General features: G+C 35.7%; 2 protein-coding genes and 1 pseudogene across 5 annotated transcripts; all 3 read left to right on the top strand.

Moving 5' to 3' along the window:
* Positions 1-2,734: 2,734 nt before the first annotated feature.
* On the top strand, positions 2,735-12,337 carry LOC131167731 (pentatricopeptide repeat-containing protein At3g61360-like; annotated as a pseudogene).
* A 3,373-nt stretch (positions 12,338-15,710) lies between these two features.
* On the top strand, positions 15,711-17,329 carry LOC131167721 (uncharacterized). Of its 2 annotated transcripts, none has more exons than XM_058126581.1 (2): positions 15,711-15,875; positions 16,068-17,329. In XM_058126581.1, exons 1-2 carry the CDS (start codon positions 15,726-15,728, stop codon positions 16,959-16,961), a joined length of 1,044 nt encoding a protein of 347 aa, XP_057982564.1. In that variant the 5' UTR covers positions 15,711-15,725; the 3' UTR covers positions 16,962-17,329. The 2 variants fall into 2 exon arrangements, with proteins under 2 accessions (XP_057982564.1, XP_057982572.1); XM_058126589.1 differs by having other exon boundaries at positions 15,760-15,875; positions 16,075-17,329.
* Positions 17,330-27,374: 10,045 nt separating this feature from the next.
* On the top strand, positions 27,375-37,019 carry LOC131167710 (pentatricopeptide repeat-containing protein At3g61360-like). Of its 3 annotated transcripts, none has more exons than XM_058126552.1 (2): positions 27,375-28,981; positions 36,654-37,019. In XM_058126552.1, exons 1-2 carry the CDS (start codon positions 27,400-27,402, stop codon positions 36,806-36,808), a joined length of 1,737 nt encoding a protein of 578 aa, XP_057982535.1. In that variant the 5' UTR covers positions 27,375-27,399; the 3' UTR covers positions 36,809-37,019. The 3 variants fall into 3 exon arrangements, 2 of the variants coding, with proteins under 2 accessions (XP_057982535.1, XP_057982544.1); XM_058126561.1 differs by lacking the exon at positions 36,654-37,019 and adding an exon at positions 35,035-35,294; XR_009140140.1 differs by lacking the exon at positions 27,375-28,981 and adding an exon at positions 33,574-35,769 and having other exon boundaries at positions 36,654-36,790.
* The last annotated feature ends 35,070 nt before the right edge of the window (positions 37,020-72,089 follow it).

Raw genomic sequence — 72,089 nt, 5'->3', positions numbered from 1 at the left:
ATGCTGAGATTTATGCTGTTGATTTTATTTATATAAAAAAAAAATAAAAATTAAGCAGGTCGTCACATAAGTTCATTTATAAGCTTGACTAATACACCAAGTTAACAAGCTTGTCCTTCTACCCTTCTCAACATAAATATAAAGGTTTTTATCTCAATTCAAAAGCCCTTAACGCCCAATCATAATAGTTAAACTACTAGTGGTCTTTTAATTAGTTAATTGTCCACCATTCAATCAACAAGTTCTTCGTTTTTGTATGGAATAAAACAAATTATTGTGGACCCTAATCTAAATTTTTAAAAATCATCACAAAACCCTATTGAGGTTTAAATTTATTGATAACACGTACTTTTAAGATAATATTTAGTTTCATATTTCAATTAGTAAATCAATAAATGCTATACAAAATATAGTTTTTGTTATGCGAAATAACATAACACATATGATTAAATTATTATTTTAAAGGAAATTGGTTTTTAAAAAATTTAAAATAAACATTCATATTTAATATTGACGATTCTACTAAAAATGAATGTTACCAAAATGTAATATTAGAATTCAAATTCAAAATCAAAGCTAACCGAGCTCTCTAATATATATAAACTGAAATTATTTGATAGTTTTAATACTACTAATCCAAATATAGTTTAATTCATATATTTTTAATTAGTAAAATTAAGGATTTCTATTTACTGATTTTATTCAATTATTATTGTCACTTTAGTTAAATCTAAAAGTACTAGAGTATCCCTATATTATATATATCAAAATAATGTGGGTAAGCAATGGAATTACATACATATAATATTAAAAGAGAGATAAGGGAAAGTAAAATAAATTTATTTTGTAGTGATTTCATTATGTGAGATTAGTTTGGCTAATAAGCAAGTTCAATTGGTTGCTAATTACACTTCAGCATAAAAATTAATTTGAAATTTGTATGTTATTAAATTTAAAATACTTAACACAAAATCAAATCATAAAACCCGAAGTTTAATTTTATTGATAACATGAAATTTCAGTGAGTCAAAGATTAAGTTTAGCAAAATATTAAACTTAATAAAATGATAATTATACCCTTCCACTCGATTTAGATGAAATAAATTAAGATAATAAACAACATGCATTTAGAAATAAAAATGCAAATATATCAAATAAAGATGATTCCATAGCTAAAGAACATAGAAATACAAAAATAATTATATAATCCAAACAAATAAATTTCATGCATCTCGTTTTTGTTAGGGCATATATTGTATCATAAAAAATAAAATTCAAATACAAAAAAAACCTAACCTTAAACTCAGACGTTTTCGAACGAAGCCTTTAAACAGTGAAAGACACACTAAACTCTTTTATTAATCAAACGAACTCTTCGGTCAAATGAATTAATTTAAAATTTATGAACAAAGCAAATGGTGGATTTGTGTTACCCCATCTCCTCGAGTTTATATAGCTGCTCCTCAACGGTTAGACAGCCTCCCGACGAGCAATGGTCACCTGCAACCTGCAACACGTCCGACCTCTGCTTGCTCTGCTCCTCCCCGTCTCTCTACAAAGCTTGCGTAGGAGGACCTACTCGCAGTTTGCGAACACAATGGAAGGAGGAAGGACTTTGTAAGGGCTGAAGCAAATCTTGCTGGACGAACCAACAAGTTTTGCCATGCGTCGAACGCCGACTGGATGGGCAGTAAGTATCCGAAGCAAATCTCGCTGGACGAACCAGTGAAATTTGCCACGCGTCCAACGCCGATTGGATGGGCAATAAGTATCCGAAACAAATCTTGGTGGATGAACCAACGAGATTTGCCACGCGTCCAACGCCGGTTGTTTGAGCGATTAGTGTTCACAAGAAAATCTCACTAGATGAACCAGCGAGATTTGCCACGCGTCCACACTAGCATCCTTCATCAAAAATAAATCTCGCTACTTCAAGTAGCGAGATTACGTTAGAATCATTCTGAAAAATACTTCATAGAATATGATATTATTTAATATATTTTTAAAAAAAAACGGTTAAACCAGGAAAAAACTCGATTAATGGTTGCTTAAGAAAATGAAGTTGTGGTATGCTGGGTCTGCCGTCTATTTGAAGAAAGCTAAACTGAAATGGGCTTGGGCCCGTCCCTATATATCGGACCGAGTCAGGTCCAGCCCAACCCGGCCCAGATGCAACCGCATAAACCCCAATCAGCATCTGTCCGCACAGGGCTGACCCCATTCTTCAAGCAGGCGAGTACCCAAAGCCATTTATTTTCTTCATCAGCGACACTGTTCTCCGTACTCTTGGCGAATTGAATTCTACCCAGAATGCCAAATAGCGCAATCAGTGTGATCCAAGTACGTAAAAGAACTAAATTTATATATCCTCTGTTACGCATTTCATCGAACAGATGTGTAGTCGGCTGATGACAGTCGGATGCCCTCTGCATTTAAGTGTAGTTCGCTTATGAACGTGCTACTGCCCTGATTTTTTTGTTCTGTTTGAAGAGTAATGTTTCTCAGTTTACGCATGTTGAGCTAAATTGCAAATCATTTTGATGTTTTTAAAGGAAACCCTATAAGGCATTTCCATCCACATGATGCATACACGGTGAATCTTTGACTGGATAGCTGCCCTAGTTTTTAAGTTTTTGAATCCTATCGTTCCCCATTTTAAATATGAGTTGTTGTGGTGAAAACTGTATAAATTTTAGCTGTTTGTGTTTTATGATTGTGCAGGGTATGCATTGACATTAGCGAAGCACTGTGGTTTTAGATGGAATTTCAGAAATGGTTCGCATTGCCAGTGAATGAGAGAATGCTTTTGTTAGTCAAACTTAAAAGTTCCAACCAACTCACCCTCATTCCTCAGAAGCTAACACGATTTTGGCCAATAGCTCTTAAATCAACTTGCGGTCATTCTCCCCTCCCAGAAACCCGGATTGAAGTAGAAGGCATTACCAGAATAATTAACGACCACCCGTTTCCTGATTACCCACTTCAACCTACCCTTCTCCACCATATCCCACCATCTGCCCTTTCCACCACCTTTGTGGAGAATGTTCTGGGTCGCCTCTTTGCAGCTCACTCCAATGGCCTCAAAGCATTTGAATTTTTTCAAATTTTCTCTCCAGCATTCCCCAACCCCTTTGAGTTCTGATGCTTTTGAAAAGACTCTTCACATTCTTTCACGGATGCGCTATTTTGATAAAGCTTGGGAATTGTTGGAAGAAATGCAACGGACACACCCTTCATTGCTTACCCAGAAGTCAATGAGCATCATGCTATCGAAAATTGCTAAATTTCAATCCTATGAAGATACTCTCGAAGCATTTGCGCGGATGGAGAATGATATATTTGTTGGGACGAAATTTGGTACAGACGAGCTCAACATACTCCTTCGAGCATTTTGCACACAAAGGCAGATGAAGGAGGCGCGGTCTGTTTTTCATAAGATGCATTCTCGGTTCTCCCCCAACACTAAAACCATGAATATCTTGCTTTTAGGGTTCAAAGAGTTGGGCGATGTTACTGCAGTGGAACTGTTTTACCACGAGATGGTTCGAAGAGGTTTTAAGCCCAACAATGTAACCTATAATATCAGAATTGATGCTTACTGCAAGCGAGGTTGCTTTGGTGATGGACTTAGACTTCTTGAAGAAATGGAACGGGTAAATTGCTTGCCGACATTAGAAACAATAACTACTTTAATTCATGGAGCAGGGGTTGCTCGAAACATATTAAAGGCACAACAGCTGTTTGAGGAAATTCCAAGAAAAAATTTAAAACCTGATGTTGGGGCTTATAATGCCCTTATAAGTTCTCTCATTAGATTCAAAGATGTGAAGTCTGCAGTTGGGTTGATGGATGACATGGAAGAAAAAAATATTGGGTTTGATAGTGTGACATACCATACCATGTTCTTTGGATTGATGAAGTTAAATGGCATTGATGGTGTTTTGGATCTCTATTACAAGATGACTGGGAGTAATTTCATGCCAAAGACACGAACTGTGGTTATGTTAATGAAATTATTCTGCGAAAATCGTCGGCTTGACTTGGGGTTGAATTTGTGGTGTTACCTTATGGGGAGGGGCTATTGTCCTCATGGTCATGCACTGGACCTTTTGGTAACTGGGTTGTGCTCCCATGGGAGGGTGCAAGAAGCTTTTGAGTGCTCCAGACAAACATTGGATAGAGGAAGACACATAAGTGAAGCTGCATTTAGGATGTTGCAGAGGTATTTGCTGCAGGCAGGTATGACAGATGAGTTGAGGATGCTTGACCAGAGGATAAAGACATTACAAACTGTTTTGCCCCTATCAAGGGGGCATGCTTTGGGTCTTCCTACCTCCATTGGTGCGAATTAAAATGGTTTAGATTACATTAGAACGAGTCTATTTCCTCTGTATGTGTTCTAATATATGTTTGAATGTTATTTCTCATGATGGGTGCTTTCTTGGTTGCTCTTGATATATATATATATATATATATATATATAAAAGAGGTTGTATGAATATAAATTTTGTGCATCCACTTTCTTACATATAGGTAATCATAAGACTTGTCATTCTTGATATGTGGAAACATAGGTTACCTTGAAGGAAAATATTTCTCAAATTTGGAACTATCTAAAATTCATGCTCTGCAGTTTACTTGAAAATTGTTTTTTTTTTGCTTCCAATTATCTATCCATAGTAGAAGAAGAGAAACGTAGGGTTCTTTTTCATGGTATTTTTCCATGCTCATAGCAAGTAGGAAAATGACTTATAACTTCTCAAATTTTTTATCTTACTACAGTAAGTTTTGGCATGACTAACACTGAAGTTCCTTTTTTTTTTTCCTTCTTCTGGTGGCCCTTGCGAAAACAGCATGAGATTGAACTGTACAAGTAAGCATTTGCTCTACTGTGTTCCTCTTTGGCAAGTAAAAGATACTTTGATTGATCCTGTAGCTGAATCTCTAGTCCTTTGTACAACCCTTAGCCAACTTCCATGCTGTTTCTGGGGTTTGACAAAGGGGAACTGCTGCATGAGTGGGCCATTACCTTATCACTTGACCTAGTTGCATTTGGTAAACCTAGTGTGCACACTATGCCTTTGAGGCATATTTTGATCTGATGAGAAAATTTAAATTATGTTTACAAGCCAAATATCTAAATAATGTCAAAAGAATTTCTTGAATTGTTATCTTATGTTGTATAATGCTTCTTGAAACAATTCTAAAAGTACATTATTTTTTAGGTTTATGAGTTATGTTTTTGTGATGTGCTGATTTCACAGTTGGAATTTTTACGGGCTTACCTTATTCAAGTTAACTACAAAAGTAAAAAAATTCAATGCTCAGTCCCTTCCAATCTTATAATTTATTTCATGAAAAAATACAGATTACCATCTAATAGGATCTTGAAGTTACATTAGTTGTCCAAATATGTGGAAAAAAATGTTCTATGTAATCCAGAAATGGGCATTATTTCTGGTTATTTGCATACATCTCTACCTTTCACCGCAATATTCAATGTTGAAAAGCTATCTTTATAAGAATTCATCTGTATTATTATGCAGATTATTGCCTATACAGTCTTTGGTTATCACTAAGGCTCCATTTGGAAATTGGAAAACATAAAGGAAAGTAAAGGAAAATATTAAGGAATTTAATTTTTATTGTTTGATTATCAAAGAAAATATAAAGTAAACCAATAAACAATTTTATTTTATTTTACATGTCATGAACTTTGATTTTTATTAATTTTTAATTATATTTGAAGAAATTTTAATTCTTAACATATTTACAACAACAACAAAATCAAGCCTTAAGTCCCACTAGGTGGGTCGGCTATATGAATCTTTTTTCGCCAATTTATGCGATCATGGAGCATTTCTTTTGACGAATTCAGGGCTATTAAATCCTTACTCGCTATCTCATTCTAAGTAATTTTTGGTCTACCTTTACCTCTTCTACTACCACTCACAGTAACTAACTCAGTCTTTCTCACTGCTGCACACTATGTGGTCTGCGTTGCAAGTGTCTAAACTAGTTTAGTCGTCCCTTCCTTATCTTATCTTCTATAAGAGCTACACCTAACTTACCGTGAATATGTTCATTTCTTAATTTATCTTTCAGTGTTATACCACTCATCCATTTAAGCATTCTCATCTCGACAACTTTTACCTTTTGGATATTCTGTTTCTTCGTCGCTCAACATTTTGATCCATATAGCATAGCTGGTATTGTAGTCGTCCTATAAAACTTTCCTTTTAATTTTAAGGGTATTCTACGATCACAATCATAAATCACACTTGAAGCACTTCTCCATTTTACTAGCCTGCCTTAACTCTATGCATTACATGCTCTTCAATTTCTCCTCCAGCTTGCACAATAGATCCAAGGTATCGAAATCTACAAATGCTATTTATTTCTTCATCATCAAGTTTAACTTTGTCTCCAATATTCCTCCTATTAATACTAAAATTACATTTCATATATTCAGTCTTATTTCTACTTATCCTAAAGCCTCTAGATTCTAAAGCTTCTCTCCATAATTCTAACTTATCCTCTACTCCCCCCGTAATTTCATCAATCAATACAATATCATCTGCAAATAACATACACCATGGAATCTCATTTTGGATACTCTTAACAGTTGATCCATCACTAAAGCAAAAATATGGTTCAAAGCAGATACTTGATGTACACCTATGATGATTGGAAATTCTCTAGTTTTTCCATCTATAGTCCTTACACTAGTCATTACTGCATCGTACATATCCTTAATGACATCAGTGTACCTACAACATACACTTTTTTTTTTTTTAAAACTTACCATAGAACTTCCTTAGGTACCATATTATATGCTTTCTCTAAGTCAATAAATACCATATGTTAGTCTTGGTGGCTACACCATCATTGTTTAAAGTGTTTTGATGATATTAACCTATATATTGTTTCTAGTGTTTTCCTATCTTTGCAAATCATAGTTAGTACATGTTCAAAAAGGCAAAAATCGGACCGAGTAGACATCAAGAAGGAAAGATCAAATGGACACGTACTCGGTAAGACCCAAGCACGACCAAAGGAAGCTTAATGTTGTCTTATATGTATTTGGGGAGTGTTTGAGGTGGTGTTTTGTAACTCTTGCTGGTTTTGTTTCATTCATAATTTCTGAGCAAGAGTTGAGTAAAATGCATGCATACTAGGACACATGAGTTTATAGGGTTGCACTAAAGTCATAAACACAAACTCACCTTTTATGGCTTTCAAAGTCAAATTTAAAGAGTTTGTTAAATCAATCCTAAACTCAAACATGTTTTCAAAAGGGACAAGTTTTTAACATCTTGGTTTCATAAGCATTTTCAATACTTGGTCCCGCTTTTGTCAAAACATGGTTAATGTCCCAAAGCCTTAAAGAAGTCATGTATATTTTTCATAAAGGACATTCTAAGCATATAAGATATCATACAAGTTTCAGATGTGTTTTCATTAACAAGATATCTTATATTCAAGGGGAAACTCATTTGGACAAATATTAAACTTTATTAGACTTAATATATTTCATATAATTTTGTCCAAGAATGTTTTAAGTCATCAAATGGCTTTTTGACAAGGAAACACCGAGCAATCGTCGTTTAACGTACTGCAGCCTCGAGTCCTGAACACCTTTTGGTATTTGGGGCATAACTTTTGCTAGAAGAGTCCAAATAGGATGATCTTGGTGTCTATGGAAAGTTAAGAAAAAATCCCACAACTTTCATGTTGATGACTTTTTTTTTATTTTGGGTAATCGTCGACGTATGCAGGAAACCGTCAACAGTTTTAGAGAGCCCAGAAAAACAGTCGACGGCTTGGGGTGGTGACAGCGTCCCAACGGCTAGTTTTGTTTGGGAATTGCTTCCAACGGCTAGTTAATGGCTAGTAGGGGTTTTTGGCTATAAATACAAGTCCATAGACTTGTTTAGCATGGTTTTGAAGATTTATACAAGCTTATAGTGAACAATATCCTTGGTTCCAAAACCTAGCACATTGCATGTTAGTTCATATTCACAAGTGCTCATCTCTCTTGTTCTTTAATTGTGTTTGATTCAATTCTTGAGAGAGAAGTGTGGGGTTTGCTTTGTATTTAATATTTATTCATTCAAGGAACATTTTCATTGTAATCATCTTCTTCTTGTAAGGTTCTTTGTGAACCATTGTGAGGGTTCTTGGTGAACCGTTTGGTGAATTTGTTCTCGAGTATAGGGTTTGGTACCCGAGTTGTAAGGCTTGCTCTGCCGGGGAAGGAGAGTTTATAGTGGATTGTGAAATCCTTGACTTAGTGCTAAGGCGTGGACCTAGGTTTGGTGCCGAACCACGTTAAATCTTGTTATTGATTTTCTTTCCCTACTCTTTATTTTAAGTCTTGTGCATGATTTACTTTTGCTTATATTGTGATATAATTACTTGAAATCTTGCCAAGAGTTTTATTTTGTAGAGACACGAAAAGAGCCATTCACCACCCCTCTGACTCTATATTGCATATCCACTGCGGGGCACACGTATATACTCCCGGGCTACGCCGTCTAACACCATATGCAAGTCTCTCTTCTTTCCTCTAAGCTTTTTCCATTAATCTTCTTGATAGATATATATATTCTGTAGTAGATCTCTCAGGTATAAAACCAAATTGATTTTCTGATACCTTCGTTTCTAGTCTTAGTCTTTGTTCAACTACCTTTTCCTATAGTTTCATCGTATAACTCATAAGTTTAATTCCATGATAGTTATTACGATTTTGAATATCTCCTTTATTTTTTTATATAAGTATTAAAGTGCTTTTCCTTCATTTATTTGACATTTTCCTAGTTTTTATAGTTGTATTAAATAAATTAATTAACCATATAATTCCATTATCACCTAAGCATTTCCAAACTTCAATTGGGATGCTATCTGGTCTTATAGATTTTCCATTTTTCATCATTTTTAGCGCAAACTTAACCTTGTTAACTCTAATTTTACAAATAAATCTTATATTTTTAGTCTTTTCCTCATTTGTCAATTCTAAGTTTAAGCATTCTATTTGGTTTTCATTAAACAATTTATTAAAGTAACTTCGCCATTTTTCTTTTATGTTGTCTTCCTTAACCAAGACAATATTATCCTCACTTTTTATATATTTTACATTGCCTAAGTCCTCATTCTTTCTTTCTCTAGCTCTAGCAAGTTTAAAAACATCTCTTTCCCCTTCTTTTATATCTAACCTATCATACAAATTATTAAATGATCTATGTTTAACTTCACTAATGGCTTTTTTTTTGCATCTTTTCTTGCCTCTTTATACTTTTCAAAGTTATCCATGTGTCTACATTTTTGCCACATTTTATATCACATTCTTTTTGTCTTTTCGGCTTTTTGGACATCTTTATCCCACCACCAATTTTCTTTGCTACTCGAGAATCTTCCCTTTTATTCATCTAAAATCTCTTTTGCTATATTTTTAATAGAGTTAGCTATCCTACTCCAAAGAGTATTTGTATTTATCCCATCATCTATAGTCCAATCACCATCTTTGATCATTTTATCTATAAAGTTTATTATATTTTCTCCCTTTAGGTTCCATCACCTAGTTCTCTCACACTAGTTTATTTTATCCTTTCTCTTCCATTTTTTAATGCATATATCTAACACTAAGATTCTATGTTGTATACTTAAGCTTTCACCTGGAATAACTTTACAATCCTTGCATGATAACAATCTACCCTCCTAGTTAAGAAAAAATCTATTTGACTTTTATTTTGTCCACTTTTAAAGGTTATTAAGTGTTCTTCTCTCATCTTAAAACAATTATTCATTGTAATAAAATCATATGACATAACAAAGTCTAAGATCATCTCCCCAGGATCATTTTTGTCTCCATATCCATATCCTCCATGCATCCTCTCATAAGGTTCCCTTCCAACGTGTCCATTCAAGTCTTCTCCTATGAATATTTTCTTAGTTCTTGATATGCCTTGTATAATACTATCCATATCTTCCCAAAATTGTTTTTTATGATGTTCTGCTAGGCCTACTTAAGGAGCATAAGCACTAATGATATTTATTATCTCTTGGCCTAAGACCGCCTTGATTTTTATAATTCTATTCCCTACTCTATTTACATCTACAACGCCATCTTTTAAATTTTTGCCTACAATAACTCTTACCACATTCTTATGTTTTTCTTTTCTAGTGTACTAAAGTTTAAGTCCTGATTTATCAATTTCCCTAACTTTCTCCCCTACCCACTTAGTTTTTTGAAAGCAAATTATATTAATTTTTCTTTTAATCATTGTGTCTACAATTTTCATGCTTTTACTCGTAATTGCCCCTATATTCCAAGTTGTTGATCTAATCCTAGTCTCTTGAACTAGCTTTTTTTACTGGCCCATGTCCAAAAAAATGCAGGAAACCTCGCATATTTGACACCTTACTTGGGCACTGACGTGGCGTGTCACTTTGTGGTGATGACCTAGCCCACCCACGCCTACTTTTTGCTACACCTGGGTGGTACAAGTGCAACGCATTGCTCGTAGGGGACACCGTAACAAATATTCGCTAAGGATTCATGTCATAGTGATCTGACAAATTTCACGCTGGCTGTTAGCTACCTAATACAACCTTCCTCCTTTACTCGGGCTTGGGACCGGCTCTGTGAAAATATTAGGACATTAATTGCATCATAGGCGGAGTTTTAATTCTTAAGATATTTGAGATAGAAAATTCAGTGGATAATTTATTTGGTTCTTATTTTATTTTCCTTTCCTTTTGCAAAATCCTTGATCGAAACAGTGTAAAAGTATTCTTACTTGCTAATTAAGATTTTTTTTTTCTCTAGTTTGCATTTCAATCTACATTGCCTCTTTATTTTATTTTTACCTCAGCATATTTGCTTGATTAACTATGGAACACTAAATAGATTTCATGGAAGGAAGACAATTGTTTTATTTGCCTTCAAATTATATGCTAGCTAACGGACCCCAATAATAAACTCTTTTACATTTTTATTCAAGTGTTACATTTCAAAATTTCTTGTTGTATTACAATTCAAAGTTTTGTGATATGATCTGAGCCTCTGTTCGATGATATGGTGGAATACGGGTGCAAGAGAAGTTCAAGGTTTATCTCAGCAAAGAGAGAAAGGTTTGTCCAACTTTCCTATGCATATGTGTGCGTAGCAATGGTAGTAATATAAGGCATAATGGATTTGAATTGATGTTAGTAGCTTGCAATAGTTCTGTGATTTAGTAACAAGCTCTTTTTTACCCTTCTGTTGACTGCTGTATTCATAACTGTCTGTAAGAAAAATTGCCTTGAAGTTATACCCATTCTGTTTTAAACATGTGTATTGGAGAGAAGAATAATTATTATGTAACAACGAAAATCTTTGAAAAGCAGGTCCTTTATGAGGAAGCTGGACAGGTTACTATATCATGATTTTGTTCCACTATATTTGCATAGGTCCTTTGAAGAGTGAATTTAAACATGGCTACATTCATGGGTTAACTTTATTTATTAAATATAGCATCTATGCTGGAGCATTTTATGTTGATGCCCTGCTTATCGGGGGTGGAAGTCTAGAAGAGGAACTACTGTTGATCTTCTTATATGTTAACCTTAATATTCTCGGAATTACTTTGAATACGTTTATGTTTCCACGTGTAACTTACAGCGAAGAGTTGGCTGGAGATGATGACACTTGGATTTTAATACTTACAACTTTCTGCCTGTCATTTGTTTATCTAGGCAAATGAAAGCAAAATAACACAATGTAAGAGGTAGAAGCATATAAAACAAAAGCTGCTTGAAATTTTGAAAATAGGAAACATAGATAGCAGCATTTTTTTCCCCCTGTTGAGTTCTGACCTCATAATAGTATATTGTTGAAGCTTTCTTGCAAAATTATATTTTGTCCTGAAATTAGGCAACTGTCTGAATTCCAACACCCAGTAGCCCCTTTGTTAGTTACTCATGTCTCAAATTTTTTCTAAAATTATTTTTTATTTTTTTTTTCTTTCGGCATGTCAGCTTTGCGTGGGATTTGGGGCGGAGCATGTGGTCTTCTGCCTGAGCAGCACTGTTGCTTTCCCTGTACAAGTGAGTACTGTTGGGCTGAGCGGAATGGCATTCGGTCTGCAATTCGCCTGCTCCCAGATTTGATTTCCCCACGGTTGGATTTCTGAACTCGTGGCGTCTCGTCTTGATGCATGTTCTGGGAGCACGTGAGCTTTGTGTAGGGTTTGGAGCGGAACATCCAGTCTTCTCTTAGGTTTGGTATGCCCTTGTGCCGACGAATTTACCTCTCTTCGTAGCTTTTGGCCTAATTGCATGTGTAACTGTGTAACAATAGATGGGATCTAGAGGGATAGGGGAGGGAATCATACCACGGCAGGTAGAGAGAACTATTGATTTGGCTGTCAATTGTTTAGACGGCTTGGATGATTTTGCCATGTTGCAACTATAATGCCTCAGATCATAGGCTTCAACTGCTTCCACATACAATTTGTGGGTTTATTTTTGCTTCAGTGAGTTAAAGTTTGTGTTGGTGACTGTCTGCTCAGATGGCAAGCGTTCCTTCATTCTTAGATTGTCGTCTTATATATATATATATTATTTTTTTACTTATTTTTCCTCCTGGAATGGAGTTAATGAATAGGTATGGGGAGGGAAGGAATGGGAATTTTTTTTTTTAAATTTTTATATTGGCACGTAGGAGGTGACAATGCGGTTGCTGAGCTTTTGTGCCTATGAGAGGTGGGAGAATGATTTGTATTTTTGAAAACATATGTTTAATGTTTGGTATATTTGAAGATTCAATGTGGTTTTTTTGTTAGTTCTGATACTTATGCTAGAGCAGGTTTTAGTTTTGGTTTTTTATTTTTTCTCCCAGATTATATTCCCCCCCACACACACTTTCCGATGGATATCAGCAAAAGTTCGATGAAAATTGGGATGTTTATTGTCCTTGTAATTTATAAGTTATAGATTATTCTCTTCTTTTGTTTTCTTAGATAGCAAAAAAGAGGGAGAGAATAGTTGTGACGCGTGAATCCTGAAGGTCTTCCCACCAAGTGAAGTTCAAACCTTGCTAGGGAGAGTATAGCTGTCTTCGGTAAAACTTTTGTTTTTTTTTTCTGTTTTTGGAGTACACTAGATTCAGTGTGGTATTGATTTATTGCTTTTGCATTAAAAAAGTAATATCATGGATAAAATATATCAAACAATATTTAGATATATTTTGTGCAGTTATAGCTTACATGAGAAAGGCTGAAGTTTGCTCCTCTGGTGAGCGCCCTTCAAGTGGAATAGGAATACTTGCTCACCACAAGCATCCACCAAACATTAAAATGGCGATTTAAGGAGAAAAAAAAAATCCACAATTCTCTCCCAAAAAATGTTTTCCTTTTAATCACATCCAGAGAGTTGGAGATTTTAACTATGTTGTTTCGCTTCGAATTGGTAGATATGTGTTGTGGCTGTGCTACACTTCGTTCATCATGTTTTTAGCATGCTGTTATCGTATATGAACGAGTCCAAAAGTTATTTTGAATCATTCTTTTAGAAGTTGTGCGTTTTATCTATTTGTTTGGTTGGTTCAAATTTGAGCACCTGTTTAATTTTAAATTGCAAGCCTCCATATATTTATGTATGGAAAGTGTTTAGTGCTACTCTGGGTTCAGAGTACTAATTTTCATGGAAACAACATTTTTGCTAATATAGATCAGCTTCGGAATGTAGTCTTTGGGGAAAAAAATATTCGTTTCCCTTAATGGCTGAGCTTCATTGGACATAGACTATTCCCAAGGAAAAGGCAAATTGAAGACTTTGATAAAGTAGGCCATGGAGATATACTACATGAAATTTGGTTAGTTATAGTTATTATTTGTCAAATAAGTTTCTCTTGCGTGGTTCATTTGTTTTGTGACCTTGAAAAGTGAAGAATGAACATTTGAATTGTTACATTCGGCCAGTACTTGGGCTTTAGTGGAATTTTCGAGAATTATTTTTGCGGATAAATTTCAAGTTTTTTTTATCTTTTAATTTACATTGATTATCAGGAGTCCATAGTATTATCCTTTTTATGCAATCTGCAGCTATTAATTTGCATCATTTGTATTTCATTGCCCAATTTAGGGTCATGGTGAGTTGGTGCATGGATGGAATTATTGTCCGGAGTTGAGTAAAGGGAAGTTCAATGGAATTTATATTCCAAGTCTCATCGAACACGCCTTAGGCTTTCTAGAGTTTTATTTTCCAAGAAATACCACATTTAGATGTTGTTTTGTTTTACTCTTTTTATGCTTACATTATGCGGTGCATGAGATTTGTGTATGCATATTAATCTTAAAGTTTGGGTGGGCTAATATATGGCTTAAATATTTTGAAAATATTAGGCTTGGTATCTATGCCAACTTTTGTTAGTTCAGATTTTTTTTTTTTTTAAAGAAATATTGTTTTGGTTTGTCATGTGGTCCAATTTGCAAACTATGTGACAATGTTAGTTTTACTTCTCTTCAACCTTTTTAGATTGGCAGTCTATTGATTTAGCTATGGCTTAGTATTCAAGTAACATTTGATTTGGGCAGCCTTCCTCGGGCTGCAACTTCACTTTACAATATATCACATAATCATTTGTTAACAAAGCTTGGATACTAACTAATCCCATTGTAAAGAGCTAACAAAATCGTGGTAGCTTTGATAACAACGGGAACAATTTGTTTTCCATTTGTGATGTCTTTATTTTGTTTGTTCAATTGTAAGAGGATCTGCGTTTTCTTGAGCTGCTTAAATCGATTCGCTATGCTGACTGTCTATTCTGGCGGTAAAAAAATCAGCTGTTTAAAATTAGTTTGCAGACTAAAATATTAGCAAAACTGAATCAAGAAGAAATTCATGGGTATTAAGCTGACTCGAAAAGGAATTAATATGTTCTTCCCTTAATATGCTGATTAAATCTTGCTTTACTTTTTTCATATACTTATTTCATGTCTTAAAATTCATTATCCTTTTGTAAATTTATATCACTTTGCACCTAATCTACTGTATAATAAGAGTGTCATTTTTTCACCCAACCTGCATATTTCTTATTTACAGTTCCGACTATATTTTATGATTTGTAATTGATGGTACTACGATTTTCTTATGAAATGATGGATGCATATACATATATAATGCAATTGTTGTTCTTGAGCTTTTTCTGTTTTACACATTTCAAATTATTTGACAAGTGGACATTCAATCATCTAAGAATAGACCTGTTAGAATCCGTCCATCTATCATGAATATTCATTTAATGTGAGACGTTACTTCATGTACCGAGGCGGAGGCACTTGCCATTGTACCAAGACACGGCCTCCCTTTTTTGCATGATGTAACATTCAAAATTCATAACAGATCATATTCTTCATCAAAAAGTGAAAATTTTATAATTTTGCCTCATTAATCTTTATTAGATTTTCTCAAATATTTACAATTACAATTCATAACCACAAATCAAATCATTATGATGGATATTCATAATCTATCTAATCATTATTCACTTATCAATTTTGTCAATGTCCTTAATTCATTTCTTATTATGATTCCGGAATTTATGGATGGTAGGTAGGTTAGGAATATTTTCGTGGGCCTGGGCTTTAGTCCTTCTGCAAGGCCCACCATTCAGGTGAGAAATAATACACTGGGCCAGGCCTGTGGAAAAATGAGTTCAGGTGGACTTGTTGGCCATTGGTTCGATGGTGCCACCGTCAATGTCCAAAATGATGTCGTTTTGCCTTCTAGTTTGCGTACTCTATTCCATAAGTAAGGAAAGTGGGAAACTGATGTCCTCCTGCCCTCCCTCACTCCAGCCCATCACACAAATAGAGCTCGTAGTGGGCTTGAAGGTTCACTCTTTTTTTTCGTTACTTTAATTTGTTGTTTGGCATTTATTTAAAAAAAAAAAAAAATTGTTTTTGTGCTTTTGAGAATGATGTCTTAACTCTTAAGACATCTTCCCCCTATATATATATATATATATATATATATATATGTAGAACTTGAGGTATTTAACAAATCACTCTTCCTTCCCACTTAAGATTTCAGAAGCAGAGCAAGGGTGTAATTGTTTCGACAGCATGGGAGCATCAGAAAGCAGAGATCAGAGCAGCAATGGCACTGATGACAGCAGAAGAAGATCAGATGAAAATTCGTCGCAAATCTCCACCACGTCCATTGCAGTCGCCGGTGCTGTTGGGGCTGCAGTTGGTGCAGGCCTGCTCGCGTGGAACAGGTCCCGTGCTGCCTCCACCGAACCAGAAGACTCCCCTCAGAACAAATCATACCTAATCTGGGGGTCAAACTCCATGATCCCAAACCCAAGAACATCATTGCATTACGTTGATGATCATGACGATGATGATGGTGCTGATCTTGGAGATGAAGATCGGTATCATCTCGAAGCAGCACAAATACACAAGTGGGTGGCGCCTCCAATTGGCGCGTGGATGGTGAACACAGATGGGTCGCATATCCAGGGCTCCCGTGGCGGGGCTGGAGGCATAATCAGGAACTACAAGGGACAGCCTATTGCAGCGTTTGCGTGTGCTTTTGAGGAAGAAGATGTGCTTGTCCACGAACTGCAGGCCATCCTTCATGGCATCAATTTGGCCCTGGAGATTGGGGACCAGAATCAGATCATAGTTGCCACGGACTGCAAAAGCGCCTACGATGACATAAACATGCCGGATCAGATAGTAAATCAAAAAATCAAGAACCCATTAGTCCGAGAACTGGTGAAACTTGTTAAAGTGGCCATGAGGGGATTTGAGCGCTGTACTCTAACCCATGTTCACAGGAACTCAAACAAGGTGGCAGATTATTTTTCCCGTCTGTGCAGCGAGATTGGAGAACAGAGGACACTGTATCCAGGTGAGTTCACCGGTCCAGCTTGGAAGCTCATTAAGGAAGATGTCAATGGCTTGATTAATTAATAATCAACAGTGCTATTATATGCCCTTCTGTCTCATCCAGCTTTGTTTTCTCTCTCTTTGGACTCTGTTTTTGTACAAGCGAAATGCATACGTTTGTCTCGTACACTATGGGGATGGTGAGAAGAGATATATTTTACATCCCCCGGTTGGGGGTTGTCTATTGTCTATCTATGGTAGAATCGGCCGGGGACCATAAGAGGCCGTCGGTTACCATTTATTTAGCTCTGTTTTGTCTCTTGTGGACTCTGTTTTTGTACATGCAACTGTTGGTTTGGGAGCCAAATCTCTGTTGTGCTTTATTTTGTTTTAATATAAGCTGTGTCCATGTGTGTTTTATGGTTACTATAAAGTAATATCTTGTTCTGAAATTATTGTCTATAGTGCATGGTATATTTTCTAAGAGCTTTTTTTGGGTTGTCTTAAGGCTCCGAACTCAAAAAATATTATAAAAATAAAAGAAAAAGAAAATATCTAGCAATTTATATTTTCAGGTTTATTAAAGAAAATAAGAAAAAAATAAAAAATATAATAGATCTATGAATAAAATATAGTATTAAATAGAGAAGGAAATTAAGTGGAAAAGTATTTTTTTCTTTTCCTTTTGCAAGAAAAATTTAAGAATTTGAAACTTCTAATTTAAGTTCTTTATAATTGGATGATAGCTCTGCCCACTGTGTTATTGAGAGAAAATCTTATCCAAAATGTGCAAATGTTTTTTAGGGACGTGGAATCCCCAATAAACTAAAATCCAGTAAACTTTTTTTAAAATGTTTTATTTAATAAAAATATAAAAGAATGCTACTTCACTAGGAACTTGGAAAAGAGATAAAGGCATATGATGAACAGGATCTTTCACCAGTACTTGGATCAATTTGTGATAGTGTTTATTGATGATATATACTAGTGTATTCAAAGAGCCCAGAGGAACATGAGGAGCATCTGAATATAGTACTTCAGGTATTGCGAGAAAAGAAGCTTTATGCGAAGCTCAAGAAGTGTGAATTATGGTTGGAACAGGTTACCTTCCTTGGACACGTCATATCCAAGGGTGGTATTTCTGTTGATCCAAGTAAGATTGAGGCGGTAGTAGATTGGGTACGACCAAAGAATGTGCACGAGATCAGGAGTTTCCTAGGATTGGCTGGGTACTACCGCAGGTTTGTTGAGGGCTTCTCTAGATTGTCAGGCCCACTTACCCTATTGACCAGGAAGGGAGCGAAGTTTGAGTGGTCTGATGAATGTGAACAGAGCTTCCAGGAGTTGAAGCAGCGACTCATCACTGCGCCTGTGTTGATGATTACTTCAGGAGAAAAGGGGTTCGTAATTTATAGTGATGCGTCTCATAAAGGGCTCGGATGCGTGTTGATGCAGCGGGGGAAAGTGATAGCCTATGCCTCACGACAGTTGAAAGAATATGAGAAGAACTATCCTACTCACGATCTAGAGTTGGCGGCGGTTGTTTACGCACTGAAGACTTGGAGGCACTATCTATATGGGGCTAGGTGTGAGATATTTACTGACCATAAGAGTTTAAAGTATTTCTTCACGCAGAAGGAATTGAATATGAGGCAGAGGAGATGGCTGGAGCTAATAAAGGATTACGATTGCACTATTAGCTACCACCCGGGAAAGGCTAATGTAGTCGCTGATGCTTTGAGTCGAAAATCAGTGGATTCATCTGTATCCGCAGTGGAGATTCAACATCCGATTCAGATGGATCTGGAGAGGCTTGGTGTGGAGCTGGTAGAGGGCGATCACCAGGCGTTGATTGCTGACTTGGTTTTGCAGCCGACTCTACTGGAGAGGATTAAAGCAGCTCAGAGGAATGATGCAGAACTAGTCGAGCTTATGAGAAAGGTACAGGATGGTCAGAAACCAGAGTTCAGCATTTCAGATGATGGAGCCCTGAGGTTCCATACCAGGTTATGTGTTCTTGCTGATCGTGAGATCAAGAAAGTCATTCTAGAGGAAGCACATCGGTCATTATATACTGTACTTCCAGCTAGCACTAAAATGTACAGGGATCTCCGAGAGTCCTTTTGGTGGAGCAACATGAAGAGGGAGATAGCTCAGTTTGTGGGTCAATGTTTAACGTGCCAGCAAGTGAAGGCTGAGCATCAGAGACCGGCGGGATCGTTGCAGCCACTCCACATTCCCTAGTGGAAGTGGGAGCATATAGCGATGGATTTCGTCTTAGGATTACCGCCAGCATTGCATGGACATGACGCTATTTGGGTAGTGGTAGATCGATTGATGAAGACTGCCCACTTTTTGCCGATCAGAGTTAGCTCCTCCATGGACAGATTGGCTGAGTTATACATCCAGGAGATAGTTAGACTCCACGGCGTCCCAGTGTCCATAGTTTCAGATAGAGACCCACGGTTCACATCTCGTTTTTGGAAGAGTCTGCAAGAGGCCATGGGTTCTCAGTTCTCGTTCAGCACAGCTTTTCACCCTCAGATAGATGGACAGACAGAGAGGACGATACAGATTCTGGAGGATATGCTGCGAGCATGTGTGCTGGACTTTGGAGGTCGTTGGATACAATATTTGCCACTGGTTGAGTTTGCGTATAACAACAGCTACCAAGCCAGCATTGGGATGGCATCATATGAGGCACTGTATGGCAGGAGGTGCCGATCCCCGTTGTACTGGGATGAGGTTGGTGAGAGATAGGTATTGGGGCCAGAGCTGATACAGCAGACTCAGGATAAAGTCAGACTCATCAGAGACAGGATCAGGACCGCGCAGAGCCGACAAAAGAGTTATGCTGACACTCGTCGGCGAGAATTGGAGTTTGACACAGGAGATCACGTATTCCTGAAGGTGGCACCGCTGAAAGGTGTTATTAAGTTTGGGAGGAAGGGTAAGCTGAGCTCTAGGTATATTGGACCATTCGAGATTCTTGAGAGAGTGAGTCCAGTTGCCTATCGTTTGGCATTACCACCGGTCCTATCTAGGATCCATGACGTATTCCACATTTCTATGCTGAGGAAATACGTCCCAGACCCCTCCCATGTGATCAGATATGAGGCACTGGAGTTGGGTGATACTTTAGCTTATGAGGAAGTGCCAGTGCAGATTCTTGACTAGAAGGAACAGGAGTTACACACGAAGAAGATTCCACTGGTAAAAGTTCTATGGCGCAACCATGCCATTGAGGAGGCTTCCTGGGAACTAGAGGATCAAATGCGCCAGAGATATCCACACTTATTCAGTGGAGTTTAGCCAGTCAGAGTAAAAAGAATAATATTGTGTAGTTTCTATTTGTATAGTGTAACATAGGATAGATAGGGTTTTCAGTTTTTGAAACGTGAATGGTTTTGGGAGAATTTTGAATAGTTGTAATTTCTTAGAGCCTCGTTGTAACCACAATATTCCTTCGCCATAAGTGAGGGTAATCAATAAACATTGGAAGTGTTTTCGCTAAGGAAGGAAAACAGAGGAATGACAAATTTCGAGCCACTCCCTATATGATGTACTCTCGCCAATGCCTCCACATAGTCACGTACATTGCGTAGCAGTGATTACACCTATTTGAGGAATGATTTTTACATATAATTGTACCGTTAAATATGTCGAACCTATGCAGTGTGCATCCAACACAATGCGCAGACCATAATTATCAGATATGGGAATAGCCTCGTAGAGGACTGTATTATTGAACCCTCGCAAAGGGTATCTTGCGGTCACCTACAATGCATATTGATTTGGATCAATATGCAAATATTTATATATCTTCGTATATAATTTATTTAATTTACACTTATAGCTAATTCAAATTGGTTGAACTGGCGGACTACTATAACTAACATCATCTGCTCCGATTATGATGTCCCCTATATACAATAATACTGTCATCGGAGCACTGTTTGAGCTTCCTGCCATTTACATCGGCGCTTAGGAAATAAAAAAGACCTACACAAAATAAAATTGTATGTATAAGTGATATGTGTTACTTATAGTAATCAAGAATTAAATTCACTAAGTTTAGTCATCTTATAACTCTATTATGATCATTAAACTCTCTTATAGCTTTTAAATTTTTGAGTATATAGATTTTAGAGTGTCTTTATTTTGTTAAAAAAATTTTAAACCTTAGATTTGGATTTGAATGTATTTGAATAATTTTTAATATAATTTTACATTGCATTTTATTTAAACCCAATGCAAATTCACATTCAAATCCAAGGTCTATCCAAAGATAAGGTAATAATATTTTTTTATCATAAAAATATATTATTTATACATGCATGTCAGAATGTTATTTAATTAAGTACAAATCACTTCATAAGTTAGGAAAATTCTTGAACTTTTAAAATATACTTGTGATTTTTTTTTATTTCATAAGTTGTGGTGATTTCTTAGGTTAACAATTTGAATACTCAGCATTTAAATAAGGAATAGAGATAGTGTGTTATTAAATATTTGGTATAAAACAATTATCTTCTTTAAATGAGTGAATTAAATAAAATTTTAATTATATAACAAAATTATTAATTTTTGCCCCAAAGAAAATAAAATAAGCATTAATATATTTTTGCAACATAAATTTATTGCCATGCATCAATTTAAAAATATGTATCTTCAAGTAAAATTATATATGCTTTTACATTCAAATTTATTGAAATTCATACAATCTACAATTTAAGTTCGCGAACTTGTGTTCTCAAATGGAACACATAAAAAAAATTACCAAGTAACTATAATCCGGCTCTTCCATGCATAAGAAAGAACAAGATCAAGGAGATCATAGGATTAGTGTCGATATATGTAATGTCAACGAGAGGTTAGTGTTATATTTTTTTAACATTGCAAGAGATTTGTGTTTTTTTTTTTTGGTAATATTTTTTTTAAAGAAAAATTATATAAATCCTTCCTAGGGATTAACCAAAACCACGTTCAATCATCTTATAACTCTATTATGATCATTAAACTCTCTTATAACTTTTAAATTTTTTAGTATATAGATTTTATTAATTAACAATAATCTTATTATTAATATATATTTATAATATTTGATTATGACATTAATTTATGTTAAAAACAGTATCTATAACTAAATTAATTTTTTCATTTATTTAATATAAATTTAAATTTATAGATGATTCTCTTTATTCGTTCCATAATTTAATTATATTTTATTAATAATTAATAGTTTAATAAATAATATAACATTATTATATTTAATTAACAATAATCTTGTTATTAATGTATATTTATAGCATATTACTATGATATAAAATTAAGATTAAAACGAATATTACTAATTTAATTCAATATATTAATTTATTTAATGTTAATTTAAATTAATAAGTAGTTCTTGTTCAATCTAGAATTGAATTAAAATAATTAATATGTCATAATATATTGGTACGTATATGTGTGCGTACAGCTACATGCATACATCATTCGGAGCATTATCATTACTTTTTTCTTTTACAGAATAGTCTACTTTTTTTTTATTCTTTTAAATGTATTTAAAAATATAATTACAAATATATATACGATTTAAATATTACCTTTTTAAAAAATTATAATAAATTATTAACATCTTCAATGAAAAATTATATATTTAAAAACTTAATAAAGTGGTGCCCAAGTTGTAATGACCCGAATAATAATAGGATTTAAATAATAAAGAGAAAGGGAAATAGAGACCGTAACAGAAGGAGGAAGTCGAGCGTTTGTCTACGACATTGTACTTTGGAATGAATAACCTTGGGGAATCATCAAGGCTTCGTCGATGAATATAGAGGATTCGTCGACAAAGGTATAAGAAAATTCGTGGAGGAATACAGGGGATTCGTCGACGAAGATTGAATTTTGTCGATGAAGAAATACCGAGAGAGGTTTGAGCCGACTAAATTTCGTCAACGAATTTATTAAAGGATTCGTCGATGAATGACATGGCTCGTCGATGAATCTAGTTCTATAAATATCAAAAATCAAAATTTTTACTTTCAAATTAATAAATCTCTCTCCTCTCTCTCCCCCCTTTGGTTTTCTCTCTCTTTTTAGTCGATTTCGGGTCAGATTTACACCGGATCGACAATTCGAAGCCACCACGACGCTCCTGGGATAGTTCTCTACAAGTCTACTGGAGTGGATCGTCGGTGAGGCTGAGTTGGAAACCATCACAAATCCAGGGTAAGGCTTTCTACTAAATATTTGGATTTTTGGTAGTTGTAGAAAGTGTTATACGCTTAGAAATATTGAACTTTAGTTCTGGGAAATGCTATTTTCAGGGTGTTGAGTTGGGAGTCCTGCGGGTGCAAGACAGATTTTCTTATGGGCTTTTCAAAAATCAGGTAAGGGGATAAACTAAGATAGTCCTTTTTGAGGAAATGTATGTATATATATAGCATTTGATTTCTAGAAAGTAAACATGTTTATATATATGATTTATATTTGGGAAAACACTGTTAAAATGATGACACGTTGAATATGTGAAAGACCTGTTAGTGTGGCATGAGTATAAATGTTATGAAATACTGTTTTCTGGAAATGTGATTATGATACGGATTTTTATAATGGAAAATCGGCGTACGAGCCGAGATTTTTATATATTTGCTGGAGTACGGGCCGTGCTATATGTATGATCTGCCAGCGTATGGGTTGTGCTATGATTTGCCAGCGTACGGGCCGAGCCATGTATATGTTTGCCAGCGCACGGGCTGAGCTATGGATATGTTTGCTGGCGTATGGGCCGAGCTATGGAAATGATTTGCTAGCGTACGTGTTGTGCTATGATTTGCAGCGTACGGGCCGAGTTATGGTAAAATGTGTAATACCGGCGTATGGGCTGATGATTTTTATGACATACGTATATATATGCAACATGATATGATTGATTTGGTAATTAATGATATGAAATATTCATGTATCACAATTTTAGTATATGTTATATGGTACCAAAACCTGGTTGGCTTGGTATTGGCTAGCACTTGCACGGTACTGTTACTATATCTCCATGGTTTTCGTGATCATGATATTTGTGTTAATGCCGCTGTACGGAGTGGTGTGAGATTGAATGGTTGATGTGGTTTATAAGAAGTGTGTGAGCGCCCCTGGTGTACGGACCAGGTTTAGCAGACTCATCAGACTTACAGACTGTACTATTGACTTGACAGTGGTCCGTCAACTATTGCCAGGTCCCGCCTTCGGGCCACACAACCCAGTCATGTTTGGGTAGTACATGACAACAGCCAACTAACCTACTAGGAATGTTTTTGTATTATTATTATATGAGATGAAATATGTTTATGAAAATGTAGTATGTTCTGCCATGTTTTGATGATATATATGTTCTCCCAGATTTGATATAACAATTGCTGAATATGTTCTATATGGTATATGTATAACACGGAATACTCATGTTGTCACACACTGGTATTAGTTTATTTCCCTTACTGAGAGGTGTCTCACCCCAAAATTCTATACCCTAGATAAGAGAGTGGGAAAAGCCCTGTTGATCTAGAGCTGTAGATCTATCCTTCTAGAAGGGTAAGTATTTTGACAAGGTCGTATATACAGTGGATATAGTGACTCTGGTATTTGTGGTAATGAAATGGATGTTTTTGTGTTTATAATATTGTGATTATATGTTTCTTACTGCTTAGGCTTTCGTTTTGTGTTCTAATGAATACCTGGTATCCACGGGTCCAGGTGGATTATGATATGCTGAGATTTATGCTGTTGATTTTATTTATATAAAAAAAAAAATGGAAATTAAGCAGGTCGTCACATAAGTTCATTTATAAGCTTGACTAATACACCAAGTTAACAAGCTTGTCCTTCTACCCTTCTCAACATAAATATAAAGGTTTTTATCTCAATTCAAAAGCCCTTAACGCCCAATCATAATAGTTAAACTACTAGTGGTCTTTTAATTAGTTAATTGTCCACCATTCAATCAACAAGTTCTTCGTTTTTGTATGGAATAAAACAAATTATTGTGGACCCTAATCTAAATTTTTAAAAATCATCACAAAACCCTATTGAGGTTTAAATTTATTGATAACACGTACTTTTAAGATAATATTTAGTTTCATATTTCAATTAGTAAATCAATAAATGCTATACAAAATATAGTTTTTGTTATGCGAAATAACATAACACATATGATTAAATTATTATTTTAAAGGAAATTGGTTTTTAAAAAATTTAAAATAAACATTCATATTTAATATTGACGATTCTACTAAAAATGAATGTTACCAAAATGTAATATTAGAATTCAAATTCAAAATCAAAGCTAACCGAGCTCTCTAATATATATAAACTGAAATTATTTGATAGTTTTAATACTACTAATCCAAATATAGTTTAATTCATATATTTTTAATTAGTAAAATTAAGGATTTCTATTTACTGATTTTATTCAATTATTATTGTCACTTTAGTTAAATCTAAAAGTACTAGAGTATCCCTATATTATATATATCAAAATAATGTGGGTAAGCAATGGAATTACATACATATAATATTAAAAGAGAGATAAGGGAAAGTAAAATAAATTTATTTTGTAGTGATTTCATTATGTGAGATTAGTTTGGCTAATAAGCAAGTTCAATTGGTTGCTAATTACACTTCAGCATAAAAATTAATTTGAAATTTGTATGTTATTAAATTTAAAATACTTAACACAAAATCAAATCATAAAACCCGAAGTTTAATTTTATTGATAACATGAAATTTCAGTGAGTCAAAGATTAAGTTTAGCAAAATATTAAACTTAATAAAATGATAATTATACCCTTCCACTCGATTTAGATGAAATAAATTAAGATAATAAACAACATGCATTTAGAAATAAAATGCAAATATATCAAATAAAGATGATTCCATAGCTAAAGAACATAGAAATACAAAAATAATTATATAATCCAAACAAATAAATTTCATGCATCTCGTTTTTGTTAGGGCATATATTGTATCATAAAAAATAAAATTCAAATACAAAAAAAACCTAACCTTAAACTCAGACGTTTTCGAACGAAGCCTTTAAACAGTGAAAGACACACTAAACTCTTTTATTAATCAAACGAACTCTTCGGTCAAATGAATTAATTTAAAATTTATGAACAAAGCAAATGGTGGATTTGTCTTACCCCATCTCCTCGAGTTTATATAGCTGCTCCTCAACGGTTAGACAGCCTCCCGACGAGCAATGGTCACCTGCAACCTGCAACACGTCCGACCTCTGCTTGCTCTGCTCCTCCCCGTCTCTCTACAAAGCTTGCGTAGGAGGACCTACTCGCAGTTTGCGAACACAATGGAAGGAGGAAGGACTTTGTAAGGGCTGAAGCAAATCTTGCTGGACGAACCAACAAGTTTTGCCATGCGTCGAACGCCGACTGGATGGGCAGTAAGTATCCGAAGCAAATCTCGCTGGACGAACCAGTGAAATTTGCCACGCGTCCAACGCCGATTGGATGGGCAATAAGTATCCGAAACAAATCTTGGTGGATGAACCAACGAGATTTGCCACGCGTCCAACGCCGGTTGTTTGAGCGATTAGTGTTCACAAGAAAATCTCACTAGATGAACCAGCGAGATTTGCCACGCGTCCACACTAGCATCCTTCATCAAAAATAAATCTCGCTACTTCAAGTAGCGAGATTACGTTAGAATCATTCTGAAAAATACTTCATAGAATATGATATTATTTAATATATTTTTTTAAAAAAACAGTTAAACCAGGAAAAAACTCGATTAATGGTTGCTTAAGAAAATGAAGTTGTGGTATGCTGGGTCTGCCGTCTATTTGAAGAAAGCTAAACTGAAATGGGCTTGGGCCCGTCCCTATATATCGGACCGAGTCAGGTCCAGCCCAACCCGGCCCAGATGCAACCGCATAAACCCCAATCAGCATCTGTCCGCACAGGGCTGACCCCATTCTTCAAGCAGGCGAGTACCCAAAGCCATTTATTTTCTTCATCAGCGACACTGTTCTCCGTACTCTTGGCGAATTGAATTCTACCCAGAATGCCAAATAGCGCAATCAGTGTGATCCAAGTACGTAAAAGAACTAAATTTATATATCCTCTGTTACGCATTTCATCGAACAGATGTGTAGTCGGCTGATGACAGTCGGATGCCCTCTGCATTTAAGTGTAGTTCGCTTATGAACGTGCTACTGCCCTGATTTTTTTGTTCTGTTTGAAGAGTAATGTTTCTCAGTTTACGCATGTTGAGCTAAATTGCAAATCATTTTGATGTTTTTAAAGGAAACCCTATAAGGCATTTCCATCCACATGATGCATACACGGTGAATCTTTGACTGGATAGCTGCCCTAGTTTTTAAGTTTTTGAATCCTATCGTTCCCCATTTTAAATATGAGTTGTTGTGGTGAAAACTGTATAAATTTTAGCTGTTTGTGTTTTATGATTGTGCAGGGTATGCATTGACATTAGCGAAGCACTGTGGTTTTAGATGGAATTTCAGAAATGGTTCGCATTGCCAGTGAATGAGAGAATGCTTTTGTTAGTCAAACTTAAAAGTTCCAACCAACTCACCCTCATTCCTCAGAAGCTAACACGATTTTGGCCAATAGCTCTTAAATCAACTTGCGGTCATTCTCCCCTCCCAGAAACCCGGATTGAAGTAGAAGGCATTACCAGAATAATTAACGACCACCCGTTTCCTGATTACCCACTTCAACCTAGCCTTCTCCACCATATCCCACCATCTGCCCTTTCCACCACCTTTGTGGAGAATGTTCTGGGTCGCCTCTTTGCAGCTCACTCCAATGGCCTCAAAGCATTTGAATTTTTCAAATTTTCTCTCCAGCATTCCCCAACCCCTTTGAGTTCTGATGCTTTTGAAAAGACTCTTCACATTCTTTCACGGATGCGCTATTTTGATAAAGCTTGGGAATTGTTGGAAGAAATGCAACGGACACACCCTTCATTGCTTACCCAGAAGTCAATGAGCATCATGCTATCGAAAATTGCTAAATTTCAATCCTATGAAGATACTCTCGAAGCATTTGCGCGGATGGAGAATGATATATTTGTTGGGACGAAATTTGGTACAGACGAGCTCAACATACTCCTTCGAGCATTTTGCACACAAAGGCAGATGAAGGAGGCGCGGTCTGTTTTTCATAAGATGCATTCTCGGTTCTCCCCCAACACTAAAACCATGAATATCTTGCTTTTAGGGTTCAAAGAGTTGGGCGATGTTACTGCAGTGGAACTGTTTTACCACGAGATGGTTCGAAGAGGTTTTAAGCCCAACAATGTAACCTATAATATCAGAATTGATGCTTACTGCAAGCGAGGTTGCTTTGGTGATGGACTTAGACTTCTTGAAGAAATGGAACGGGTAAATTGCTTGCCGACATTAGAAACAATAACTACTTTAATTCATGGAGCAGGGGTTGCTCGAAACATATTAAAGGCACAACAGCTGTTTGAGGAAATTCCAAGAAAAAATTTAAAACCTGATGTTGGGGCTTATAATGCCCTTATAAGTTCTCTCATTAGATTCAAAGATGTGAAGTCTGCAGTTGGGTTGATGGATGACATGGAAGAAAAAAATATTGGGTTTGATAGTGTGACATACCATACCATGTTCTTTGGATTGATGAAGTTAAATGGCATTGATGGTGTTTTGGATCTCTATTACAAGATGACTGGGAGTAATTTCATGCCAAAGACACGAACTGTGGTTATGTTAATGAAATTATTCTGCGAAAATCGTCGGCTTGACTTGGGGTTGAATTTGTGGTGTTACCTTATGGGGAGGGGCTATTGTCCTCATGGTCATGCACTGGACCTTTTGGTAACTGGGTTGTGCTCCCATGGGAGGGTGCAAGAAGCTTTTGAGTGCTCCAGACAAACATTGGATAGAGGAAGACACATAAGTGAAGCTGCATTTAGGATGTTGCAGAGGTATTTGCTGCAGGCAGGTATGACAGATGAGTTGAGGATGCTTGACCAGAGGATAAAGACATTACAAACTGTTTTGCCCCTATCAAGGGGGCATGCTTTGGGTCTTCCTACCTCCATTGGTGCGAATTAAAATGGTTTAGATTACATTAGAACGAGTCTATTTCCTCTGTATGTGTTCTAATATATGTTTGAATGTTATTTCTCATGATGGGTGCTTTCTTGGTTGCTCTTGATATATATATATATATATATATATAAAAGAGGTTGTATGAATATAAATTTTGTGCATCCACTTTCTTACATATAGGTAATCATAAGACTTGTCATTCTTGATATGTGGAAACATAGGTTACCTTGAAGGAAAATATTTCTCAAATTTGGAACTATCTAAAATTCATGCTCTGCAGTTTACTTGAAAATTGTTTTTTTTTTGCTTCCAATTATCTATCCATAGTAGAAGAAGAGAAACGTAGGGTTCTTTTTCATGGTATTTTTCCATGCTCATAGCAAGTAGGAAAATGACTTATAACTTCTCAAATTTTTTATCTTACTACAGTAAGTTTTGGCATGACTAACACTGAAGTTCCTTTTTTTTTTTCCTTCTTCTGGTGGCCCTTGCGAAAACAGCATGAGATTGAACTGTACAAGTAAGCATTTGCTCTACTGTGTTCCTCTTTGGCAAGTAAAAGATACTTTGATTGATCCTGTAGCTGAATCTCTAGTCCTTTGTACAACCCTTAGCCAACTTCCATGCTGTTTCTGGGGTTTGACAAAGGGGAACTGCTGCATGAGTGGGCCATTACCTTATCACTTGACCTAGTTGCATTTGGTAAACCTAGTGTGCACACTATGCCTTTGAGGCATATTTTGATCTGATGAGAAAATTTAAATTATGTTTACAAGCCAAATATCTAAATAATGTCAAAAGAATTTCTTGAATTGTTATCTTATGTTGTATAATGCTTCTTGAAACAATTCTAAAAGTACATTATTTTTTAGGTTTATGAGTTATGTTTTTGTGATGTGCTGATTTCACAGTTGGAATTTTTACGGGCTTACCTTATTCAAGTTAACTACAAAAGTAAAAAAATTCAATGCTCAGTCCCTTCCAATCTTATAATTTATTTCATGAAAAAATACAGATTACCATCTAATAGGATCTTGAAGTTACATTAGTTGTCCAAATATGTGGAAAAAAATGTTCTATGTAATCCAGAAATGGGCATTATTTCTGGTTATTTGCATACATCTCTACCTTTCACCGCAATATTCAATGTTGAAAAGCTATCTTTATAAGAATTCATCTGTATTATTATGCAGATTATTGCCTATACAGTCTTTGGTTATCACTAAGGCTCCATTTGGAAATTGGAAAACATAAAGGAAAGTAAAGGAAAATATTAAGGAATTTAATTTTTATTGTTTGATTATCAAAGAAAATATAAAGTAAACCAATAAACAATTTTATTTTATTTTACATGTCATGAACTTTGATTTTTATTAATTTTTAATTATATTTGAAGAAATTTTAATTCTTAACATATTTACAACAACAACAAAATCAAGCCTTAAGTCCCACTAGGTGGGTCGGCTATATGAATCTTTTTTCGCCAATTTATGCGATCATGGAGCATTTCTTTTGACGAATTCAGGGCTATTAAATCCTTACTCGCTATCTCATTCTAAGTAATTTTTGGTCTACCTTTACCTCTTCTACTACCACTCACAGTAACTAACTCAGTCTTTCTCACTGCTGCACACTATGTGGTCTGCGTTGCAAGTGTCTAAACTAGTTTAGTCGTCCCTTCCTTATCTTATCTTCTATAAGAGCTACACCTAACTTACCGTGAATATGTTCATTTCTTAATTTATCTTTCAGTGTTATACCACTCATCCATTTAAGCATTCTCATCTCGACAACTTTTACCTTTTGGATATTCTGTTTCTTCGTCGCTCAACATTTTGATCCATATAGCATAGCTGGTATTGTAGTCGTCCTATAAAACTTTCCTTTTAATTTTAAGGGTATTCTACGATCACAATCATAAATCACACTTGAAGCACTTCTCCATTTTACTAGCCTGCCTTAACTCTATGCATTACATGCTCTTCAATTTCTCCTCCAGCTTGCACAATAGATCCAAGGTATCGAAATCTACAAATGCTATTTATTTCTTCATCATCAAGTTTAACTTTGTCTCCAATATTCCTCCTATTAATACTAAAATTACATTTCATATATTCAGTCTTATTTCTACTTATCCTAAAGCCTCTAGATTCTAAAGCTTCTCTCCATAATTCTAACTTATCCTCTACTCCCCCCGTAATTTCATCAATCAATACAATATCATCTGCAAATAACATACACCATGGAATCTCATTTTGGATACTCTTAACAGTTGATCCATCACTAAAGCAAAAATATGGTTCAAAGCAGATACTTGATGTACACCTATGATGATTGGAAATTCTCTAGTTTTTCCATCTATAGTCCTTACACTAGTCATTACTGCATCGTACATATCCTTAATGACATCAGTGTACCTACAACATACACTTTTTTTTTTTTTAAAACTTACCATAGAACTTCCTTAGGTACCATATTATATGCTTTCTCTAAGTCAATAAATACCATATGTTAGTCTTGGTGGCTACACCATCATTGTTTAAAGTGTTTTGATGATATTAACCTATATATTGTTTCTAGTGTTTTCCTATCTTTGCAAATCATAGTTAGTACATGTTCAAAAAGGCAAAAATCGGACCGAGTAGACATCAAGAAGGAAAGATCAAATGGACACGTACTCGGTAAGACCCAAGCACGACCAAAGGAAGCTTAATGTTGTCTTATATGTATTTGGGGAGTGTTTGAGGTGGTGTTTTGTAACTCTTGCTGGTTTTGTTTCATTCATAATTTCTGAGCAAGAGTTGAGTAAAATGCATGCATACTAGGACACATGAGTTTATAGGGTTGCACTAAAGTCATAAACACAAACTCACCTTTTATGGCTTTCAAAGTCAAATTTAAAGAGTTTGTTAAATCAATCCTAAACTCAAACATGTTTTCAAAAGGGACAAGTTTTTAACATCTTGGTTTCATAAGCATTTTCAATACTTGGTCCCGCTTTTGTCAAAACATGGTTAATGTCCCAAAGCCTTAAAGAAGTCATGTATATTTTTCATAAAGGACATTCTAAGCATATAAGATATCATACAAGTTTCAGATGTGTTTTCATTAACAAGATATCTTATATTCAAGGGGAAACTCATTTGGACAAATATTAAACTTTATTAGACTTAATATATTTCATATAATTTTGTCCAAGAATGTTTTAAGTCATCAAATGGCTTTTTGACAAGGAAACACCGAGCAATCGTCGTTTAACGTACTGCAGCCTCGAGTCCTGAACACCTTTTGGTATTTGGGGCATAACTTTTGCTAGAAGAGTCCAAATAGGATGATCTTGGTGTCTATGGAAAGTTAAGAAAAAATCCCACAACTTTCATGTTGATGACTTTTTTTTTATTTTGGGTAATCGTCGACGTATGCAGGAAACCGTCAACAGTTTTAGAGAGCCCAGAAAAACAGTCGACGGCTTGGGGTGGTGACAGCGTCCCAACGGCTAGTTTTGTTTGGGAATTGCTTCCAACGGCTAGTTAATGGCTAGTAGGGGTTTTTGGCTATAAATACAAGTCCATAGACTTGTTTAGCATGGTTTTGAAGATTTATACAAGCTTATAGTGAACAATATCCTTGGTTCCAAAACCTAGCACATTGCATGTTAGTTCATATTCACAAGTGCTCATCTCTCTTGTTCTTTAATTGTGTTTGATTCAATTCTTGAGAGAGAAGTGTGGGGTTTGCTTTGTATTTAATATTTATTCATTCAAGGAACATTTTCATTGTAATCATCTTCTTCTTGTAAGGTTCTTTGTGAACCATTGTGAGGGTTCTTGGTGAACCGTTTGGTGAATTTGTTCTCGAGTATAGGGTTTGGTACCCGAGTTGTAAGGCTTGCTCTGCTGGGGAAGGAGAGTTTATAGTGGATTGTGAAATCCTTGACTTAGTGCTAAGGCGTGGACCTAGGTTTGGTGCCGAACCACGTTAAATCTTGTTATTGATTTTCTTTCCCTACTCTTTATTTTAAGTCTTGTGCATGATTTACTTTTGCTTATATTGTGATATAATTACTTGAAATCTTGCCAAGAGTTTTATTTTGTAGAGACACGAAAAGAGCCATTCACCACCCCTCTGACTCTATATTGCATATCCACTGCGGGGCACACGTATATACTCCCGGGCTACGCCGTCTAACACCATATGCAAGTCTCTCTTCTTTCCTCTAAGCTTTTTCCATTAATCTTCTTGATAGATATATATATTCTGTAGTAGATCTCTCAGGTATAAAACCAAATTGATTTTCTGATACCTTCGTTTCTAGTCTTAGTCTTTGTTCAACTACCTTTTCCTATAGTTTCATCGTATAACTCATAAGTTTAATTCCATGATAGTTATTACGATTTTGAATATCTCCTTTATTTTTGTATATAAGTATTAAAGTGCTTTTCCTTCATTTATTTGACATTTTCCTAGTTTTTATAGTTGTATTAAATAAATTAATTAAACATATAATTCCATTATCACCTAAGCATTTCCAAACTTCAATTGGGATGCTATCTGGTCTTATAGATTTTCCATTTTTCATCATTTTTAGCGCAAACTTAACCTTGTTAACTCTAATTTTACAAATAAATCTTATATTTTTAGTCTTTTCCTCATTTGTCAATTCTAAGTTTAAGCATTCTATTTGGTTTTCATTAAACAATTTATTAAAGTAACTTCGCCATTTTTCTTTTATGTTGTCTTCCTTAACCAAGACAATATTATCCTCACTTTTTATATATTTTACATTGCCTAAGTCCTCATTCTTTCTTTCTCTAGCTCTAGCAAGTTTAAAAACATCTCTTTCCCCTTCTTTTATATCTAACCTATCATACAAATTATTAAATGATCTATGTTTAACTTCACTAATGGCTTTTTTTTTGCATCTTTTCTTGCCTCTTTATACTTTTCAAAGTTATCCATGTGTCTACATTTTTGCCACATTTTATATCACATTCTTTTTGTCTTTTCGGCTTTTTGGACATCTTTATCCCACGACCAATTTTCTTTGCTACTCGAGAATCTTCCCTTTTATTCATCTAAAATCTCTTTTGCTATATTTTTAATAGAGTTAGCTATCCTACTCCAAAGAGTATTTGTATTTATCCCATCATCTATAGTCCAATCACCATCTTTGATCATTTTATCTATAAAGTTTATTATATTTTCTCCCTTTAGGTTCCATCACCTAGTTCTCTCACACTAGTTTATTTTATCCTTTCTCTTCCATTTTTTAATGCATATATCTAACACTAAGATTCTATGTTGTATACTTAAGCTTTCACCTGGAATAACTTTACAATCCTTGCATGATAACAATCTACCCTCCTAGTTAAGAAAAAATCTATTTGACTTTTATTTTGTCCACTTTTAAAGGTTATTAAGTGTTCTTCTCTCATCTTAAAACAATTATTCATTGTAATAAAATCATATGACATAACAAAGTCTAAGATCATCTCCCCAGGATCATTTTTGTCTCCATATCCATATCCTCCATGCATCCTCTCATAAGGTTCCCTTCCAACGTGTCCATTCAAGTCTTCTCCTATGAATATTTTCTTAGTTCTTGATATGCCTTGTATAATACTATCCATATCTTCCCAAAATTGTTTTTTATGATGTTCTGCTAGGCCTACTTAAGGAGCATAAGCACTAATGATATTTATTATCTCTTGGCCTAAGACCGCCTTGATTTTTATAATTCTATTCCCTACTCTATTTACATCTACAACGCCATCTTTTAAATTTTTGCCTACAATAACTCTTACCACATTCTTATGTTTTTCTTTTCTAGTGTACTAAAGTTTAAGTCCTGATTTATCAATTTCCCTAACTTTCTCCCCTACCCACTTAGTTTTTTGAAAGCAAATTATATTAATTTTTCTTTTAATCATTGTGTCTACAATTTTCATGCTTTTACTCGTAATTGCCCCTATATTCCAAGTTGTTGATCTAATCCTAGTCTCTTGAACTAGCTTTTTTTACTGGCCCATGTCCAAAAAAATGCAGGAAACCTCGCATATTTGACACCTTACTTGGGCACTGACGTGGCGTGTCACTTTGTGGTGATGACCTAGCCCACCCACGCCTACTTTTTGCTACACCTGGGTGGTACAAGTGCAACGCATTGCTCGTAGGGGACACCGTAACAAATATTCGCTAAGGATTCATGTCATAGTGATCTGACAAATTTCACGCTGGCTGTTAGCTACCTAATACAACCTTCCTCCTTTACTCGGGCTTGGGACCGGCTCTGTGAAAATATTAGGACATTAATTGCATCATAGGCGGAGTTTTAATTCTTAAGATATTTGAGATAGAAAATTCAGTGGATAATTTATTTGGTTCTTATTTTATTTTCCTTTCCTTTTGCAAAATCCTTGATCGAAACAGTGTAAAAGTATTCTTACTTGCTAATTAAGATTTTTTTTTTCTCTAGTTTGCATTTCAATCTACATTGCCTCTTTATTTTATTTTTACCTCAGCATATTTGCTTGATTAACTATGGAACACTAAATAGATTTCATGGAAGGAAGACAATTGTTTTATTTGCCTTCAAATTATATGCTAGCTAACGGACCCCAATAATAAACTCTTTTACATTTTTATTCAAGTGTTACATTTCAAAATTTCTTGTTGTATTACAATTCAAAGTTTTGTGATATGATCTGAGCCTCTGTTCGATGATATGGTGGAATACGGGTGCAAGAGAAGTTCAAGGTTTATCTCAGCAAAGAGAGAAAGGTTTGTCCAACTTTCCTATGCATATGTGTGCGTAGCAATGGTAGTAATATAAGGCATAATGGATTTGAATTGATGTTAGTAGCTTGCAATAGTTCTGTGATTTAGTAACAAGCTCTTTTTTACCCTTCTGTTGACTGCTGTATTCATAACTGTCTGTAAGAAAAATTGCCTTGAAGTTATACCCATTCTGTTTTAAACATGTGTATTGGAGAGAAGAATAATTATTATGTAACAACGAAAATCTTTGAAAAGCAGGTCCTTTATGAGGAAGCTGGACAGGTTACTATATCATGATTTTGTTCCACTATATTTGCATAGGTCCTTTGAAGAGTGAATTTAAACATGGCTACATTCATGGGTTAACTTTATTTATTAAATATAGCATCTATGCTGGAGCATTTTATGTTGATGCCCTGCTTATCGGGGGTGGAAGTCTAGAAGAGGAACTACTGTTGATCTTCTTATATGTTAACCTTAATATTCTCGGAATTACTTGAATACGTTTATGTTTCCACGTGTAACTTACAGCGAAGAGTTGGCTGGAGATGATGACACTTGGATTTTAATACTTACAACTTTCTGCCTGTCATTTGTTTATCTAGGCAAATGAAAGCAAATAACACAATGTAAGAGGTAGAAGCATATAAAACAAAAGCTGCTTGAAATTTTGAAAATAGGAAACATAGATAGCAGCATTTTTTTCCCCCTGTTGAGTTCTGACCTCATAATAGTATATTGTTGAAGCTTTCTTGCAAAATTATATTTTGTCCTGAAATTAGGCAACTGTCTGAATTCCAACACCCAGTAGCCCCTTTGTTAGTTACTCATGTCTCAAATTTTTTCTAAAATTATTTTTTATTTTTTTTTTTCTTTCGGCATGTCAGCTTTGCGTGGGATTTGGGGCGGAGCATGTGGTCTTCTGCCTGAGCAGCACTGTTGCTTTCCCTGTACAAGTGAGTACTGTTGGGCTGAGCGGAATGGCATTCGGTCTGCAATTCGCCTGCTCCCAGATTTGATTTCCCCACGGTTGGATTTCTGAACTCGTGGCGTCTCGTCTTGATGCATGTTCTGGGAGCACGTGAGCTTTGTGTAGGGTTTGGAGCGGAACATCCAGTCTTCTCTTAGGTTTGGTATGCCCTTGTGCCGACGAATTTACCTCTCTTCGTAGCTTTTGGCCTAATTGCATGTGTAACTGTGTAACAATAGATGGGATCTAGAGGGATAGGGGAGGGAATCATGCCACGGCAGGTAGAGAGAACTATTGATTTGGCTGTCAATTGTTTAGACGGCTTGGATGATTTTGCCATGTTGCAACTATAATGCCTCAGATCATAGGCTTCAACTGCTTCCACATACAATTTGTGGGTTTATTTTTGCTTCAGTGAGTTAAAGTTTGTGTTGGTGACTGTCTGCTCAGATGGTAAGCGTTCCTTCATTCTTAGATTGTCGTCTTATATATATATATATATATATATTATTTTTTTACTTATTTTTCCTCCTGGAATGGAGTTAATGAATAGGTATGGGGAGGGAAGGAATGGGAATTTTTTTTTTTAAATTTTTATATTGGCACGTAGGAGGTGACAATGCGGTTGCTGAGCTTTTGTGCCTATGAGAGGTGGGAGAATGATTTGTATTTTTGAAAACATATGTTTAATGTTTGGTATATTTGAAGATTCAATGTGGTTTTTTTGTTAGTTCTGATACTTATGCTAGAGCAGGTTTTAGTTTTGGTTTTTTATTTTTTCTCCCAGATTATATTCCCCCCCACACACACTTTCCGATGGATATCAGCAAAAGTTGGATGAAAATTGGGATGTTTATTGTCCTTGTAATTTATAAGTTATAGATTATTCTCTTCTTTTGTTTTCTTAGATAGCAAAAAAGAGGGAGAGAATAGTTGTGACGCGTGAATCCTGAAGGTCTTCCCACCAAGTGAAGTTCAAACCTTGCTAGGGAGAGTATAGCTGTCTTAGGTAAAACTTTTTTTTTTTTTTTTTTTCTGTTTTTGGAGTACACTAGATTCAGTGTGGTATTGATTTATTGCTTTTGCATTAAAAAAGTAATATCATGGATAAAATATATCAAACAATATTTAGATATATTTTGTGCAGTTATAGCTTACATGAGAAAGGCTGAAGTTTGCTCCTCTGGTGAGCGCCCTTCAAGTGGAATAGGAATACTTGCTCACCACAAGCATCCACCAAACATTAAAATGGCGATTTAAGGAGAAAAAAAAAATCCACAATTCTCTCCCAAAAATGTTTTCCTTTTAATCACATCCAGAGAGTTGGAGATTTAAACTATGTTGTTTCGCTTCGAATTGGTAGATATGTGTTGTGGCTGTGCTACACTTCGTTCATCATGTTTTTAGCATGCTGTTATCGTATATGAACGAGTCCAAAAGTTATTTTGAATCATTCTTTTAGAAGTTGTGCGTTTGATCTATTTGTTTGGTTGGTTCAAATTTGAGCACCTGTTTAATTTTAAATTGCAAGCCTCCATATATTTATGTATGGAAAGTGTTTAGTGCTACTCTGGGTTCAGAGTACTAATTTTCATGGAAACAACATTTTTGCTAATATAGATCAGCTTCGGAATGTAGTCTTTGGGGAAAAAAATATTCGTTTCCCTTAATGGCTGAGCTTCATTGGACATAGACTATTCCCAAGGAAAAGGCAAATTGAAGACTTTGATAAAGTAGGCCATGGAGATATACTACATGAAATTTGGTTAGTTATAGTTATTATTTGTCAAATAAGTTTCTCTTGCGTGGTTCATTTGTTTTGTGACCTTGAAAAGTGAAGAATGAACATTTGAATTGTTACATTCGGCCAGTACTTGGGCTTTAGTGGAATTTTCGAGAATTATTTTTGCGGATAAATTTCAAGTTTTTTTTATCTTTTAATTTACATTGATTATCAGGAGTCCATAGTATTATCCTTTTTATGCAATCTGCAGCTATTAATTTGCATCATTTGTATTTCATTGCCCAATTTAGGGTCATGGTGAGTTGGTGCATGGATGGAATTATTGTCCGGAGTTGAGTAAAGGGAAGTTCAATGGAATTTATATTCCAAGTCTCATCGAACACGCCTTAGGCTTTCTAGAGTTTTATTTTCCAAGAAATACCACATTTAGATGTTGTTTTGTTTTACTCTTTTTATGCTTACATTATGCGGTGCATGAGATTTGTGTATGCATATTAATCTTAAAGTTTGGGTGGGCTAATATATGGCTTAAATATTTTGAAAATATTAGGCTTGGTATCTATGCCAACTTTTGTTAGTTCAGATTTTTTTTTTTTTTTAAAGAAATATTGTTTTGGTTTGTCATGTGGTCCAATTTGCAAACTATGTGACAATGTTAGTTTTACTTCTCTTCAACCTTTTTAGATTGGCAGTCTATTGATTTAGCTATGGCTTAGTATTCAAGTAACATTTGATTTGGGCAGCCTTCCTCGGGCTGCAACTTCACTTTACAATATATCCATAATCATTTGTTAACAAGCTTGGATACTAACTAATCCATTGTAAAGAGCTAACAAAATCGTGGTAGCTTGATAACAACGGGAACAATTTGTTTTCCATTTGTGATGTCTTTATTTTGTTTGTTCAATTGTAAGAGGATCTGCGTTTTCTTGAGCTGCTTAAATCGATTCGCTATGCTGACTGTCTATTCTGGCGGTAAAAAATCAGCTGTTTAAAATTAGTTTGCAGACTAAAATATTAGCAAAACTGAATCAAGTAGAAATTCATGGGTAGTAAGCTGACTCGAAAAGGAATTAATATGTTCTTCCTTAATATGCTGATTAAATCTTGCTTACTTTTTTCATATACTATTTCATGTCTTAAAATTCATTATCCTTTGTAAATTTATATCACTTTGCACCTAATCTACTGTATAATAAGAGTGTCATTTTTTCACCCAACCTGCATATTTCCTTATTTACAGTTCCGACTATATTTTATGATTTGTATTGATGGTACTACGATTTTCTTATGAAATGATGGATGCATATACATATATAATGCAATTGTTGTTCTTGAGCTTTTCTGTTTTACACATTTCAAATTATTTGACAAGTGGACATTCAATCATCTAAGAATAGACCTGTTAGAATCCGTCCATCTATCATGAATATTCATTTAATGTGAGACGTTACATCATGTACCGAGGCGGAGGCAACTTGCCCATTGTACCAAGACACGGCCTCCCTTTTTTGCATGATGTAACATCAAAATTCATAACAGATCATATTCTTCAATCAAAAAGTGAAAATTTTATAATTTTTGGCCTCATTAATCTTTATTCATATTTTCTCAAATATTTACAATTTACAATTCATAACCACAAATCAAATCATTTGATGGATATTCATAATCTATCTAATCATTATTCACTATCAATTTTTGTCAATGTCCTTAATTCATTTCTTATATGATTCCGGAATTTATGGGATGGTCGGTAGGTTAGGAATATTTTTCGTGGGCCTTGGCTTTAGTCCTTCTGCAAGGCCCACCATTCATGTGAAATAATACACTGGGCCAAGGCCTGTGAAAATGAGTTCGGTGACTTGTTGGGGGCCATTGGTTCGATGGTGGCCACCGTCAATTCCAAAATGATGTCGTTTTGCCTTCCTAGTTTTCGTACTCGATTCCAACGTAGGAAAGTGGGGAAACTGATGTCCTCCTGCCCTCCCTCACTCCATCCCACTCACACAATATAGCTCGTAGTGGGCTTGAAGGTTCACTCTTTTTTTTTCGTTACTTTAATTTTGTTGTTTGGCATTTATTTACAAAAAAAAAAAATTGTTTTGTGCGTTTGAGATGAGTCTTAAATCTTTAAGACAGCTTCCCCCTATAGATATATATATATATTTATTATATATATATGTAGAACTTGAGGTATTTAAACAAATCACTCTTCCTTCCCACTTAAGATTTCAGAAGGGCATAGAGTTAATTGAAGATCATCTACTTCTTTGATGGATGACTTTTTTATGTGAAGACTTTGCTATTGTGTTAATTTATATTTTTTGTGGATATGTTATTTCAAGATTATTAGGTGCTTGAAGACCATGCTTGAAGACCCAAGTGAAGTAATTGAAGCAAAGTCCAAAACCTATGTGGCCTCCACATGGCCCCAATGGGTCCCACACGGTTTTGGCCTTCCTTTTGGAATGTGTTTAAATTTCAAATTTGACTTGTAATAATGCAAGACAACTAAGCTTGACTTGTGTGCTTATGAGTTGGAGTTCCTTATTTTTTAGTAAGTATTAATTGTGTTAGGTTAATAGTTGTTGAAAGTTGTTGAGAGTTGTTGTTGAAAGTTATGGAGAGTTGTTGTTGAAAATTGTTGAGAGTTGTTGAGTGTTTAAATTTTTGTCTCCTAGGCTATGCCTATAAATAGCTTTCTTATTGTAAGAACAAAAAAAAGTTGAAGTTGAATATTGAAGAAGCATCTCTTTGCTTGAGCTTGTAAAGCTTGTTCCTCTCCTTGTGAGTGAGTAGTGTGAGGCTACGGCGTTCTCTCCGGAGATCAAGTGGTGAGAGACCACTAAACTATCCAACGACTCCATCAACCCTTCCTCCATCTAATATTCTCACGGCCCCCATCAACACCACACGACCAGCGTCTTCATACACCCACACGACGATCATCATCTACACTTCGTTGCTGTGTTCATCTTGTGATTCAAAGCTTGTACAAAGGACCAACGGTATGACCTAACTACGTGTGGAACAACGTCAAGTCATCCAAACCAATATCTTGGTAACTTCAATACTGTGTTTGAATCTTTTTTTTATATTTGTGAACCCTTGCTAGTAGATTAAAATCACATCTTTGAATAGCCCATTTGATCCATAGATTGCAATATTGGTACTTGCTAGTTAAAATCAATTGTATGAATATTAGTTTGCTAACATAGAACTTTTATTCTTGAATCTTTGAAATAACAACTTTTCAGTATATAACTTGATTCCTTTGTGAAAGAACCAATCGGGACTTAATTGCTGGACAAGTCATACACCTTTTCAAAATCCTTGAACATGTGAAATAAAACATGATTTATTGTGTTTATGTTCGGATAATTAAATTCTTAAATTAAAGTGTTTAAGTGTATGTGCTTGTGTGAGGGTTGAATCATAGGACATAGGTCGACCATTCCCGTCCTACATCAGTATAAGGGCAAACTCCTCATTGCGACGTGCCCCGATGCAAATAGGAAAATATTTCCCCTTGCATTCGCTATTGTGCAAGAGGAAAGTCTCGACACATGGAATTGGTTTCTGTGTTCTCTGCATTTGATTACCGACAGGGACGACATTTGCCTCATATCAGATCGGCATCCAGTGATTATTGCTGCGGTGCAGCACAATCCTGATTGGCAACCACCACGTGCGCACCACCGAGTCTGCCTTCGACATGTTGTGAGCAAATTTAATACGAAAGTGCGGAGTGTCAATATGAAGCAAATGACTGAGCGAGCGGGAAGGGAGCATTAGGTGAGAAAATTTGACACGTGGATGGAGAGGATATTCGATGAGGGTGGAGAGCCAGCCAAACGTTCTTCGATCAGATCCCTTCTCATATGTGGACTCACAGCCACGACGGTGGAAAGAGGTAACATTACCACCAACCTGGTCGAATGTTTTAATGCCGTCCTAAAAAGCACACGTAGCCTTCCCATAACGGCTCTCGTGCAACTAACATTTTATCGCATTGCACATTACTTTAATAGCCGATGGAAGGCTACTCGTAACGTAATATCTGGAGGAAATACGTTCACTTCGCATATATTGCTAGTGATGGAAAGAAAGAAGCTGAAAGCGACCGGACAACGAGTCACGATGTTCAACCAGTCTAGGGGTACTTTTAGCATCACGACCGCGCAGCAGGGACCACATAAAGGAAACAATGTCCAAACTTTGAGCATCTAGAGGCGCGAATGCTTCTGCAGGAAATGGCAATCTTTACACTATCCTTGCTCTCACCTTCTTGCAGCCTGTGCTGAGACACGGCTAAATGTGAGCTAGTACGTTGAGCCATATTGGAGCACTGCCGAGCACTATGCAACATATGCTGCCGAATTTTATCCAATCATGCATGAGGCATATTGGCCAACTTGCTCGTTGCCAAAATTGCAGGCAAATCCTGCATACGCTCGACATAAAGGTCGGCTTAGGAGCTCACGTATACAGAACGAGATGGATGCTCGGGAAGGTCGGAAACATATCACGTGTAGCATATGCCATCAAGAAGGACATAACCGCACAAGATGTCCGAGAAGGACACAACCTGGGGATGCAGCTGGACCTTCGCACTGACCTATAACTTATAGGTTAAGGCGATTTGCATACTCGTATTCCTTGCGTCACGACAAGTTTTTAGCTGCCATTCTACTCCCTCCTTCTGAACAAGGCGATTGTAAATAAGTCAGCCGCATCCATCTACGTGAAGATTCATGAACTTGGGCATGGGTCAGAAGAGCCTTTTTCCTATATTCCAAATGTAAGATCCTCAGGCCGCTTTCATTTTTCGGTGAACACGTGAATGCTCCATGCTCAATTTGGCTCCGAGCAATTGAGTCACTGTGTTCATTAATCGAGAATAGTGCATCTTCAGATGAAAACTTGGTGAGATATTTTCATTTGTACACATATAGGATAAACCCTGAGATTTTTGTTCGGTTCCACCATACAAAGCACCCGTGACAGATCCTCAATTTTGATGATTTCTATGTTAATGCTTTCAATATTCTGGCTTGTTTGCAGGATCGATCCAGGGCCATCCGATACTAGTGTACTGAGTATGGGCGATCGGCACTGGTCCAATCGGGCGTGGACCGATTCGCATGCTGACGTGTTATATTGCCGAGGGGGAAGTCAGAGCGTACAGGATAGGATAGGCGCAGACCCTCGCATTATTGATTGGATACGTGATGCGGGTTTTTATGGGATATATCAGATTGACCATATCCAGTTGTATTGGCATCTTGTGACCGCATTGGTGGAGCGATGGAGGCCAGAGACACACACTTTCCACTTGCCGCACGGGGAGGCGACTATCACATTATAGGATGTCGCGGTGTTGTTCGGGCTACCGATTGATGGGTTGCCTGTCACTGGTCGTATAGCTGGACCAGTATAGGATGGAGGCGCCGGTCAGGGGAGGACTTTGCCGCATGTACGAGAGATTGTTAGGAGTGGTGCCTCCAGATGGTGAGCTTGTTGGTGCCCGCATTCGTATGCGGTTTCTAGAGAGGGATATGTTTCGCCAGCTTCCGGCTTATGCTGATGATCACACTATAGCGTGTCACGCATGTGCTCATATACTGCGATTGATATGTGGGACGCTGTTTTGCAACCTATCGGGGAGTTACGCACACTTGATATTCCTTCCGCTGCTCACTGAGCGAGCAAAGATACACCATTATAGTTGGGGCTCTGCGACGTTAGCCTGGCTGTACCGAGAGATGTGCCGCGCCGTTGACGTTTCGCACTCACAGATCGAAGGAGCACTTCGCTTATTGCAGGTTTGGGCATGGGAGAGATTCACATCGTTAGCTCCTACGCGTCGTGATTTTCAGCGTCTTATTCAGAGGGACGAGGATGGACGGCCGATTGACCCAGCTCCACTTGCGTGGAGGTTAGTAACTCCACTTACAATCATTTCCTTGAGTTGTACTATGTACTGGTGGTTACACCTTGTTAACTTACGGTTCATTGTGTACAGGTGGAGGGATTACATGTTGGCGCCTAATGTTGCACAACACACGCTGCCCTGGTACAGATTCGAGCTGGACATGCACCGGGAGCACGAGGTAGTCTCGGTTATGTGTATTGACAGTATTTTTCAATATTTGCATATATTCTCGTCCCGCCTCTTACATTTACTATATGTATACGTGTAGTTCGTATGGGCGCCCTACACTGATGACATTGTTGCCGACCTACCGATTGGCTATGCAGTTGGGTCGGACCTTTGGGTTGCCCGAGTGCCACTCATATGTTTTCATATTGTCGAGTGGCATCTCCTAGACCGAGTGATGCGTCAGTTTGGCTTTCGACAGGGCATCCCTAGCCGCTTCTGTACTTTGGGGGTCGATGTACGTGGGGAGGACTTGCACGAGATTGATGGTCGCGGTCAGGGGAACACAGATTGGGCTGCGGAGCACGCGATGTACGTGAGTATGTGGGGACATAGGCGGGAGTACATCGTGGAGGGAGTGCGGGCAGATGGCCCGATGCGTCCGGAGGATCCGTATTACACGTGGTACAGGTCGATCACACGTCGCTTCGTAGATAGGACTGTGGCGGTCTACATGAGCCTCGTACGCTTACTCAAACGTATACCTAATTTGTTACCGTTTACATTAGCAGTTCAATGTTGTAAGCACTATTTTCGTATGTTGTAGGATGACGTATTACACCAGGTCGACTCATTATCATCAGACCCCGTTATGAGCGATTTAGAGATAATATTAAATAATCAAAATTTCAGAATTTTGCCAGGCTTCGTTGACAAACACAAGGTCTCGTCGACGAAGGTCTTCATAATTTCGTTGACGAACACAGGGCTTCGTCGACGAGAAAATACCGAGAGATGGTTCGGGTTTCTCTGAATTTCATCGACGAACACAAGGCTTCGTTGACGAATTTTGTGAAGGGCTCATCGACGAACCCGGTCCTATAAATAGTGGAAACCTAGGATTTTTGTCATTCACTCGCCGCTCTCTCTCTCTCCTACGACTCCCTCTCCCTTCTCTCTTCATTTTCAGCCCCACCGGTCGTTAGATTGATGATCCGAGACTACCACTACGCTCCTGGCGGAGTTCTCTATGTATCTACCGGAGTGGATCATCGAGAAATCAAAGTTGGAAATCATCCCAAATTTAGGGTAAGGCCTTTTAGTCTCCTTTTGGCCTTGTAGCAGTTAGAGAAAATGTTATAGACGGAAAAATACTGATGTTTAGTTCTGGCAAATATTGGTTTCAGGGTGTTTTGTAGGAGGCCCTGCGGGTATTAGGCTAGAGTACAGTAGGGGCTTTTCAGAGATAAGGTAAGGGAAATATGTTATGCTAGGAAAGTTCTGAATATTATGCAGTTTATTTATTTACGAAAATTATGTATTTTAGTATGGTGTGGCTTATGATTGTGTATATGGTACGGGGATATGTTTATGAATTTAGTTTCATGATTTTACGAATTTTAGTATTGTGATTATACGCATTTCAGTACCATGATTATACGAATTTCAATACCATGATTTTACGATATTTCAGTACCATGATCTTATGAATTTCAGTACCATGATAACACGAATTCCAGTATTACGAATATGCAGTTCCATGTTATGATTATTCAGATTTCAATAAGTTATGCAGTATCATGGTTATTTCAGTACTTCAGAAGCATGGTAAATCAGATAGACATGTATATAGAAATATATTATACGATATCAGACCTCATTGGATTTGCAGTTACAGAGCACGGTACCGTTGCTATAGATACTATGTTACTTTATGAGTGCAACCACCTATTCAGATATACGTGGTACGGTCGACCACCTAGGCCCCAGAAGAGGTTAGGCTTCCCATCCAGATATGGGTTGAGGAGGGCAGGTCGACCGACGGAGTTCAGTGATTTATTCCTGATTGGCCAGCCAGGGTAAATCCAGCTTACGGGCCGCACAACCTTATCATGAGGGGCATGTCATGACACAGATAGCCACAGGGAACAGTTTCAGTTACTATTACTTACGTATTGATTTACAGAATCAGGGATCCTACTATATACACTAGAAGTAATTTGAATTATAATCATAAAACTGATATGTTAAGCAATTGGGAAAAAGGGGTGGTGTGCTTTATTATTTTTCATGTACTTTTGTACTCAATTATTCATGTTTATATGAAACAGATTTCATGATATGTAGTAGTTCATTTGCCACACACTAGTAATAACATATTTTCTCTTACTGAGTGTTGGCTTATCCCAGTGTTGATATATTTTTCAGGTGATCTAGGTAGGAGAGCAGATCAGGCTAGCAAATAGAAGGGCTTTAGTAGTGCCCTGACAGAGAGTGAGTATAATTTTTGGGAGCATTTTTGTATTACCTTAGCTAGTTGAGGGCAATTTTTGGGGATACAATTATCTTTGTATATTTTGGAGAACTTTTCAGCACTCTGGTATTGGTTCTGGTATTGTATGTAATGGTTTAAGTTTTGTTTATATGATTACGCTTCTCGCTGCTTAGGATAATGTTATGGTATCAGAGCATAATAATTATTACAGTGGAAAAAAAAATTCAGTTAATTAAGTAGGTTGTTACAATTTGTACATAATGTATTTGTTTGGAGTATCATTTGTACATAATGTAATTTTCTCAATTCTGAATCTATAGAGCAGCACTAGGTAAAGTGCCAAGCAGGTATCATTTAGTATAGTAATTTGATATGTTGAATGTATACGAATCTTATGAATGTAACGTTGTGAACATACTGGTATCAATTGTATTTGAAGAATGTTTTCTTTGCACAAGTGTGTGGATGGATATGGTCAATTTGTAAACAAGACTCTGCCGAAATTAGTATAGTATTTTGACAAAACAGGACTTCGCCGAAATTAGTATAATAATTTGATAGGTTGAATGTATACGAATCTCGTGAATGTAACGTTGTGAACATACTGGTATCAATTGTATTTGAATAATGTTTTCTTTGTACAGGTGCGTGGATGGATATGGTCAATTTGTAAGCAAGACTCTGCCGAAATTAGTATAGTAATTTGATAGGTTCAATGTATATGAATCTCGTGTAATGTTGTGAACATACTGGTATCAATTGTATTTGAATAATGTTTTCTTTGCACAGGTGCGTGGATGGATATGCTCAATTTCTAAATAGGACTTTGCCGAAATTAGTATAGTTTTTTGATAGGTTGAATGTATACGAATCTCGTGAATGTAACATTGTGAAATATAATTTAGTCTCTTTATTTATGCTTTTTAGGTTTTATTTCTACTTTTATTTTCACAATATTGAAAGTAACACCAAACGGGCCCCCAAGGAAAAAGGAAAGAATTTAATTAGGTGCAATTCAACTTGAATAGGGTTAAAATGTATACTCAGTAAAAGAGCTGTATGATATGATGATTTATCTTTAGAACTACCCAAAAAAAATAAAATCCTAAAAAGTGTATACCGAGCCATTTGTATTTCTATAACATTTGGTTCGTGGCATCATTGCATCCTTCCACTTTCGGATGCTTCAGAATTGTGTTACTCAAGATACAAAATTTTCATAAACATAAGAATTTTAATGTTTTGACCACAAACATATTGCTAAAAGATTCTTTGGCATGGAGCATTAATCTTTTGTTCATAATAAGATTGATATGGAAAGGAGGGTATGTCTTATTTTTTTAAATATAAATTAAGATTTTTTGTTAATTAATACCAAGTTGCGAATTTAGATATGAATGAACAGCTTCAATGAAAAATCTTTATTCTCGATAATGGAATTCGAACTAAACGAGGGAAAACATTGGAATACTTTGGAATCATTGAATGCACAAACCAAATGCCAAGCAAAGGCACAATAGAACCAATCATTAAATCAGAAATGTAATGACAATCCAAAATGTAGAAAGTTAAACATGAGCCAGACGGAAATAATAACCTACGATCTGTAAAGGAGGACGTTCTATTAATTCCAATTGATAATGGATACATATATGATAAAGAAGTCAAAGTTAAAAAACATTAAATGCAGGACAGTGTTGTCCCAACTCTATATGCTAGACCATGTTAATAACATAGAAGAAGGAAATAATTTACAAATCTCTAAATTTTAAGGATTCATGAAGGGTGAAACCGTTTTAACATTCGGAAATGTAAAGACAATCCAAAGGGGGATTGTTGTCTGAAGGAGAAGCAGAATCAAAATTCAGCTTCTCTCAGCTACTCGCTGCCTTCTCTTCATTACCACCTACCCTGCCGAACACTGAACTACTCTCCTTCTCTGGTGAAATCCATGGATTCTCTGCAGGCTTCAAAATGTCCGTCAGCAGCTTCTGGCCTACTAGCTGAGGCTGCTGCTTATTATCTTGTCCTCTTTTCTTTCATGTAGCTGTTGCTGCCGATTTGGCATTTGTTGCTACTTGTTTTCTTCTACCCTCATTATTTCCAAATTCTGGGCCAGCAGCTACCACATCCACCTTAAAATCTTCATCGCTGAAATCATCATTTTCATCTTCCCCATCAGATATCTCTGTAACAGTTAACGACTTTTCTGTGCTGCAGCCTTTGATACTTTCTTCCTCGCTGGCACTTGGGGAATTTCATGTTAATTCCCAACATCAAGAACAATAAGTTTTGAAATGAGTAGAAGACTCGATAAGTATAATTGTAGTTGTCATTGGAGGAGTAATGACTAGTTTATCTGATCTGAGATCATTAGGGTGTTCCCTTACTTGGAAAAATGGTACGATTTGGAGCAAATTGGCCAGGGTGATTGCTAATCAGAGATGGATTCTAGGGGATCTGAGGGCTAAGGTTGAATTCCTTTTCCCTAGGATTCTCTCTAATCACTCGTTGTGCCTAATTTCCCTGTTTGAAGAGGGGTGTCTGGGAAGACGATCTTTAAAAATTTTCAACATGTGGACTCTAAACCATAACTTTCTCGACATTATCAGACAATGTTGGGATGCGCAGGTCCAGGGCTTTGACCAATTCAAATTGGTGAGGAGACTTCAAGGCCTGAAAAAACCTATAAAGGCTCTTAATGCATCCCATTTCTCCCAACAAAAACTGCATGACAATCCCTTGGATGGTGACCTGCAACTACTACTGAATGAAAGGAGAGGGACTGTGAAACAATAGATGGGAAAGGAGAGGGAATGTGAAATGATAGGTGGTCTGGGTGTGCTGGATCTGAAAGCCTGGAATCTTTCCTTGCTCACAAAAACACTCTGGAACTTTGTCTATTCCAAATGCGTCAATCAAATCTACCTGAAAGGTTCAAGTCTGTGGGAAGCCAGGATAACAAATGATGATCTCACTATACAAAAAGCTCATTAGAATTAAGAATCAGATTATGTGAAAATGTGCGAACCACCTGGATGCATTGCTTCAGCTTTTTGAGGAATGGGACCTCGATCATTCTAACTCTTTCATTTGCTATAACTTCTGGATAACTAAAGGAACTACGATTCCTTGGTCCATGGTGGTTTGGAAGAGTGGAAGTACCCCTATACATGCTTTCACTCTTTCACTGGGAATTATAAGGAAACTATCTACTTGTGATAGGCTTATTAGGTTTGAAGGAAACTTGTATTGTTCCTTTTGGTTGGTAAGAGAGTTGGTCTGGCCTCTACTGTTTATCTCATATGGAATGCTAGAAATAGGAAAAGGTTTGAAGGAAAATTCATATCCTCAATGGAGTTGATTGTGACAATTCAGAAACATATATACACAGTATTAGGCCAAATGGTCCCTAGATTTGCTCAGGCTCTCTTAAGATCCCGAGTGTTAACTTTTTTGCTTGTAATTTTGATGGGGCTCATTTTCCCCCCTATATCTGCCCAGTGTTCCATGTAAATACTCATTTTGATCAATATATTTACTTTTTGATCAAAAAAATAGTATGATAAATTGATGGATCATTGACTCTCTTTGTGCTACAGATAACGGTAATAAATGGAACATAACATTTAAATATTTCCTACTCAATAATAAAATATATAAAGATTTTTCAATTTAATTAAATATAGTTAATGTATATTTATAGTGTATGATTGTTATATATTACATTTTAACTAAATCACAAAATTGTAAATTAAGCAAATCTTGCTACTTGGAGTAGCGAGATTTAAAGGCGAGACCCTATTCTTGTGGAGACGCGTGGCAGCGAAATCTCGCTACTCCAAGTAGCGAGATTTGCTTAATTTACAATTTGTAATTTACAATTTCCAGCCTTAATACACATGGCAAAATCTCGCTACTTGGAGTAGCGAGATTACGTCAGAGTCATTCTGGGAAATATTTTCCAGAAAGAGGTATTATGTAATATATATATTTTTTTAAAAAGATAATTCGGAAAAAAACTCCACAGCTGCAAGTATAGCCATTATATCCCAAGTTTTTTCCGATTTTAACTTTTTTTTTTAAAATATATTAAATAATATCTCATTTTGACGTAATCTCGCTACTCGAAGTAGCGAGATTTAAACAAATCTCGATAGTCAAAGTAGCGAGATTTGACATGTGTCACTTTAAAAATTATTTAAAAAAAAATTATTATTTAAGATATTTAAAAAAAAAAAAATTGATAAACTTGTGAATCGCTGTGCATGTCTACCCAAGCTGGGTCGGCTCATTCCCGTTGCTTACTTGCTTCACCCTTAATTACCTGCTACCAGCTAGTCCTAGCCAGTGGCAAAGGCAGGTGGCGGTTGCTAATGCTGCCACAAAAAGTCCAGATTCCAAGAGGTAGGGTTTGAAGGGCAGCTTTGATGGTATGAAATTACTAGGTTGCCCTCATTATGATTTGATGTCTTTTGAGTTCCTATTGTTAGACAAATAATAATAAAAAAAAATTTAATTTTTTGTACACCACTTATTTTTTACGTTCATATGGCTAAAAAGTTTGAGTCACCTTTTTTTGGGTTGAGCAAAAAAGTAAAAATGCACTGCATGTTTACCCTAGCTGTTAATTTATTTTAGAAAAAATTTCTAAACAATGAAAAATTAGCTATTTTTTAAATATTTTTTTAAACTAAAAAGAAATATTAAAAATATTTTTCATAACTAAATAGATCATTAATTATTTTTCCGAGAAAGATATTATTTAATATATATTTTTTTTAAAAAGGACAAATTGGAAAAATAAATATTTATGAAAACTTTAAAAAAAATAAATATTTAGTTTAAATGTAAAAATAATTTAATTATTTATTTAGTTTAAAAAATATTTAAAAAATAGCTAATTTTTTATTTTTTAGAATTTTTTTTTTAAAAATTAATAGCTAGAGTAGACATACAGTGCATTTTTACTTTTTTGCTCAACAAACAAAAAAAGTGACTCCTTAAACTTTTTAGCCATATGAACGTAAAAAAGAAGTGGGGTACTAAAAAATAATTTATTATTATTATTATTTGTCTAACAATAGGAACTCCAAAAAACATCAAATCATAACGAGGGCAACCTACAACGTTCATACCATCGCATCAAAGCTGCCCTTCCAACCCTACCTCTTGGAATCTGGACTTTTTGTGGCAGCATTAGCAACCGCCACCTGCCTCTGCCACTGGCTAAGACTAGCTGGTAGCAGATAATTAATGGTGAAGCAAGTAAGCAACGGGAATGAGTCGACCCAGCTAGGGTAGACATGCACGGTGATTGATAAGTTTATCATTTTTTTTAAAAAACTTATCTTAAATAATAATTTTTTAAGAAAATATTTTTTAGAGTGACACGTGGCAAATCTCGCTACTTGAAGTAGCGAGATTACGTCAGAATCATTTTGTGAAATACTTTCCAGAATGAGATATTATTGAATATATTTTTTTAAAAAAATTTAAAATCGAAAAAAACTCATTATATCTCTACCATACACTATTTTTGCTAGCAATAAGTAATAAAAATAATATAATGTATATAAATATATTTAATAATCCTTCTTGGGATTTGCTGCCGTCCCGTCCAAAGAGACTGAGTTGCCTGTCAGCCATGTCCAATCAGAGGCTGGCAAATTAGGTACCACACAGTCCATCAACTGTGCACATTTTGGGATGTCCACACAATACGACCCATCCAACGAACCAAAAACCGCCCCAGCATACAAAACATGGTTTTTTTGAGTTTTTTCTTATTTTATTTTTTTTAAAAAATATATATATTAAATAATATCTTTTTTGAAAAAATAATTTTTGGAATGACTCTGACATAATTTTACTATTCAAAGTGAAATAGCGAAATTTGTCACGTGTCATTTCAGGAATTATTTTTTTAAAAAATATATTATTTAATACATTTTTTTACAAAAAGATAAAATGGAAAAAACCCTAAGTATCTAAGCTAGTTTTCTGACATCTTACGCAAGTGGCATGTCCCATCCCATCTAAATGTCATTTACGGTAAGTAGCTGGCAGCGTGGATGCATGGATGGAATGCATGCATATGCGTACGAACTGAGTAGGAAAAAGTATCACTGTAGAAAGCCAAAGGAGATATATATGATACTGATTGTACTGTTCATGTGCTTCACTTATTTCTTTCTCTCTTTTCTCATTTCTTATTTTTCTTTTGGCATCTCCTGGTACTGTCCTTAGCTTTAATTGCCTCTTTTAAAATAAACTTTTAAGTTAATAATATTTAATAAAAAAAATACAAGAAAAAATATATTTCCCACTTATTTTCTTATCTTTTCCTTTGCTCAAATAAATTTTTTTATCCAAACTCATCCTAAACCTCAAAAAAAGAAAAAAAAACAAAACAAAATTTTAAAAGTATTTCTTTTTAGAACTTTTAGAATATGAGTTTTGTAAGAAATGATTTTGTTTTTCAATTTTTAAATACGGGATTTGCAGCCCTCCTCCTACCCTATGCTATGTTTGTACAGCATTAGCATCCATAGTCACCGCAAGCCTAATTTCGGGAAGAGTGTCATGAAGGGAAGGGAGAGAGAGAGAGAGAGGTGGAAATGGACGAACAGCATGGGAAAGGTAAGTGTCAAGGATGGTCTTAAGGTGATATTCTAGCACGCTTGCATACTAGCAAAATAGCAAAAGCATTCGGGCGTTTCCGCTTGACGGTGAGCCTATTCCTGGTACCCCGGGTTCGATTCTGCGCCTGGGCACCTGAAATTAACATTTCTGTGGTGTATGGGGCTGCATCACAGGACGTGGGATTAGTCACCAGGCCGGTGCGACGGACCGTAAAACGGACGTCGTTGACGGCGGGTGGACACCCGGGACGTACCCAAAAAAAAAATAGCAAAAGCATTCGCTTCATGGCGTCAGGGTTTCCTCCCCACCCGGGTTCGATTCAGCGCTTAAGCTCCTGATTTAACCTCCCTGTGGTGTGTGGGGCCATTCTACAGGGCGTGGGAATAGTCACTAGCCGGTGCGATGGACCGTAAAACAGACGTCATTGACGGGAGGTGGACACCTGGACGTAATCCAAAAAAAAAAAAAAAAGCAAAAGCATTTATTTCCGGTTGCCTCCTCTGCATCTTGTACAGCAAAAGCATTTATTTCCGGTTGTCCCCTCTGCATCTTGTACGATCCCAATGCAATTTTTATTTAATTATATACTTTCAAAAGAATTTTTATTTATTTTATTTTTTGTAAAAAAATATATTAAATGATACATTTGTTGGGAAAATAATTCCTGAAATAACGCGTGACAAATCTTACTACTTCGAGTAGCGAGATTATGTCAGAGTCATTTCGAAAATTATTTTTTTTAAAAAATATTATTTAATATATATTTTTTAAAAATAATAAATAGGAAAAAAATTATTTAAAAAAAAAAATAATTTTCAGACTGACACGTGATAAATCTTGAATATATATATTTTTTAAAACGATAAATAGGAAAAAAAACCTCAAATAATGAGAGTTTAGGTGGACTAGTGGGTGATTAGGTTGACCACGGGGGCCCGCCACAATCAACATTTAAAATGACGTCGTTTGGCCTCGCTCCCCTCCGTGTTTCCCGTAGAAAAGCTCGCACTAGTTAGACTAGGACTGAATGCTTACCTCATATAGATGTGACATTGTACCAACTCTAGGTGACTAGGTTAGATACTTTTAAAGAATGACTATTCATCCTTCTCTCATCCGTATATATTTTCTTTTGCTTTTTTTCTTTTTGTCTTGATTCTATGTTCACTATATATTGATATTCTCAATAAATTAACTCTATTGTCAACAAATAATATTACCCCTAGATCTTGCCACAAAAGGCTTGGATCCAAATGGGAGTTACAAAAAAATTTGTGTGTTTACTATCACGAATTTGTCATATTCTCTCTAATTCTCTTTGTATTTATTAAGATTGTTGATATTTTGATGAAATATATTTGTATCCTCTTATTTGCGATTAGAGAAAACTTTGTGTACCTATTATTTGATTGATAGTGAAAGTTTCAATTGAATTAGGTCCTATGATTCTTCTTCCTCACACTAAGGAAGTTTGCACATAAAAAATTACTTGTGTTCTTGTGACTTGGTGTGATTGATTAATTTTCTTATTATTTTCAGTACGTATAAAAGTAGAGACACACTATATTTGCTTGCATATAGGGAGAAGAATTATTCCGCTGTGGTTGTTTGTTGATGTCTCTCCCAACAAAGTGGTAGCAGAGCCCGGTTAATAGATTGTCAGGTTGGCAGTTTGAATTATGGAAGTAAATACTAGTAGAATGATTAATCTCAATGGTTTAAATTATCACATATGGAAAGGAAAAATGGAGAATCTTTTTTATGTGAAAGATTATTACCTACCGGTGTTTAGTGCTGAAAAACCAAAAAAAAATTCTGATGTGGAATGAACTTTGTTACATCGACAGGTGTGTAGGTATATCAGGCAATGAGTATATGATAATGTTTTGAACCATATTAGTGGAGAAAAAAAATGCACGTTCTCTATGGAATAAGCTTGAACAGTTGTATACTAAAAAGACTAGAAATAATAAGTTGTTTCTGATTAAACAAATAATGACTTTGAGGTACTAAGATGGGACTCCTTTATCTAATCATTTGAATACATTCCAAGGAATTATTAATCAACTGGCTAGAATGGGTATTAAGTTTGATGATGAGATACAAAGGTTATGATTGCTTGGTTCATTATCGGACTCGTGGAAGACGCCCAAAACTTCATTGTCTAACTATGCTCCAGAAGGTGTAATCACAATGGATATGACCAAGAGTTGTTTGCTAAATGAAGAGATAAGAAGAAAAACATAGGGATCCTCTTCACAGTTAGAGATCTTGGTTACAGAAAAGAGGGGGAGAAGTAAGAGCAGAGGTCCGAAGAACAGAGATAACAGTAGAAGCAAGTCCAATAAATTTGCAAATGTTGAGTGTCATCATTGCGAGAAAAAGAGACACATCAAAAAATATTGCAGGCAATTGAAGAAAGAAAACAAGAATGAGAAAGGAAAGGGAATGAAAAATGGAGATGACAAAGATGGTAATGATAGAGTTGCTACTACCACTCCTGCAGAATTCCTCATTGTTTATGATGATGAGATGATAAATGTTGCATATCTTGAGACCAGTTGGGTGATTGATAGTGGTGCCTTCATTCATGCTACATCTCGGAAGGATTTCTTTACATCCTATAGATTTGGTGACTTTGGAACAGTAAAGATAGGAAATGATGGCTTGGTTAAAGTCATTGGAATTGGAGATGTGTATCTGAAGACAAATAATGGCATGAGTTTAGTTCTTAGAGATGTGAAGCGTATTCTTGACATTTGTTTGAATTTGATTTCTGCAGGTAAACTTGATGACGAAGGGTATTGTAGCACTTTCAGTGATGGCCAGTGGAAGCTCACTAGAGGTGCTATGGTTGTGGCTCGAGGCATGAAGCACTCTGCATTGTACATTCTGCAAGCAAAGATCTCCAACGACATTATTAATGTGATGGAGGATAATGGTACAGCAGAGTTGTGGCACAAGAGACTGGCTCACATGAGTGAGAAAGGATTAGCTTTACTGGGAAAGAAAAGTCTATTATGTGGACTGAAAAGTACACTTATGAAAAGGTGTACTCATTTTTTGTCAGGGAAGCGCAGAGCAGAGTTTCCTTCAAAAATTCCCCTTATTCGAGAAAGTCAGAGATACTAGATTTGATACATTCAGATGTATGTGGTCCTATGAAGACGAGAACACTTGGTGGCTCCAAATACTTTGTAACCTTCATAGATGATCATTCAAGGAAGTCGTGGGTATATATCTTGAAGTCAAAAGACCAAGTGTTGGCTGAGTTCAAGAAATTTCAAGCCCTAGTTGAGAGACAGACTGGGAAGAAACTGAGGTGCATTCGAACTAATAACGATGGAGAGTATTTTAGTCCGTTTGATGAGTATTGCAAACAACAGAGTATTCGGCATCAAAAGACTCATCCGAAAACTCCTTAATTGAATGACATAGCAGAAAGGATAAATAGAACACTGCTTGAGAGAGTGAGATGTTTGCTTTCACAAGCCCGGTTGCCAAAATCCTTTTGGGGGGAGGCATTGAGCACTGTTGTTCATGTGTTGAATCTTACACCCTGTGTTCCTCAACATTTTGATGTTCCAGACCGAGTTTGGACATGTAAGGATGTTTCCTATAATCATTTGCGTGTTTTTGGGTGCAAACCATTTGTGCATATTCTAAAAGATGAAAGGTTCAAACTTGATGAAAACGCGACAATGTATATTTCTTAGCTATGGTCAAGATGAGTTTGGATACAAACTTTATGATCCAATTGAGAAAAAAATTATGAGAAGCAGAGATGTCGTGTTTGTAAAAGATCAGACAATTCAAGATATTGAGAAGGTAGAGAAATCTATGTCTCAGCAGGGTGACAGTTTGAGTGATGTGGATCCAGTTCCTTTGAAGAATTTTCTATCTCAAGTTGAGAATGATGTTCAGGATGACCACCAGGGTAGAGGTGATATAATGACCCAAAAAACATTGATATTTAAATATTAAAGAGAGAGGAAAATGGAAACAGGAACAGAAGGAGGCAGTAGGAAATTCGTCGACGAATACAGGGTTTCGTCAATGAGAAAATACCGAGAGACGGATATGGGCTGCTCTGAATTTCGTTGACGAATACATGGTTTCGTCGACAAATTTAATGAAGGATTCGTCGACGAGATGACGTGTCTCATTGACAAATCTGGCAGTATAAATAGTGAAAAACCCAGATTTTTACCCATTTACAGCGCTCCTCTCTCTCCCTTTTCTCTCTCTACGTCTCTCTTCATTTTTGGGCCTGTTTCTTACCGGATCGAAGAACTGAGGCTACCACAACGCTCCTAGCAAAGTTCTCCGTAAGTTTGCCGCAACTGATCGTTGGAAAAGTAGGTTTTGATTTTGTCCTAATCTCAGGGTAAGACATTTTATTCAGTATTTGTCTTTCCCTCAGTTATGAGAAATGTTGTAGGTAAGAAAATACTGATATTTTGGTTTGGGGGATTGTGTTTTCAGGATGTTGAGTTAGGAACCTTGCAGGTATACAGCCAGAATTTTATAGGAATTTTTCAAAGTTAAGGTAAGAGAAGTATGCTATGCTAGGAGTTTCCATAATGCTATTAGAGATTTCATAGACGCATATTTATACCAGTTTATTATATAATATTTACAGAATATGAATTTAAATGCTTGTTGGCTTGAGTAGATTTTCACGTGATGAAGAATTTATACAGTTTTTATAATGTATCATACTATACTGAATGCACAGAGATTATACAAAGAAATTTACATGCATATACAGCTTTTATACGAATAGTTTCATGATGCAGATTTATATATATACATATACATGTATATAGTTTTACTCATATCAATATATATATTACAGTTTTATACATAACAGTATGTACAGTGTTATAGCATGCCATGTTTTTCCTATTACCATAACATACAGAGTATATAGACAGAATATACAGATAGATATACAGAGGTAGCATTAAGATGCTATAGATACAGTATACAGAGATTATAGTATTTACAGTACATAAAGATAATGTTATGATAATTTTGGGGAACATGATGAAAACAGTAAAAAAGTATATATATATATATATATATATATATATATATATAGTATCAGATCCTTGTGGAAAGATTATAGACAGATACAGTTACAGATCACGGTACCATTGCTATATATAGATAGAGTGCAACCATATATTTCAAATAATGTGTGGGTACCATCTAACCGTGCTCGGAGTGGATGCAGCTCCCCAGTACGCTGGGTTGAGGGGGCCGGTTAGACGAGGTAGTAGCCACTCCCGTGCTTAGGAGTGGATGTAGTTTGGCCGGACTAACGTAGTGTAGAGTATGATGACTTATCTAGAGGGCCGACCAGGTTAAGTCCCGCCTACGGGCCGCACAACCCTATCATGAGGGGTCAAATCATGACGTACAGAGTCCCAGGGATAAAGCACAGTTATGTATATGTATACATTTTTACAATATATGATAAGTATAGTATGGTATTATCAGTATTAAAAGTAGAAAATACAGACGATACAGTATATTTTAAATTGTGAAAGAAAGATATGCTTTACAGATTATTCATTTCATTACAGTTCAGTTACTATTTAAAAGCACTTTTAACTTAGTTGTCACACACTAATAATAGCATATTTCCACTTACTGAGCGTCAACTCACCCCATTAATTTAACATTTTTCAAGTGAGCCAGTTAGGCGAGTAGATCGGGCTCGCGGATAGAGAGAGTGTTGATTACCCTGATTATAGGGTAAATTTTTGACAGAGTTGTATATATTTTTTGGTAGATGATTCTGGAGGGGTTAGTCTTGTGTGGTTATGGTGAATATACACTGAATTTTGGTATTGTATAGTATATATATGTGAATGGTTGTATGATTTATGTTCCCGCTGCTTAGGTATGAATATATACACATGAATAAAAAAAAATGGATAGAATTTGAGGATGTTACAGGTGATGTGGATGTTCCCTTACAGGTTCAGGGAGATGTTGAGACTGATGAGCAGTTGACAGTGCCAGAGATTCCACCAGAGATTCCATCTAGGAGGTCAGCCAGAGACCGACATCCTTCCACTCGGTATTCAGTAGAACAATATGTGTTATTGACTAACGGGGGAGAGCCCCAATGTTTTGCAGAAGCCATGGAAGATGAACATAAGACAGAGTGGGTTGAGGCCATGCAAGATGAGATATAGTCATTGCATGATAACCACACCTTTGAGTTAGTGAAGCTACCTAAAGAAAAAAAAGCTTTGGAGAACAAGTGGATTTACAAGAAGAAGCCAAATGAGTTCTCTTCACGGCCACGGTACAAACCTAGATTGGTTATAAAAGGGTTCAGTCAGAGAAAATGTATTGATTTTGATGAGATCTTCTCTCCAATTATAAAGACGTCATCGATTCGTACAGTACTCAGCTTAGCAACTAATCTTAACTTGGAAGTTGAGCAGATGGATGTGAAAACTACTTTCCTTCATGGTGATTTGGAGGAAGAGATTTATATGAAGCAGCCAGAGGGTTTCAGAGTGAAAGGGAAAGAGGATTATGTGTGCAAGTTGAAGAAAAGCCTATATGGTTTGAAACAAGTACTGAGACAGTGGTATAAGAAATTTGAGTCTGTCATGGGGGAGCAAGGCTACAAGAAGACAACTTCATATCACTGTGTATTTGTTCAAAAAAAATTTATGATGATTTTATTTTCTTACTACTTTATGTGGATGACATGCTGATTGTTGGCAGAAATACTTTAAGGATTGACCAGTTGAAGAAGCAATTGAGTAAGTCATTTACTATAAAGGATTTAGGGCCAGCAAAGAAAATTCTTGACATAAGAATCAGTTGTGACAGGAGTGCCAAGAAGTTATATTTGTCACAGGAGGAGTACATTGAGAAAGTGCTTCAAAGGTTCAATATGGACAAAGTTAAAGTGGTTAGCTCTCCTCTTGCTACCCAATTCAGACTAAGTACAAAGGAATGTCCTTCTATAGATAAGGAAAAGGAAGATATGGAAAGAGTTCCTTACCCCTCAGCAGTAGGAAGTTTGATGTATGCAATGGTTTGCACAAGACCAGATATAACCTATGCAGTTGGTGTAGTTAATGGATTCTTGTCAAATCTGGGAAGAGAGCACTGGAATGCAGTGAAGTGAATTATGAGGTATCTTCGAGGCACTTCCAGTTTAAGACTTGGTTTTGGAAATGGACAACCATTGTTAGTTGGCTACGTAGATGCAGATATGGCTGGGGATGTGGATACTCGTAAGTCTACTTCGGGCTATTTGATAATTTTTACAGGTGGGGCTATAACTTGGCAATCGAGACTTCAGAAGTGCATTACTCTTTCTACAATAGGGGCAGAGTTTATTGCAGCAACGGAAGCGATTAAAGAGTTGCTATGGACAAAGAAGTTCTTGAGAGAACTTGGTTTCGAGTAGCAGAGGCATGTGTTGTTTTGTGATAGTCAGAGTATTATTCATCTTGCTAAGAATTCCAGTTTCCATGCAAGATCGAAGCACATTTGTAATATATACAGATATATGTATACAGTATTATTCAGATCAGTATTTGTACCACAACTTTATACAGAATTTGTTATGTCATATTTCCTATTACCGTAATATACATACAGAAATATAGAGGTAGCATCAAGATGCTACAGATGCAGTATACAGTTTTACAATATATATATATATATATATATAGAGTACATAAAGACAATGTTACGGTAATTTTGGAAACATGATGAAAACAGTAAAAGAGTATATATGTATATATGTATATAGTAATAGATCCCTGAGGAAAGGTACACAGACATATACAGATTATAGACCACAGTACCGTTGCTAGATACAGATAGAGTGCAACCACATATCTCAGATAGTATGTGGGTGCCGTCAGCCGTGCTCGGAGAGTATGCAACTCCCCAGTACACTGGGTTGAGGGGGCCGATTTGACGAGGTAGTAGCTAGTCCCGAGATTAAGAGAGGATGCAGTTTGGCCGGGCTGAGGTAGTGTAGAGTATGATGACTTATCTAGAGGGCCGACTAGATAGAATCCTGCTTACGGGCCGCACAACCCTGTCATGAGAGGTCAAATCATGACGTACAGAGTCTCAGGGATAAAAGCACAATTATATATATATATATATATATATATATATATTTACAATTTTACAATATATGATGAGAATAGTATGATATATTATCAGTATTAAAAGTAGAAAATACAGACGATACAATGTATTTTAAATTGAGAAAAATAGATATGTTTGAAAGATATGTTTTACAGATTGTTGTATTACAGTTCAGTTGCTATATTTTAAAGTACCTTTAACTTAGTTGCCACACACTAGTGATAGCATATTTTCACTTACTGAGCGTCGACTCACCCCATTACTTTAACATTTTTCAGGTGAGCCAGTGAGGTGAGCAAACCAAGCTTGCGAATAGAGTGTAGTTCAGATCATTCCGGGTTGTAGGGTGAGTTTTTGGCAGAGTTGTGTATATTTTTAGGATAAATGATACTGGAGTGACATTTTGTATGGTCTGTATATTCTAAAATCTGGTATTGTACAGTTTATGTATAAATGATTTTATGATTTGTGTTTCCGCTGCATAGGAATGTTTATTGTATATAGATATAAAAAAAAAATGATGAAAAATGATAAGAAATTTAAGGTCGTTACAACATTGACGTACAATACCATTGGATCAGAGATGAGTTAAATGATAAGTTATTAGAACTTGAGAAGGTTCACACTAATGATAATGGTTCTGATATGTTGACAAAGACACTACCAAAGGAGAAGCTTGAAATTTGTTGTTCGACTGCCGAGATGGCGATTCCCTCCACATAGTTGGAAATGGGGAGATTTGTTGGGTTATTTCCTTTCATGTGGAGGAAAGTCAAAGTAGACTTTATTAAAAGTCCAAAGCCCAGCCCTTTTAGTGTGAAAACTTAAAGGAAGTTATAAAAAGAGAGAGGAGAAGGGAGGAGCCGTCACTTCTCAAAAGAAAGAGAGAAAAATATGATTTTTCTCATGCTGCTTAGATTTCATCAATACTCTGATCTTGCTTCTTCTGTGGTCCGATCGATCTGAAATTTGGAGGAGAGGTTCATGACTCAAGGAGCTACAATCTGAACGGTAGAGATCGGATTTGGAGCTCGGGAGTTGAGATTTTTGCCTGTGAACAGTAACCGCGAATTTGGTATATTCTCTCTAATTCTCTTTGTATTTGTCAAGATTGTTGATATCTTAATGAAATATATTTGTATCCTCTAATTGCGATTAAAGAAGACTTTGTGTACCAATTATTTGATTGATAGCGGAGGTTTCAACTAGACTAGGTCCCGTGGTTTTTCTTCCTCACACTGGGGAAGTTTTTCATGTAAAAAATTACTTGTGTTCTTGTGACTTGGTGTGATTGATTATTTTTCTCATTATGTTCAGCACGTATAAAAGTAGAGATACACTATATTTGCTTGCATATAGGGAGAAGAATTATTCCGCTGTGGTTGTTTGTTGATATCTCTCCTAACACTATTAACTAAACAAACTTTTCCATAGACATTTTAGAATTAATTAAAGCAATGATAAATCCAAACATAATATTGCTTCCTTTGCATCATTGTTTGATTTGAAAAAAAATTAGAAAAAACTATTTTTACTTCCTTACTATTTTCCTTTTCATTTGTCGATGCTTGGTATAGGTCTATCAAGTGCCTGAGCGTACGATAGGTACGCGAACAATGGCCATTTTACTCTGCATCTGTAGCATTCATTTTCATGATGCGTATTATTGATTATCCCGCTTCTGGGAGTCATCCCTCTTCTGGGGGATCGTAACCTCATGTCTCGATACTAATGATTATTTCAATCACGGCCACAACCATGCCCATGACCATACCTTTGTCCTTGTCTTCGACCACAAAATGTGTCCATATTCACTTCAGGGAATAGGGTCGATCCAGTTGGACGAGTTGGTAATATTTTATCAAAAACTCGTTATTATGCTAAGCAACAAAAAGACATGATATGAATTCAGAAAATTTACTAAATTTATCATCCCTATATTGCAGATGCAGGAGCATATTAGTGGGATGAAAAATAGTAAGTGTCTTTTCAAACATGTATTTGTCAGTAATATTTTCATCACATAGTATTAGTTTCGAGCTAATATTATGTAGAACTGAATTATATTTACTGATTATTTTAAAATCTTACAACTTCAGGTGCAACCATTTACATTGAACTTTTGGTAAAATCTGATGGTCAAATATACCCTTTTAAAATTTTTCATAAGACAAGTGGGTCTTTAACAGTGAGAAATTCAATCTTTAATTCTTCCTCTAATTATAGATATAACAATTATGAGAGAGAAGAATTATTAATTAGATGAGGAACTGAATATAAAATATAAGAGGCAAATATATTTGAGCTCATGCATGATTATATATATAATAATATATAATATTTTCTTAATAAGCTGCTCAATCCATGCACCTTCCACACACCATCATACATACATGCATGGGGAAGATCATGACTTTTACGTGATCCTTCAAGGATGCGTATTTCTATCTAAAATAATATTTACCAAATTCAATGCATGTAGATGGATTTTGACATCAAGAATATACTTATAGTTATTGTCTTTCGATGTCAAGTAGAACAAATTTGATTTTACTTAGGTTTGACATGTAAATAAATTAACAATAATAATAAGGCAATTCGTAAAAACAGAATATAAAAGTTGAAATAAAACTGCGATAATAATATAATATTATTTTCATCCTTTTAGAGTTACTTAAATATGTTTCTTTAGAAACATTATTTTATTTTTCTCAATTTGTATTCTTTAGGAGGATGATGATCTCGATTTATAATATTAAATTGGGTAATAATTTGCCACCTTTTCTGGAGGTTAAATACTATTTCATATGGAGAATAAATATTTTACCTCTTCAGGAAGTCGATTTGAACATCTCTTCGAGAGATTAAAAAAAAAAAAATTTTCAGGAGGTAAATATTTAATATTTCTTCTAAAAATTAAATATATAGACGAAAAATTTAAATATATAGCATCTCTTTTGGAGATTAGATATATAGTCTTTTCAGGAGAACAATCTCTACGAAATATTAACTATTCAGATAATATATATATATATAGAGTACAGAAATAAAATCGTCCATTGAGGGGATATAAATATATAAAAATATATCAGCCGGTTAGAATCTGATAAAGTGTTATAAAATGATACAAGAATTAATAATAAATTAAATAGAGATGAGAATAAAAATAAATGAAAACAAGATGGAGATTTTATGTGATTCAGATATACCTATTTTACTTTACGGATGGATTGAATCAAAGTTTCATTATTTTAAGAGGAATTACAATATAAATATAAACTAATGCAAAAATATCTTTCTCCCACTTCTCTCATGTTTCTCCCTATTGCTCTCCTTTTCTTTCGCTCTCCTTTTCTTTCTCTGTTTTCTTTCTAGTTTCTTTTCTTTTCTTCTTTTTCGTACTCATTTTCATCATGTGCTCCACCTTATATAATCATGGGAGGAAGCCGCATATAAGGGGTTTTTCTTTAGTGGGATACGTGGATGGACATCCATCATAATGATGCATGGGGAACATGAAGGAACGGGTGCATGGGAGTGACAGACACTAATTATTCATAAAAAAAATAATTAGGTATATGTTTTAGTAATTCTTTAATTAAAAATATAATTAATTTTCATATATTTGAGATATATATATGAATCATACTCTTCCTTCCTACTTAAGATTTCAGAAGCCAAGAAATTATATAATACTCTTCCTTCCTACTTGAGAGTTCAGAAGCCAAGCTATAATTTACTCTTCCTCCCTACTTGAGAGTTCAGAAGCCAAGCAATTAAAGGGTGTTATTGTTTAGCAGCATGGGAGCATCAGACAGCAAAGATCAGAGCAGCAATGGCACTGATGACAGCAGAAGAAGATCAGATGAAAATTCATCACAAACCTCCGCCACGTCCGTTGCAGTCGCCGGTGCCGTGGGGGCTGCAGTCGGCGCAGGCCTGCTCGCGTGGAGCAGGTCCCGCGCAGCCGCCGCTCAACCAGATCATGACCCAAGAACACTAGTTCATTACGGCGACGACGGTGGTCATTGCTCTCCTCCTGGTCGTCGGATAGAAGTACTCCGCCGGCCTCCGGCGACTGTGGTGTGGAAGGTGAACACTGATGGGTCCCACGTGCAGGGCTCCCACGGCGGTGTTGGAGTCTTAATCCGGGATGAAACGGGAGACCCAATTGTGGCCTTCGTCTGCGCTTACCCAGAAGAAGACGTGCTCACCCACGAACTGCAGGCCATCCTTCGCGGCCTGCTCTTGGCCGACGACCAGCGCCGGAAGCGGAACATCATGTTGCTTGAGATCGAACTTTTCTCGGACAACACCAGCGCCGTCGATATCGCGAACTACTCCGATCAGTGTATGGACAACAAAATCAAGGCTAAGCGTCAGATAGATCGAGATTTGGCGAAGGAGATTCGAGCGGCCAAGCAGAAATTCGATTCTTGCGCTATAACTCATATCCCCAACGGTGCCAACAAAGCCGCGGATCATTTCGCTGGCCTCTGCAAGGACGTTTGGGAGGAGAGGACTCTGTACCCTCATGAATTTTCCCGTCGAGCTTGGGATCTTATTGAGGAAGATGCAAAACTCCTTAATTAAATCAAGCGACAGATGGAAGGGTACACAATCCCAGTTAAGAAGATAAATTTCGGGTGTTGAGAACAGAGGACTCTGTTATCCCCGTGAGAACAGAGCACTCTGCGTCTCCATAAGCTTTAGTTGATGCCGTGTTTCTTATAATATAGAATAAGCTTTAGAAGATCATCCCAGCTATGGTGTATGACTTCGCCGCAAATGTGTCATATTTAGGGTGTTGAGAACTGGGGACTCAGTTGTTCTCATGAAAGCAGAGCACTCTGCATCTCAACAAGCTTTGGTTGATGTGTGTTTTTTATGATGTAGCATAAGCCTTGGAAGATTATCCAGTTATGAATGTTGAGAATTGAGATAATATATTTTGAGGTTTGGATTTAGATTCGTGTAGAGCTTGAAGAAATTCGGTTATGCTATATTCGTCATTATTCACAAAAATTCAACTATCTAAAAATTTAAAATTTTTTCTACACGAATTAAAAATTTTAAAAATAAGGTAGCATTTTTTGTATTTATTTTAAAATTTAAAAGAGTTAAATACAAATAGATAGTGCCAAAACTTCTTATTGTTAATATTATAAAAACAGTTAATAATTTTTTTGTTGTTTTCTTTTAAAAATAAAATAGAATAAAATTGTTTTTATCATCAAACACACCCTTAATTTTTTAGTTTTACAATACAAACCAAAGATATTGCTTGTTTTCATACAGCCAACCTGTTGTCCTTTTAATTAATAAAATAATTAATTGTACGTATGATGATAAAAGCACTTTTAATTAATAAAATAATTAATAATTTTTTTATTGTTTTTTGAATAAAATAAAATAAAATAAAAGTGTTTTTATCATCAAACGTACAATTAATTTTTTAGTTTTACAATATTTTGTGTAAAATAATAATAAATAAAAATAAAATTTACACTATTTACAAACCTAACTAGCTTTATACAATGGCATCCACCAAGCTAACAAATAAAATAATAATAAACATGCGGCTACTTTAGCACATAAAATAGGTTAGATAAAAGTGACAAAAGCAATTCAAAAACTTTGAAAAAAAAAAAGGACCTTTATCCATTTTTCTAACTATTTTTTTTCTTGTTTTTGCTTTTGTTTTTGTTTTTACTTTTTTTTAAGGATCTTTAAGACTAAGAATTTTATTTGAAAAATAGAAAAAATTAAAAAATAAAAATAATTTTTTATTATCTTTTCTCTTTATATCAAATACTATTAAAATAAAAGCTTATTTTAATATGATTTAAATTTAAAAAAATCAAATATATATATATATGATGTATTGATTGGATAGAGTTAGCCCTTGGGAAACCAAGATTGCCCATGCCTCTTCATTCCACTAGAGAGGGATAAGATTACCGAGTGTCTACTTTGTTTTTAACATTAGTCCTTACTTGGCATTTGATCTCATTAATTTTTTCTAACCATGTGATAAGTGTAGACTCAAACTTGACTTGATATGGTCACTTGTCAAGTACATGATCTCTTAGACCTTATTTAGTAGGATCACAACATATCTTTCTTGTAGAGATTCAAACCCGTAAATAAGGAAAATAAATGAAAAAATGGTAAAAAAAGAATTTTAGTAGGGTTTATCGGTGAAGTCAGTATATTCGTCGACAAAGTCCCTTTAGTTTTTCGTCGTCAAAATTCAGAGCGTCGTCGATAAAGAAATACTAAGCGAACCAAGAAAATATCCAGATGGAGTTCGTCGACGAAGGAGGTGATTCGTCCGCGAATAGTCCAGGTGGTTTGTCAACGATGGTGCCGCTTCCTTGATGAATTTGACTCGGCCAAAAGCTCGATAAATATCATTTTTTTTTACCTAAGGGGTAAAAAAACCCAAAAGCTCTCTCTCTCTCTCTAGAACGAGCGAGTTCTCTCTCTTTCTCTCTCTCTCTCTCTGATCCTTCACCGTTCGTCGTCTGTTTCTACGATCAAAAGTTTTTGCGTGGATTAGGGGAGGAAACTCTACAGTTATAACAGATTAGATCGTCGTTTTGAAGATTTTCGAAATTTTCCCTAAACTCGAGGTAAGGATCTGAATTTGTTTTTGATTCGGCAGATCTATAGTAAATATGATTATATTAAAGTATTGTTATTCGATTTTTAGGTTTTGAGGTTTTTCGTGTCGTTGTTTTGGATCGATTCATTCATGTTCTGATTTTCGAGATTAAGGTAAGGAGATTTGTTTACATCAGTATTTTTAGAAAATGAAACCACAGGATATGTAGCTTATATTTATATGTACTTATTGACTGCTTATTTGCAAAGTTTTACCGGGTATAAATACCGAATCATACGATTTTCCATGATTTTACGGTTTTGGCAAAAATGAGGTTTTTGGCATATGATCTCCAAATTTCTTAAACTACTTTATTTGCACTAAAACTAAAGTAGGAGATGCTTGAAACTCTTAATAGCAATAGAAATAATATTTTATGAATCAACTTATATGAAACGTATAATTGATCAAATAAGTGTGACGTATGATATGAATTAAATCTAAACCGATTTGAGGTGTATGTATATGAACTATGAGGACTAAGGTTCCAAGTGATTATCAAAAAATGTAGAAAATAAGTGTCGGTTAGATACCATGCCAAGTATGAGAAAAGGATAAAACCGAGAGGTTACGAGCTGATTTTTACCACAATATGAATGAAAGTATACATGAATGAGATTGTGAAAATATTGGAATTGCACAGGTTATTATGTTTTAATATAAATTATATATATGATATTGGGATCGCAACTTGTCTCAATAGTATTTAAAGCCTTAAAAAGCTTATATATATGTACAGTGCAACCACACGTAGTTATTGTTCAGTGTGGGTACCTAGTAGTAGGCTTGGTAAGAAGGGCCACTAGTAAAAAAGGATCAAGGTGGTGATGGCCAAGTCAGACTGCAGTATGTTATGATGTCTGACAATGCCTGCATGAACAGGGCTCGATCAGTACTTTCTTATGGCACAACCCTTGCCACGGGGAGTTACTGTCATAGTTATGATAGTTTCGAGCTGGATAGTGTTCTAAATATGCATATACATGATTTAAAGGCTTTATTGGGCATAGTCACAAGTCTGAGTACCGGGCAGAGGGATTGTATAGTATATGAGCCTATACCCTACCCTAACCTTGAGAACTCTCACTTGTAATGATGCTGAGTTTTATATTATTAGGGAGTTATATATGTACTATATATACATTATAGTATTGAGAATGTGCAATCTATGTAACTGTTTTCAAACAAGAATATAACTAGACAGTCACATACTGATGTAATGTAAAACCCCCAAAAAGAGATATAAAAGATTAATAGAATGATTTAAAATAAATATAAAAATAAAAATATTAAAAAAAATAAATTAAAATTAAAATTAAAATTAAAAAAATATTAATTAATTAATTAAACTAATTTAAAAAGAAAAAGAAAAAGAAATTAATTAATTAAAATTAATTTTTTTATTAAAAAAATATTATTATTAATATTAATTAAATATTATTATTATTATTATTATCCTCCTGAAGCTTCAACAAGCTTCAAGAGATTCAAACTATATTTATTATTATTATTATTATTATTATTATTCTTCTTCTTCTTCTTTTCTTTTCTTTTCTCTTCTGCAACTCTCTGAACTCTCTCTCTCTCTCTCTCTCTCTCCTCACGTTCTCTCTCCCTCTCTCCTTGATTTCGTGACGGATTTTCGCCCGATCGAAAATCCGAAGATACCACTGGACTCCATTCGCCGTTGCCATCATTTCTACCGGAGCGGATCTGTGGTAGGAGCGACGTAAGCGTATTACTTGGGGTAAGCCATTTTTCCCATTTTTTAAAATTTCTTGCAAAATATAAGCCCAATTGACGAACGAACACTGCCATGAGAATCTAGGGATGATTCTCTACAAGTCTAGTCGGACAGAATTCTCGTGGGGGTGTCGGACCAAAACCCCAAATTTGGGGTGCAGCGGTTATTAAGGGGCTTATGTTTAATTAATTAGTATTAATTTAGAAATTCTAAAATATTACGTATCTAGGACTGAAGTAGGATTTCTGGAATTTAGGACCTGGGTGAGCGCCGCGGGTGTAATTTTGGGACCCGTAGGCAAAATTTGAAAAATTAAGTGGAGATGTTAAATAATAGTTAAAATATTAATTTGAGGTATATGGAGCTTAGGGAAGGCAAGATGAGTATTATTTTGGAGAAATAAATTAATTAATATGGGGAAAATGTAAATTTTAGGAGTTGAATTTCGAGCGCCAAGGGCGTGAAATTTTGCGTCGTTACGAATTTCTCAGTAGTCAGGTAAGGGAATAAATTAAAACAGTAATTTTTCATGCAAATTATTATTGATTATAAGTAAATTTATTTTCATAAAAGCATATGTTATATTGTGTATTACGAATGAAATGTACGATTGAGAAAATACTGCTATGATGATTAAAATATATATGTATGTATGAGATGCCGGAAAATCACGATTTTTTTTAGAATATGAAGTATGACTTTTAACAGCATATGTGTGGCATGAATATTATTTTATGTGAAATGTATTATGATGTGAAAGATTTTACGAACAAAGCATGATTTCAGGTATCATGAAAATATAAGTAATGTTGTAATGGTTTTGACGATTATGTGATAAATGATGTATTTTCAGAATATATATATACCTGAAACAATTTTGGCGCGAGGCCATATATTTATGTTATCGGCACGAGGCCATATTTATGTTATTGGCGCGAGACCATGTATTTATGTTATCTGCACGAGGCCGTATTTATGTTATCGGCACGAGGCCGTATTTATGTTATTGGCGCGAGTCTATGTATTTATGTTTTCGGCACGAGGCCGTAATTACTATATTTTTGGCACGAGGCCGTAATGATGTTATATATATGATCATGTAGTATATGTTATCACCATCAAGATGTTAGTTTAGTTCAGTTCAGGGGCTCGGTACCGTAGCTATATGTGTAGATAAGATATCTACGTCAGATTAGTGCTAACCATCCCACGAGGGGATAGGAGATGGATAGTCGATGTGGCTTTGAGTAGAGTGTGGACGTCCACCTGGCAGTTCAGACCAGGGTGTGGCGGGCTCATCGTACTTACAGACATATTTGATTCGGCATTGGTCGGCCAGCCATTGTCGGGTCCCGCCTTCGGGCTGCACAACCCGTCATGGGGGGTAATACATGACACCAGCTAGCTATTCATCCTGGATTTTTTTTCAATACTACAGTTATAACAGATGATTTTATGTATGTTATGATTTATTAACAGATGTGAAAATATATGTTTACCTAGTACGATATGATGATGTTTATGGAATTATGAAATGTACTATATACGTATAAATGTATAAATATTCATGTTGCCACACAACTGTATTTAGTTTATTTTCCCTTACTGAGAAGTGTCTCACCCCCAAAACATTAAATGATTTTCAGGAAATCTAGTGAGACCGGCGGGCTAGAGCCGCCATTGAGTGATTGGAGCTTCTCTACTAGAAGGGTAAGCATTGAACTAGGATCAGGAGTTTTTGTTATTTAATCCTAGTGTTATTTTGACTTTTGGAGGTTGTATATCATAACAGTATTTTGATGTTATAGAAAGATTTGGTATTATGTTTTATGATTGGATATTTGAGATTTTATGTTTACTGCTGTTAGGTTTTTCGCTATGTTTGACAGGTGTCCCCGCTACCGACGGGTTCGGGTTGACCATTTTATTTATTATGTGATAATTTATGTTAAGAAATTGAGGGACGTTACATTTGGTTTCAGAGCCTAGGATACTAGGTTCTGTAGACTCTAGAGTGCAGCAATAATAAT

The sequence above is a fragment of the Malania oleifera genome, chromosome 1, assembly GCF_029873635.1.
Source record: "Malania oleifera isolate guangnan ecotype guangnan chromosome 1, ASM2987363v1, whole genome shotgun sequence".
In the NCBI taxonomy this organism is placed as follows: domain Eukaryota; kingdom Viridiplantae; phylum Streptophyta; class Magnoliopsida; order Santalales; family Ximeniaceae; genus Malania; species Malania oleifera.
Note: the sequence above shows the minus strand (reverse complement) of the source record. Positions and strands in the feature narration are given on the sequence as shown.

Excerpts from the sequence above, each read along its gene's own strand:
- LOC131167721 (XM_058126581.1), top strand. The coding sequence starts at position 15,726 with ATGGTGCCACCGTCAATGTCCAAAATGATGTCGTTTTGCCTTCTAGTT. Across the intron at positions 15,876-16,067 it reads AGCTCGTAGTGGGCTTGAAG|ATTTCAGAAGCAGAGCAAGG; the intron begins GTTCACTCTTTT and ends TTCCCACTTAAG.
- LOC131167710 (XM_058126552.1), top strand. The coding sequence starts at position 27,400 with ATGGAATTTCAGAAATGGTTCGCATTGCCAGTGAATGAGAGAATGCTT. Across the intron at positions 28,982-36,653 it reads GGGTCTTCCTACCTCCATTG|CTTTGCGTGGGATTTGGGGC; the intron begins GTGCGAATTAAA and ends TCGGCATGTCAG.